This window comes from Prunus avium, chromosome 4 (assembly GCF_965620075.1).
Source record: "Prunus avium chromosome 4, drPruAviu1.hap1.1, whole genome shotgun sequence".
In the NCBI taxonomy this organism is placed as follows: Eukaryota; Viridiplantae; Streptophyta; class Magnoliopsida; order Rosales; family Rosaceae; genus Prunus; species Prunus avium.
In genome coordinates, this window is record NC_142287.1 from 13979729 (window position 1) to 14051817 (window position 72089).

The following is a 72089-nucleotide window of genomic DNA, read 5'->3' on the forward strand; positions in this document are numbered from 1 at the left end:
AGACAAAAATAAGCTTTGGTTGCCTAATACTTTTAGCCAAGAGCCTAAGGCGACCATCTTAGTGACGAAACAATTTGGTTGTTAAATCTTTTGGGCGAAGAAATTTGACCTTTTAGTGACGAAAAGTGGTGGTCACCAAAAGGATCTTTCCTTGTAGTGATAATATATCACATCCTAAAATATTTCTTGTCATAGGATCACCAATTGGACAATGGTGACCTGCAAAGAATGGTACACACTATGTCTGCTCAATCGGAAGGATGACTAGTCTCAAGTCATTTTTGTAAAGACACTAAGACAAGTGTGTAGATGCTCAATAGAGATAGAGTTCACTAAATGCGATTGACTAAGAATTCTTGTATGGTAGTTTTACTCACAAGTCTCAAACAAGGAGTTCTAAGTTGCGATAATGCAAAATAGTCCTCAAACATGAGACATAAAAGTTGTCTTGTGAATGAATTGTTTATCTTTGAGAACACTATATGGTTGTATTAGTAGATATGGCTTAAAGGTGATCATCGGGATATCCGATAAGTTCATAGACACAGGTGAATGTACAACAAGGAATCTTTACTCTTAGTAAATATGGAGAATATTCTAGAGATATATGATTTGTTGAATCTTTGGCCAAAGTATAGGATAAGGATTGTAATATGAATGTTTGCAATCACATCCAAGTGAATCATATAACCTAGAAATGTCACATTACGAATTTGACACAAGTTAACCGTATCGCAATAATGTGACATACAGTCCCGATCTCTTGGACTACAGGGGTCCAAGAGATTTGTGGTCACTCACCGTTGGATGTAAATTCAACGGTTCACTCACTCTTGCACTCCTCTTAAGAAACTTTTTTGAACCATTGGATTAATATCCAACGGTGGGTGACCACAATCTCTTGGACTCCTATGGTCCAAGAGATCGAGACTGATGTGACATATAGTATTGTTTTAGAGAATAACCGCATTGCATTGCAATCACAACAGACTTGCTTCTCCAGAAAATTCTATTTAGCTTGAGTAGCCTTGACATACTGCTAGGTGCCAACCATGACTTGTGGAAGCCATGTAAGGTCGAATTACAATTAGCCTTCGCCAATGGGGAAAATTGAATGGTAGGATTCAATTCATTCACGGTTTAGAAGAAATCAGATTTACCACTACCTCGCTAATTAGAACCTATAAAATGGCACACCGAAAAAGAGTGGATTGAGAATTAGAAGAGAGAGAGAGAGATTTTATGCCTTAGTCAAAGTCAAAGTCAAAGGTCAACCATTAACCCGATACTTGACACAGACGACAAGGATTGACCATGACCAATACTTGTGAGACAAGTTAGTGACTTAATTTGTTAAGTCATTAAACTAATTAGGATAATCTAATTTAATCAATTAAAATTATTAAACATTAATTGGGTCCTACATGACTTAAAGAAATAAGAGATGAACTTTAGGACTTTAGACACATGTGACACATTAAAGTATAAATGTGTAGGCCACATGTTAGAGTTTGTATAGGAAAAATACACTTTCATTTAGTCCCACATTGGAAGGGGGTTGTTTCCTTTTATGGTTTATAAGCACCAACACTTTAGAAATACTAAATAGGGTATGGGCCTAGTGGAGGCAAAGTTGGGCCTCATCATGGTTTGGGCTTGGAATATATTTGGGTAATAAATATATATATTTAATTATCAAAAGATGGGCATTGGGCTCTATTGATTTAATTAATATTTCTTTTTATTAATTAGAAATTCATTTTCAGATAAAATCATTATCTGAAATTCGAATATGTTAAATAGTTAATGTAACTGTTGGATGAAGAGGTGTCAGACCTCTATTTATTGACAATTCTTCCAAACTAGAAAACACACAATTTGGAACAGCGTTATCATTCTCATGCATAAGCACTTCCTAAGAGAAATCATATCACTGTTCGCCAGAAATCAAAGTCACAGGCTTAGGCTGTGATTTGTGATAGTTTAATCCTGTTGGATAGACTCCTATCGAACTACAAGCACAAGGATATAGGAGAAATATTGTCTAAAGGACACTGCAACTCTATAGTACTCTATCATCTATCCAAGTCAGTATTCTGTAATTTATTCTATTGTTGTATTGATTTGATTATATAAATATAAAGCACATTTCGTTTTGTTATTATTCTGTTATTTGGTTATATACTGATTGTTGTCCAACAATCTTTAGACAATAATATGGAACAATCAGGAAGTAAGACCTCTCATGCTGAAAAGCTTGAGAATTCAATGACACTGATTTCAAATGTTGGCAACAGAAGATGTTGTTCTATCTGACAACATTAAATGTAGCCTATATTCTCAGACAGGATGCCCCTGTGTCGAATGAGAATCCTGCAACCAGAGAGACTGTCGCTACAATTGATGCATGGACACAATCTAATTTCCTGTGCAGGAACTATATCTTGAATGGCCTCGATGACACATTGTATGATGTTTATGCAGCATTCAAGACTTCAAAAAGATTAAAGGAGCATGCTGGGTTTGTGGGAAAAGAGGCCATAAGGCTCAAGACTGCAGGCACAGAAGGGATCAGAATCCTGCCAATCCTGCTAATCCAAACAACAACAGACCAAGGTACAATCAAGCCCGTGTGACTGAAGAAAACCTGGCTACAGTGGTGTCAGAAACCAACATGGTTTCGAATGACAATGAATGGCTGATTGACACTGGGGTCACCCACCATATCCGCGTTGATAAGAATGCATTTCTTACTTACTAAGAGATACATGGTGGTGAGCAACTGTTTATGGGAAACGCCTCTACATCTACTGTTGCTAGAAAGGGAAAAGTTATCTTGAAATTCACCTATGGAAAGGAACTAACCCTCCTAGATGTGCTGCATGTACCAAATATACGAAGGAACTTGGTATTTGGACCTATTCTAAGCAACAAAGGATTCAAACTAGTTTTCGAATCCAACAAAGTTGTACTAACTAAGGGGGAGTGTTTGTGGGAAAAGGTTACCTTGCTGATGGGTTGTTCAAACTTAATGTATCTGCCAATTCTATCAATAATAATATAAATAAAACTTCCACTTATATTGTTGACTCTTCTTCTACCTTATAGCATGCTAGATTAGGACATGTTAATTTTTGTTCCTTACATAGAATGTATAATTTAGGATTGCTGCCTAAGTTAGGTTCTATTGAAAATGTTAAATGTGAAACTTGTACATAATCTAAATTTGTTAGACAAAGTTTTAAATCTGTACATAATAGGTCCAATGACTTGCTAGGCTTAATTCATAGTGACTTGTGTGATTTTAGAACAACACCAAGTCGTGGAGGAAAGCCGTATTAGGTGACTTTCATTGATGATTGCAGCAAGTACTGCTATGTATATTTATTACATAGCAAAGATGAGACTTTCGATATGTTTAAGACATATAAGGTTGAAGTTGAGAATCAACTCAACATAAAAATTAAAGTCCTAAGATAAGACAGAGGAGGGGAATATGAATCCACTACCTTTGCTGAATTTTGGGCCACAAATGGTATAATTCATCAAACGATAACACCTAATACACCACAACAAAATGGTGTTATTGAAAGAAATTAGAGGACATTTAAAGACATGATAAATTCTATGCTAAATAGCTATGGGCTTCTACATAATATGTGGGGTGAAGCTTTAGTTACTGCAAATACTATCTTGAATCGAATTCCACATAGAACGAGTAACAAGTCACCATATGAAGTATGGAAAGGACGGTTACCAACTTATAAGACACTCAAAGTGTGGGGTTGCTTAGCAAAAATTCAAGTTCCTTTGCCAAAGAGAACCAAACTTGGACCCAAAACTATAAATTGTGTCTTCATTGGATTTGCATCCAATAGTGCTGCTTATAGATTTTTAGTATTTCATTATGAAGTTTCTGATATACATGTGAATACAATACTAGAATCTGTGGATGCAATATTCTTTGAGGACATTTTTCCTTATAAACAAGGAAGGTCCAATGTCAATAGAAAGAGAATTGTTGATGATTTTAGAATAAATGAGAATTCTGGAATAAATGATGGTAATCCTACTTCATCTAGTGTTCAAGGAAACGAACAAGATCAAGAACCTAGAAGAAGTAAAAGGACAAGAATACCAAAAGATTTTGGACCAGATTTCTTGACTATGATAGCTAAAGTTGAGCCTCAAACATATAAAGAGGCGATATCAAGTCCTGAAGCTCCATTTTGGAAAGAAGCCAATAAGAAATTAAAACCAAATGATACAATTGATAAGTATGAGGCTCAATTGGTAGCCAAAGGATACCGTCAAAAGGAAGGTTTGAATTTCTTTGACACATACTCACCTGTGACAAGGATAACATCAATAAGGATGTTGATTGCTAGTATGACATGGAAATACATCAAATGGATGTAAAAACCGCTTTCTTAAATGGAGAGCTGGATGAGGAAATATATATGGAACAACCCAAAGGGTTTGTAGTAAAAGGTCAAGACCAAAAAGTTTGCAAACTTGTAAAGTCTCTTTATGGACTAAAACAAGCTCCAAAGCAATGACATGAAAATTTGACCATACTATGACGACACATGGATTTAAAATAAACGAATGTGATAAATGTGTCTATATCAAGACACATAAAAACGAGGACATAATTGTATGTAGATGACATCTGTATGTAGAAACAAGACACATACACCCTAAACCCTATGTAGATGACATGCTCATAATTGGGACAAACAAGGACATAATTAACTCTACCAAGAAAATGTTAAACTCTAGTTTTGACATGAAAGACTTAGGTCTTGCTGATGTGATTCTTGGAATTAGAGTTAAAAGAAATTTAGATGGTTATATATTAACACAGTCTCGTTATGTAGAAACTGTTCTTAGAAAGTTTGGTCATTTTGGAAGTAATCATGCTGTAACACCTTTTGATACAAGTTGCAAATTAAAGAAGAATGCATGTGAAGCTATTTCACAAAAGAAATATTAACAAATCATTGGAATTCTTATGTACATTATGAATTGTACAAGACCTGATATAGCCTATTCTGTGAGTAGGCTGAGTAAGTATACAAGTAATCCAGGACATGATCATTGGGAAGCATTGATCAGAATTTTGAGATATTTGAATTACACTTTGGAGTATGGATTACATTATACTAAATGTGGGAATCGAATTAATTCGTAATGACAGGACCCAACCCAAATTTCACTTTGGAATCCGAGCCGAACCCTGTGCGTGTCCAACACCTGGTAAGTGCCGAGCACAAATGACCAAAATGCCCTTCTAGTCAAATTTCAAAAACAACTAGGGTTTGACTTTTGCCGAAAAACTTAGCAGAGTCTCCCCTGAAACGGACCAATCCCAAGATTACACTGTCAAACATGCATATAAACAATATACACCAACTGCCAGCATAAAACTAATTACGTACCAACAGTTAGACAAGTGTTCAAGGGCAGTATCAGAGCAACTATACAGAATAGGTTATGAATATAACACAACTAAACAAAACCCTACATTGGCAAAGGATGTGGCGGAAGGTGGCCTCGACCCGGTGGTGGCGCACTGACGCACGACTATTGCCTGGGGGCGCAAAACATTTAAAGGGTGAGTGGACCAAAAACAAGGTTTTAAATAAAATAGCATAAGAACATACTAACCCCACTGTAAAAACTGTTATAAAAACTTAATCATTTCTTATATAAATACTCACACTGGAATCACTGCATTCATATATATATATATAATCAATCACATACTTGATTAAAACATTAAGTCCTCGAAAACATTGAAATCAACTTTAAATCTACCACCTAGGTGTACCCATTTAGCAATGTGTCAATTCCTTATATTCCGTCAATTCCTTTGATTTCCGTCAATTCCTTTATTTTCCGTCAATTCCTTTATAATCTGTCAATTCCATTCTCATGCCACCGGGGTGACACATTCTCGCAGGTCTTGGTGACGCAAGGTCAACCCAGACCGCAATCTCGCAGGATTCAGGGGACACTTGGTCAACCTAATCCGCAATCTCGCACCTCACAGTCCGGGCGTCCCCGCAACTCGTGGGGCAGTGTCAAGCATGCTGACCTAACCGAAGGCAACAGGATGTCCGTCGACACCATTATAACCGAAGGCAACTGGATGTCCGTAGACATCATTATAACCGAAGGCAACATTTAAATCTGAAGGCAACCTTAATTAATCTTGGGTACCTATGGTGGTTTCTAAGAAAATATAATTTCTGAAATAATTTAACGAGAAATAAAATAAATTCTTATTTAACTCTGAACTCTGCTGCACTTTTATCTGTTAACTATCTAAAACTCTAGTATGCCAAAATCTCTAGGCACTCTCAACTCGGCAGCAAGTAAAATATAAAAATAAAACATAAAACATATAAAAGCGATAAATCAAGCTATTAAAACTCTGATCAATTAATAAACTCATTCAAGATCAAATAATAAGACTAAACTGCATAAATTCATTTATGAAAACAAAAAGGTCCACTCACAGATACTCTGAGCTAGCTGGACCCTTTGAAGGTCCCTCCTGCGGGTCACCTGGTGTCCGGGTGCCTAATTCGTCCGATTTGGTGGCCGGAGGAGGAAGAACGAGAGGTTTGAAATTCGGAGAAAAACCAGCCAAATCCGAGCTGTTTCCGGCGGCTGGAGCTGTCGACGGAGGCGGCGCAGGTCTGGGGTGTGGCGACGAGGTTGGGCTGGTCCGATCTTGGCCGGTTTCGCGTCAGGCGGTGAGGTGGTGTGGTGGCTATGGAGGTTTGGAGGAGTTGCAGGAAAATTTTCTAAAGGGGGGAGGGGTTTACGCGAGGAAGAAGGGAGTGAGGAGAGAGAGAAGCAGATTTTTTTTTTTATAAAAAATCTGATTTCCTGAAAATTTCAATTTTGCCCCTTTGCGTATTTTACTCGTAATTCCTTGGTTACAAGTCCGATTTGAGTCTACTACGTGTCTACGGACTCTTTTTATCGCGCTCTACGTAACGGTACAAACGAAATCTCTGAATTCTTCTCCAGTCAAAAAGTCAACTTAAAACCTAATAAAATATTCTAAGGGTAAAATTGTCTTTTCCTCTATTAAATTATTAGTTAAATAATATTTAAGGATCGGGTTGTTACACGTAACCCTAGGTCAAATAATTACTTCCATTTGGGGATTATTTGACCTAATTGGGAATTATTCAATTTAATTGGGGATTACCCAATTAAATAGAATGTTATCTAATTAGGTTGAGGATTAATTTGATTCCTACGAATATTCTCAATTAAAGGAGGAGTTACCTAATTAAATTAGGTATTGATTTGATTACCACAATTAGGGATTTGATTTATATCCCTAATAAATCAAATCCCTAATTAGTCAAATCTCGCCAAATTGGGGAGAAATAATTCCCTTCCATCTACGGAATTATTCCTCTGAAACCTTAGCTCCCGAGACCTCTATAAAAGGATGGCCACACACAAGGGTTGAGGTACGTCTAAAATTACTACCAAATCTCTGCAGAAATTATTTCTCACAAACCCTAGCCGCCTCTCTCTCTTACTACCAAATCTCTGCAGAAATAATTCCCATCCCCGTTAAGCTTTTTTCCCTCATCCTCGCCTTCATACCCGCAATATTCATATCGGGGATTCCCCATCCCCACCTTCATTGGGGAATGGGTTCCCCGACCCGCCCCATTAGGAAAGAAAAAACCAATATATAACTGCTTTGTTGAAAAAAAAAAAAATAGAAAGACAAGATAATGAATATATATAATACAAACTTACAAGACAATATAAGAATGTTTATATATGTATTGGAAGTTAACTAAATAATTAAGTAGTGTGGCTTAAGATTTGTATAAATTATATAAGTGTATAATATAATAATATAAAATAAAAAACTTAGTCGGTACAATCACTTTAATAGCATATTTATATATACTATAATATATATATATTCTAAACGGGGAGGGTTCGGGTTGGGGATTAAAATACCATCCCCGACCCTCTTCGAACACCATACCCAAAAAATTCCCCGTACCTGTCCCCATACCCATTTTTTGTCCTTCATACCCGGTTTTCACCACACATGCATATTCCCGTACCCTATTTTAGCTACCATTTCTCTATAGATCGATTGAACTGACTTAGGCATCGGAGGGCCTTTGGCCAACACCCCCCGGGTGTGGTCATCGCATTTGTTCTATTTTGCAGGGAGAAAGAGAGGCGGAGAAGACGAAGGAATCTGTCAACCGAATATTCTCGTGGGAGGAAATTTGCTCCCACACTAAATATCCTCCAATACTATGGGGATATAGTGATGCCAATTGGATTTCTAATAATTTAGAAACAAATTCCACTAGTGGATATGTTTTTACACTAGGAGGAGCATCTGTATCTTGGAAATCTAGTAAACAAACTTGCATAGCCCGATCAACGATGGAATCAAAATGTGTAGCTTTAGATAAGGCTGGTGAGGAAGCTGAGAGGCTAAGAAATTTTTTGGAGGATATTCCTATTTGGCCTAAGCCTATAACGGCTGTTTGTATACATAGTGATTGTATGGCTGCTCAAGAAAAGGCCAAAAATAATGTATACAATGGAAATTCTAGACATATTAGACGAAGACATAATACAATCAAGCAGTTGCTCTCAAATGGAATAATTTTCATTGACTATATAACCTCAAAACAAAATCTTGCAAATCCGCTTACAAAAGGGTTGCCAAGAGAGCAAATTAAAAAAAAAACATCGAGGGGAATGGGATTAAAGCCAATTCAATAAATGAATCGGCCTAATGGAAACCTAACCTAACTGATTGGAGATCCCATGATCTAGGTTCAATAGGCAAACTGGTTAGGCATGGTTCAAATGAGCTAATACACTTATATCTCATTCTTATGAAGGAAAGAAGTGTGTTGTCTGCAAGAAGTCCATTAGGGTATGAAAGTTTAATGATGTTGATTTCTTGAAATCAAGAAGAATAGGGGCAAACTATTGTTAGTCAACATTACCCATGTATGAGTAAATGTGGGGTCGCATTTATGAGAATGAGATGGCTAAATTCTCTAAAGCTCCTATGAATCCATGATTTTTGTTCAAGACCAAAATGAACACAAACGTATGAATAAGTAGTATGTTAAGATGTAACATATGTGATACTTGTTGTCTCGGTTTACTACAATAGGTGAATAGTTCAATATTTTATATTTACTGCGTCACTTAGTAAATCCGAAAAGTATTCACTAGGGTAGGTTCAAGTCCAAAAGACACCTCTCCTGATGTGTGTTATATCTAAGTTTTCTCTCAACTATGCACGTTATATGAATTATGATAAAACAAATATAAAAAAATTAGGGTTTCACCCTAAGATTTTTATAATATTTTTCGAACTCCCCATATCAGTTATTAAATATGTTCAGTTGAGATATATTTCACAAGGAATCCTCTTGCTATGGTGGTCTGTTAACAAAATTGCAAGTGAGAGATCGTAGGTTCAAAAATACCACTTATAGATTATTTTTTCTTTTTTGGTTTTGTTTGAAGGGATATCATGGCATTTATCCTGTGTGTGACCATGGAATTGTTACCCTTCAATCCATTATCAAGTTTATTGGATCAACTATTAATCTAGTGTGTGACCATGGAATTGTTACCCTTTGAACCATTATCAATTTTGTTGTATCAACTATTAATCTAGTGTATGATTTAATGTTACCCTTTGAACGATGATCAATTTTATTGGATCAACTATTAATCTAGTGTGTGACCATGGCATTTACACTTAGTATGTGACCATGGAATTGTTATCCTTTGAACCATGTCATTTAATTTTACACCTTTGACCCAAACAAGACTATATATTTTTTGCCAATAGTCTTAAATTAATATATTCCTATGTTAAAATTAATCTATTGGAAAAAATTATATATTTTTTTAGAGAAAAACGAAACTATATTTTTTCTTCCAATAGCCTTAAATTAATATACTCCTATGTTTAGCATATATGAATATATGAGTACTGAAATAAAACATATATAAGACCTATAAACTGTTTGTGCCTAATAAATCACAGCCATGAACTGGCTAAAGGAGCCCCTTTTCTCGGCCCAAGCACTTCCTCGAGAAGCTAAAGCGCAGCGTTTCACCAAGGTGTTTTGCCTTCCTGAAAACAAAAGAAAAATTGCCAAGGCATGATCATCTCGGCCTCGATTGTAAGCCGAGGCCGAGGCCGAGCAAAATCACGGCCAGAGATATCAGAATCAAATCATCACGTGATATTAGGGTCCCATGCTTCATTTAATGAAGTAATGCCTCTGTTTATTACAGCAAACCCACTGGCCATGAATAAGCATTTAATGCATGAGGGAAGGTGGGAAGTGACTGAAGTCAGGGTTTGGCGACAGGAGACAGAGTGATTAGACGTGGACATTCTCACAAGAATTCTTGCAGCTTGAGAGATTAGGTCACCAGCTATCAGAACAATAAATGCGTCTCCACGACCAGAAGCGCAGAGCCCACGATCAAGGCGGCGGCCGAGATTCACCAGGATTTATGGGGTCACACCACCATACTTCACGATCCCAAATGTCGATTAGACTGCCCACTTGCTCTAATCAGGCTCCACCATGCGGATTTTCGGCCTCGAATACTCCTCCAAGAACCCTTCCTATAAATACGAGGCTCAAGCTACATTCAAAGGGTTCAAACACCAAACCAAAGCCTCCCACTGAGCAACTTATATTTTCCTGTAATGCACTTTCAATATCTTTACTTGTTTTCCTAGGAGTAGTGTTAGACTGTAAGGAAAATTCATTCATCAATATATCATACGACCCTTGATTTTCAAGGCGCCGGAGCATCATCCTTGTTATTCGCTCATTCACCTCATATATCGTACGACCGTCGCTCCCTGAGCAGCGCGCCGGAGCACCGCCCAAAACTCACCAACACCGTCACTAAACGGCCTTGTAGCTCAGGCCGTGAACCTAACAGCCGAGATTAGTTCCTCTCTCGGCTACAATCGTTTGATTAGAAGACGAGTCCAAACAGGCGCACCACTTAACCATTCTATCCACATCAACCATCTCGACGCACGGTAGACCGTGCTGCCACGCCCCCGCACAAACGCACCGCACCCAAAAGCAGGAAGCCGCGTGTCAACGTATATCCCCTTGGCCCGGAAACCCAGGCCGTGAGATCTGCGCGGTAGACATAAACAAAAAAAACAATGTAATTATAATAAAAATTTCAGAATTTTCTGGAAAAAAAAAACATTGGCAAAATCATATCAGAATGAGTTCGGAGTAGTTTGGAATTTTTCAAATCGAAATTTCAGAATTTCAGATTTTACAGATACATTCCAATTCTGATCCGAATATTATCGAAAAAATCAGATTTCGGCATTTTCGGATATCGGAGGGTCGGATTTTTTCGGAAAATTTCAGACCGGAATCGGTTGGAATTAGATTTTCTAATCCAATTTACACCCCTTATAAGCACCAACACTTTAGAAATACTAAATAGGGTATGGGCCTAGTGGAGGCATAGTTGGGTCTCATCATACTAAATACTATATATATATATATATGGATGGGTAATAAATATATATATTTAATTGTCAAAAGATGAGCCTTGGGCCTTGGGCCTTGGGGCTCTGTTGATTTAATTAATATTTCTTTTTATTAATTAGAAATTCATTTTCATATAAAATCATTATCTGAAATTCGAATCTATTAAACAGTTAATGTAACTATTGGATGAAGAGGTGTCAGACCTCTATATATTGACAATTCGTCCAAACCATAAAACACACAATTTGGAACAACATTATCATTCTCACACATAAACACTTCCTGAGAGAAATCATATCATTGTTCGCTAGAAATAAAAGCCAAAGTACTTGGGCTTTGATTTGTGACAGTTTAATCCCGATGGAAAGACTCCTATCGAACTACAAGCACAAGAGTAGAGGAGAAATACTGTCTAAAGGACACTATAGCTCTGCAGGACTCTATCATCTATCCAAGTCAGTATTTTGTAATTTATTCTATTTTTGTATGGATTTGATTATATATATAAAGCATATTTCGTTTTGTTATTATTATGTTATTTGGTTATATACTGATTGTTCTCCAACACCACCAAAGAGAGGGTGCGGCACACATGTGGACCTAAATCCACATGTATGACATATATGGTTCTATAAATTAGAAGCCATGGCATCATTTTCATTTTAGGGTTTCAAGTTGAAAAAGTGGAAGAGAAGAAACATCAACCCTCTCTCTCAGTCTCCTTGGCTGGCCACTTGAGAAAGAGAGAGAGAGAGAGAGAGAGAGAGAGAGAGAGAGAGAGAGAGCTAGCACTCTTTCCTCTCCCAAGTTATCATTCTTTCATCTCATCCTCTCCTTGGTGAAGAGCTTTCATGAGGTGCACACTATTGTACTTATCGAAGAAACCATAGTGGAGAATCAACAAGAGAGAGACCAAGAACACTACTTGAATATCTTGTTAGGATTCAAGATTCGCTCTAGGGGTAACTATCTGTTTAACTTTCTTTTTAAAAGCAGTTTATAGAGTCAAAGATGTAATCTTTTCATAAACTTAAAAAGATTTTGGACTATTAGGATTTGTATGAGTTTCTAAAGTTTATTTATGCTTCTGCTTCTTTGTATTTTAGAAATGCATATTAGATAACTCATTGTCGTATTTAAGTGTTTTTGAGAAATGCATACAACAAGTTTTCCCTTCAAATGGTATCTAGAGCCAAAGTTTATGAAAAAGTTGCACCTTTTTGAATTTCAGATTTCATATAGGCTTAGTTTCATGGTTATAAATGTTATATCATGTCTTATCTTTCATATCTATTCATGTATGTATGGTTGATACTTGGAATTTTGGATGATAAATGAAAGAGGATTTTGAACAATGGACATAGTGGCGGCATAGGAGGGGTATTTTGGGCTTTTGTACTGTTTGATGCTCATTTGTGTAAAATGTACATGGTTGTGTTGGTCTTGAAATTCTAAGCATGAATATGGTTTTTCCATGATTTTAGAATTTTTTTTGTGAATTTATGAAGTGTCATCAAGGGAATAGAATGTTCATGATGTTCTTGACATGTTCATCATTGTTCATGAGTTTCCCAAGAAATCTTTCTTTTTGATTTTCCATGATAGTTTTGTGTCAGTCAATAACATTCTATGACAATCCACACCAACATTGTACCTTTTGTCTTCCATGTCTCTTTCATTTTTCAAATGAGTCAATAGGAATAAAGATGCTTTTTGGTACAAAAGGTGATGTCACCTCTCACTCACCCCTCACCAACTTCTCACCAACTCTCACACTCACACACAACACAACACACCATCTCCTCCGATAGTTGGCCCACCCATGGAGACTCACTTTGGGTCTTCACGTAATTTTTGTAAATTTGGGGCTCAAATCCAAATTTCAATATTTGCAATTTTGCCCTCAACTTTTAGAAATTGCATAATTGCCCCTTACACTAAAACACAAAAAATTTTGTTTTTAGTTAAACATTACATGTTTTTGTTTGAATTATATGTTCCATTGAAAATATGCCCATATGTTCCAAGTATCAAATGTTTAGTGTTGCATTCCTTTTATTATTTGATTGGATTAAATAATTGAATGAATGATGATTATGGACTTAAGGTCCCAAAACCAAATTGAGCTATATGATTGACCGTTATTCATTGGATGAATAGGTATGATTGAATGGATGGGTTGTAACTAATTTTCCTTAAGTGGTTCTTTAATTGGCAATTGGGCTTGTAAATTAAATAGAGGCTTGCATACATCTCCTCTCTTATTCTCCAATATAATTCTATCTCCCTTGAATTGTAATTTCCTCAAGGCCCATCGGGCTTTGAGTTTTCCAATGCCCACCAACCATGAATGTTTTAAAGATGTTGAAACATGTAATAAAATCAATTACCCACCTTAGACCTAGATTCAACATCTTGGCTAAGGAATGCAAAATATTTCGTTAGACCATAATCATCCATTAACCATCTAGTAACCGTCCACCTTAGACCATAATCATCCATTAACCTATAGACAACTATTTAACCATACTTAAGGAATGCAAAACATTTCATTAATAGTAACACATATTCTCAAATTTCAAGATAAAACCATTTTATGAAATTGATTTAGTTTTTTAACAAAATAGTGGGAGCATTTTGTAACTATTAATGTGCTTAATGGAGTAATAGTTGTCCTAGGACAATATGTTTTAAATTAGGCTTATTTACTGTAGCACCCCCTGAAACTTCGGTCAAATCTCACTTAACCCCCCCAAAGTTAAAATGACCCACTTAACTCCCTTGACCGTGGTTTTGTGTTCCACTTTCCCCCCACCGTTAACGCCATCCAAAAGACCGTCAAAAAAGCTGACGTGGCAGGGTCATTATGGTAAAAGATACGACAGTAAAAGTTCAAAAATTCAAAAGAAAAAAGAAACAAGAATTTTAAAAATTAAAGTATTAGTGTGGAAAAAAAAATTTAATTAAAATTTAATTATTATTTTAAATACTTATTTAATTAAAAAAATTGAAAAATTAATATAAAAAAATTCTCTTCTTCTCCATCTCTCTCTCTTCCCCAGCAACCACCGCACACCAACTCCTCCTACTCCCCACCGCCACCTCCTATATCCCTCCACCATATAAACCACCAGAACCACCATACCCACATACCCAAACATCAAACCTACCATCTAAATCACCATATCCATCATAGAGGATTGAAAAATTTAAGGAATTGTTTTGAAGATCAAGGTATTAGAGCTCCCTGAGTTGGCATATAGAGAATGGAATTTTTCCTCGAAAACCATTAACTTACTCCAATCCTCTACATAGATCCCACCCACACCCATCCCCCTCCTCAGCCACACTAACCCATTAACCCACCTACCCCAGCCATATCCACCCCACCAACCCAACTTCAGACCTCTCTCTCGCCACCATCACCGTCGCCACACCAACCAAGAAGCAGGGCAAGCAAAACAACCATTTCCAAGAATGAAGGAAGAAGAAAGCCTCCTCTGCACCCATACCCAATCGGGCCAACCCGAAACCCAAACCCAATTTCTTCACTATTTGGGCAACACCCAGACCCTGTTTTCTCTACAGCGAGTAATCCCAAGGGTTTTTGCAGAAGGAGAACTTCTCCACTGAGATCAAGTATAGGAAAGCCCTTGTTGGGGTTAATGACGGAATACTTGCCCATTGTTTGGGCTGATCGGCGGGGAGGTGTCTGGTAGAGGGATCGGGCTGTGGATGGGTGAGGAGGCGGTTGGGGGTGCGTGGAGAGGTTGGGGCATTGATTATTTTCTGTTGGTTTGTTTTTTTTCTTTTTAATTTAATTTTGTTATTTAAGTAGTTGTGGAATTTGATTTGGAGAAATCTTTCGCTGTTGTTTTTTGAATGATGAAATGAGAGTTGAATTGGGCTTAGGTTCTGGGTTTAGCTCAGATTTGAACGATGAGCTCATTGGTGTTAGGAACAATAAAGTGCAAATTGAAGTGCTGTTTATATTCTTCATGTGTGTGATTCTCAAAGTGATGTAGTATTCTTTTGGGTGTCGTTGTGTACCATCCTTTGATTACCAGAAAGACCCAAAAAAAAAAAAATTTGCATTTGGGTTTTACTCAGATTAAAGAACAGAGATGGCTGCGGAGATTGGGGGTGGGGCTGCTAGGTCCAAAGATGGGTGTGGGCGAGGAGAGAGAAAGTGTTGTTGGGGAGGAAATTGAGGGTTTTTGAGTTTTTCTTATTATTTTATTTTTAAATTTTTAGTTATTTGAATATTTAATTAATTTTTATCTATGTGGAGGTGGGCTCCACTTGCCACATCACCCACTCAATTAGTATAATAATTCATGTGTATGAAATTACCACTAAGGCCATTCCACGTCATCAGATTTAACAGAATTTTAGATGGAGTTGACGGCAGGGGGCAATGTGAGTCACAAAATCTCGGTCAAGGTATGAAAGTGGGCCATTTTAAGTTTTGGGGGGGGGTGAAGTGGGATTTGACCGAAGTTTCAGGGGGTGCTACAGTAAATAAGCCTTTAAATTATTTAAACAAGTTTAAAAGATGAGACCCAAAAACTCCCTCAATCAAATATTAAGTCGAAAAACAAAGGGCATCATGATGTCCTTGCTTGGCTTTCCACCATAATGAAAGTCATATTTAAGTGTGCCAACGCACCGGGCTTGCACTCAGTTATAGAGGGCCCAAAGCATCAGACTCTCACTTAAAAGCAGGTTCATTTCATACATATGATATTATAAAGGTAAAAACGAGTATGCCCAATTTTCTATTATGATGAGGTCATACTTGAAACTTTACACAAGAAAGTATGGTAGGCTAAAACTTAACTAGTACAATGGTGCTTCACGATAATATTCAGAAGTTCACATTTGCTAGAGGCCGAATGAAATGGGTAATCACATCAAGATGTGAATGGGCAAGCACGCTCTTTACTATCAAAGAATTCCCCAAGAACCTATTATGGTGCCGTGATTCGGATACTAAGGAGCCTCTCATCCCACTAAGAGTTTTAACTGAAACTCTTGGATTCCATCTTGAGGGATGTGAAATTTTCCAAAAATAGTGGGAGGTACTATTTAACTTAAAGGCCAAAGTCAATAGTAATTTAAAAACAATCTAACACTTAGCTATATATATATATTTGTATATATGTCTCGAACTGCATTCGCCAAGATCCTAAACAAACATTGTCCAGAGGGCCACAACTTTCCAACATGGTACTGCAATCTTAAGATATTTATTACTGTCGAGCAAGCTCCTGACATAGAACCCCTTGCTGGAAATGCTTCTCAGGAAGTACGTACTAAGTATGACAAGCACGTTGATGATGATAATCAGGTCAACTGATACATTCTGGCCTCCATGAATGAAGAGAAACATAAACACCATGAGCATGATCCATGATGCTAACATCATATTCCATATTCGTGAGATCTATGGAAAAGGCACATGCAACAAGGACTACAGTGCAATGTGTGAGCTTTTGAAGACTAAGATGGTCAAGGAAGCACCAATTCACGAAGATGGACTAAAGATGATTGGACTCATTGAGCAACTGGAAAGTCTTAACAGTCCACCATACCATAATTTGTCCATTGACATCTTTCTTACGTCCGTTTCTAATTCCTTCTCCTAGTTCGTCATGAACTACAATATAGGGAAGATGGAGCACACTCTCTCAGAACTTCTGAACATGTGTGTGATTGCTGAAAGGACCTTCATGAAATAAGGAGGGAATGATAAGATAGCCTTTTTTTTTAATAAGGGATCCACCTCTTCTGCCAAGCCTAATCAGAAAGGCAAAGGCAAGTTCAAAGCTAGGAAGAAAGGGAGCCATGCTCTTAAGACCAAATGAGGTGTTGAGAAGAAGAAAGAAGATTAGAAGGAGGTGAAGATACTGTGTTTCCATTGAAGCAAAGATGGACATTGGAAGAGGAACTACTGGGCTTATTTGGCTAGCCTGAAGGGCAAAAAGGTTGAAGTGTACATATCACTTTGCTAAGTAACTCTAAATAATAGTTTATACCTTACATGAGCATAATTAACAATGATCTATTGTAGGTCATGTTGCTATAGAGACTGGGAACAAGTAGGATGCTCATGGAGGATGATGGTGCTGAGATTTGGATCATTTAGCATGTTTCTTTTGTTTATCTCATATAGGTCTTAATAGTACTAATGAACTTATTTAGTTTATTTGGTTATGTGTAAAGTACTTGTTCACTATTTTCATATTTTACAAAATAGTCTTATGGTTTGTATGACAAAACCATTAGGTTTCTTTCTATATATGACTATTCATATTATGGTAATATGATGAATGACCTCTTTATGCTTTATGAGATGAATATATGAATGTGTTCTTACATTAATTGTTTAGAATATTGAGATGCGTTATGATCCTATAAAGATCCAAATATTATATAAATCTTATAAAAGTATGATTTATAATGTTTAGACATCACAACCAAGATAATATTCATAGGACAAGCAATACGTGGTTCTTGAATCAGATCCAATTCTTACCTATGAGTTGCATCTAAAGGTTGAGAAATCCAAACATTCTAAGTTTAGAACTAGAATAGAAATCATAAGGTTGTATAAGGTATATCTAAGTAATAATGGAATTGAATCCATTATATTTTCTATAGCATTCACCGATGATCTCTCTCGGTTGGACTAAATCAAGAAATCAAAGAAAAAGGGAAAACGTTGGGAGCATCAACACCCCTTGAAATGTTTTGAGGGTAAATGATTGAATAAAACATCTCTTAAAATTAATTAGGCGTTAGAACATCTCAAGGAATGACCTTCATCATTTTAATCGTTCTATAAATTCTATGCCCGAAGGATAACAAAATAAAATACAAAGGTCCAATTGAAAGATAAACATGGTTGAAAGTATTGTCTTAAACATGAGCTTATGACTTTAAAGTTTGATAAGTGATCTTGTGGGACAACTAAAGGATGTCATATCTACTAAAGGATGTTAATAGATGTTTGTCGTAAGACAAATAAGACAAATGTTATGAACCACAAGTGAATAGTCAAAACAAGATGAAAATTCAATCCTTAAATAACTCACAAACACATTAACTCCAAAATAAATGATCATATATGATATTTAATACCAACCTTGTAATAATGGACGATCATATTAATATTATACATGATAACTCAAAATATGGTTTTACAACCATGGAGCCGGATTATTCACATAAATGAATAACATCCAGAATAATTAGTCTTTTGAATAAGCATTTTAGTAATGGTTGTATTCCAGAAGAAAAAGTGGGAGATTGTTCAAAGTCTAAAGAAGAAACGCCTTCATCTAGTGAAGTCTTACCAAGAAATCTAAAATAGTATAAATGAAGAGTTCATATGCTTATCAATAAGAATACGATCATATATGATATGATCAAGATAGTATAAAAACAAGTTGTACTAGGGGAAACAATGTAACACCCTAGGATCATAACCCTAGACAACTGATATGTGTTCTCTTTTGAGTTATAAGAACACAAATAGGCAAAAGGCAAAATAGCGAAGAGAGTTATCAGAACAGCAGAGTGGAAGTGTACACTTGTATGGACTCTAATATGATCCTAATCACTATGAAATAGGAAAAATTCTGGAAGTTGTTCTAGAAAGTGTTGTTCGTTGAAACACTAAGTGATCCACGGCCAAGAGCAGTACATATTTATACAACAGAGGTTGATATGTCAACCATTTGGATGAGAAAACGAATCTCCTCAAGAGGAGTAGTTCCTGCGGTTGGATCATCATGCATCCAAATTAATTGAAAAGACGTTACATAAATGAGTTGGTAACTCATGACGTCGACCGTCTCAAAGTTGCAAAGAGAGCTGATATAGTATAAGTCACTAGAGCCTAGTACATAACAGTTATGACTTGGTAAGCGTCTCAAGTGCAAATACATTGTGTGGCTGATTGGATTTATGTGCAAGTGGGAGACTGTTGGAAATATGCCCTCGAAGCCAATACAAAAATGGAAACTTCTAAAGATATAATATTACATAAATATAATTACAAAGGCATGAATGTCACTTTAGGAAACTTATATGCAAACGATAAAGTAACAAGTCCATAGATATCGATAAAAATGGAAAGCAATCTAAAGATGTTAGATTCGCGAGACCTTTCCATTATAATATATCACATCCTAAAATGTTATGGTCATAGGATCACCAATTGGACAATGGTGACCTACAACGACTGGTACACACTATGTTTGCTCAATCGGGATGATGACTACTCTCAAGTCATTCGTGTAGAGACACTGAGACAAGCGTGTAGGTGCTCAATAGAGATAGAGTTCATTAACGCGATCAACTAAAAATTCTTGTATGGTAGTTTTACTTACAAGTGTCAAACGAATAGTTCTAAGTTGCGGTAATGCAAAATAGTCCTCAGACCTGAGACATCATAGTTGTCTTGTGAACGAATCATTTATCTTTGAGAACACTGTACGATTGTATTAAAAGATATGGCTTAAAGGTGATCATCGAGATAATCCTATAAGTTCACAGAGGCATGTGAATGTACAACAAGAAATCTCTACTCTTAGTAAAAAGAGAAAATACTCTAGAGATATGACTCATTGAATCTTTGGCCAAAGTAGAGGGTAAGAATTGCAATAGGGAAGTTTGCAATCACATCCATGTGAATCAAATAACCTAGAAATGTCACATTAGGAATTTGACACAAGTTAATCGTACCCCAATAATGTGACATAGAATATTAATTTAGAGAAGGACCCATTGCATTGCAATCACAACTGACTAGGTTCTCGAATGAATTCTATTTAGCTTGAGTAGCTATGACATACTGCTATGTGTCAACCATGGCTTGTGCCTATAAGGTCTAATTACGATTAGCTGTTGGCAATAGGGAAAATTGAATGGTATGATTCAATTCATTATGGGGTTTAAAAGAAATCGGACTTACCCACTGCCTTCCTAATTAAAACCTATAAGATTGCAAACCAAAAAGGATTGGATCGAGAATTAGAAGAGAGAAAGAGATTTTACGCCTTGGTCAAAGTCAAAGTCAACGTTGATGCGACACTTGACACGGTCAACAAGGATTGCCTAGGACCCGTACGTGTAAGACAAGTTAGTAACTTAATTTGTTAAGACATTAAACTAATTAGAATAGTTTAATTTAATCAATTAAAGTTATTGAACATTAATTGGGTCCTACATGACTTAAAGAAATAACGATTGAACTTTAGGACTTTAGACACATTTGACACATTAAAGTATAAATGTGTAGAACCAAGAATGCCCAAAATAAAACCACCAAAGAGAGGGTGTGGCACACATGTGGACTTAGGTCAACATGTGTGACATATATGGTTCTATAAATTAGAAGTCATGACATCATTTTCGTTTTAAGGTTTCAAGTTGAAAAAATGGAAGAGAAGAAGCATCAACCTTCTCTTCTAATCTCCTTGGTCGGCCACTTGAGAGAGAGAGAGAGCTAGCACTTTGTCCTCTCCCAAGTTATCATTCTCTCATCTCATTGTATCCTTGGTGAAGAGCTTTGGAGAGGTGCACACTATTGTACCTATTGAAGAAACAATAGTGGAGAATCAACAAGAGAGAGAGAGAGAGAGATCAAGAACACTACTTGAATGCCTTGTTAGGATTCAAGATTCACTCCAAAGGTAACTATCTCTTTAGAAGTAGTTTAGAGAGTCAAATGCGCAATCTTTTCATAAACTTAAAAAGATTTTGGACTATTAGGATTTGTTTGAGTTTCTAAAGTTTATTTATGCTTCCACCTTTTTGTATTTTAGAAATGCATATTAGATAACTCATTCTCCTATTTAAGTGTGTTTGAGAAATGCCTACAACAATTTTTCCATTCAAGTGCTATCTAGAGCCAAGGTTTATGAAAAAGTACCCCTTTGAGTTTTAAATTTCATATTGGCTTAGTTTCATGGTTATAAATGTTATACCATGACTTATCTTTCATATCTATTCATATATGTATGGTTGATACTTGGAATTTTGGATGTTACATGAAAGAAGATTTTGAAAAATGGACGTAGGGGTGGCAGCATAGGATATTAAGATAGGAAGATTGAAGAACACAATAGCAGAGAATACAAGAAATAAAGTAGAGAGAATTTCAAAGAAAGAGAGAGAAAACGATTGTAGTTTTTCTCATAAATCCAAACTGGAGACAATTACAATATTTATCTAAGCTTAGCTAAAGCCTTTTTACACGTTTTCGTCTAACTTCTCTGACCTGACAATTTTACTAAACTGTCGAACAAGTCTAACAATATCTCAACACTTTTACTCTTTAATCTTTTGATATGTGGCAGTACTAGGTCCATTGATATCCTTACATAGGAGGGGTATTTTGGGCTTTTGTGCTATTTGATGTCATGTGTGTAAGATGTACATGAATATGATTTTTCCATGATTTTAGAATTTTTATGTGAATTTATGAAGTGTCATAAAGGGAATAAAATGTTCATGATATGTTAATCATTATTCATGAGTTTCCCCTTGAAACCTCGGCCCGAATTTTAAAAAAAACCCTATAAAGCCTGACCCAAACCCAAAAATTTTGGGTCAGGCCGATGAATCCTAATCTAAACTATAGTATTTAAATTTTGAGGAGATTGTCACCTCTTCTCGATTCACAAAAAATGGCTAAATTGATAGGTCAGTTAACCAGGGCAGTAAGTATGCTACCCCTTGCACCCAAATTCGAGAAATTTAATTAATTTGAAGTAGTTTAAACTATCACTTGTATTAAATAAAATATAGATCAAGTCCTAGGTGGTCGAGATTTCTTCAACTTTGATATTGTTACATTTATTCAAGCTGAATTGGGAAGGGCATAAAATTCTTCAACCATGAGCAATAACACTGCACACATCATTTATGAAAGGAGATTTTTTTTTCTTTTTTATCCTTTTTGAGTACAACGAGGGGGGATTCACACACACACACACACAAAACTAATTATTCAAAACAAAGAAAAAATAACAAGGAAGCATTTCTTACATTTTTTTTTTTTTCTTTCAAGTACAAGAAATAGTTTAAATTAAAGGGAATGAGATTTCTCTCACACACACACAACTAAGATGCCATGAGGGTTCGAACCTGAGACCTTTGTTTTGCAAGTCTAAGCCCATTTCCACTAAACTAAACCTTGTTGGCGGAAGAATTTCTTACTTAAACTAACTTCAGTTGGTATCTTCAAAAAGTAACTTCATTTGGCACATATCTATTATGAAGCTAACAAAGTTGCTTACAAATTATCTAGTTTGGACCATTAACCACTAAGACATGGACTAATTCAAGTTATATGGAAAGTACAATTTGATACTTGTAATTTAGATTGTAATCATGGTTTTAGGTTGGATGTTTTTTCAAAAAATAAAAGTCAAATCTTTTGGAATAAAAGGCTTTGTACTAGTGTCCAGATGAGTAATAGACCTTAAGTATTTGGAAGTTATAAAAGGATTCAAATCATTCAACTTGCAAAATTGACTATCAACTCGATGTCGCAAGATTGACCATCAAAACATGGTACATCTAAATAAAGCGAAATATTTCTTAATACAGTTTTATGCATTCGGAGCTGGGACTAAAGGAGATTTTAACAACGATATATGAATATGATCTTCTGCCAGCCACTTCAATTGTTCTGAAAACATCAATACTTATCAAAATGGGTGGAAAATACTACAAAAGGCATTATCAAAATTTGTGGCATTATCAACGGACTTGAAAAATTTAAAGAAAACACTACATACTTGGGCAAACCACCTAGTCCAACCAGACCCAAAAAGGATCACAACCCCCCAGCAGCAACTTTCTAAATAGTATCACAGAAACTGTAGTCAGTGACTGGAATCTGTGAGGAGCGCTCGTAACAGTTGCTTACCCTGCTGGCCACAGAAGTCTTCCAAAGGAGATGGCAAGGCCTACAACCAAATCCTTACTAAAACAAGACCCAATGTAAATGGACGAAGCAAAAAGGGCAAAACAATAATACTAGAATAATGTTTACCCTAACTGAAAGTATGTGCTGTATTAAATCAAATTATCTATATAACTTAAAAGCTTAATTGGTTTTCTTCTCTTCTTCCTTAACAGCAGTGTCAACTGCACCCTCTGTGACCTCATCGTCACCACTGAAACCAAATTCATTTACACGTTTCTTGTCCACGGGATATTTCCATCTCTGGTATACATATATCAGAAATATGACATCTGTGAAGCAAGAACAAAGACAATAAAATTAAAAGGGGGGAAATATGTGAACCAGACACAAACCAAAATAAGTTCAAACAGACAGAATAAACTACTAGTTTCAACTGGCCTTCAGAATATTATATAGTGACTTATAGTGCATCAAAATGTAACACAATAACCACTGGCCTGGGCAGCCAAATACAGGAATACCAACTTCCCCTCTCTTAAGAATGTGAGAAAGAAAAGGCAAGCCCCGATTTTTTAGCTTAGTAGCACTGTTCTACCAAAGAAGAAACCAGATTAAAAAGACAAAACACCCTACGCCCCTTAAAAGATCAATGTTACACCCTTCTCATATCCTAACTAAACTATATCCACACTACTTCCCGAACAAGGTGATTATGAGCTGTTTCAGGCCTTTCACTTCAACATAGTGCCACCTCAGACTGCAGCTTCCAGGAGGTGAATTAGTTTTTTATTTATTTTTAATATGAGCTAAGTCATGATTTGAAATACCTACATGATGGCAGCTGAACAAAATTCCGCACCACCAATGTGATTTATCAACTAACTCATTCAAATTTCAATGAAGAAACAATTCCGACCCCCAAATATACACAGATTTATGTATATGACTACCAGATTTATGTATATGACTACCGAGGAAAATAAAACGAAATAGACCACATCTTACCATCACGGAAGACAGAAAGGCGATGTAGCACCGGCATTTTTATGACAAAGGCAAATAGATCATCGATGATGGTGTTGAGGAACTTATAAGTCATCTGCCTCCAGGGTAGATGAGCCACTGACTTCAGCTTATAGTTAATGAACAATTGAGGGCACATCATAATAAAACCTGCAATGACAAGTATTCAAAACAAAGGGCACCAATCATTAAATTTTTACCACAAATAACGACCTAGTTTACATAATATAGGAAGATTGATTTTTGTGTAAACTCACTATTATGAGATTATGGCATAATTCTGAAAAATCTATTATTAAATCAGAGGGTTACCAAAGCAAATGAAACCAGTATATAGAACAATGGAATAGATAAGGAAAAAGCTAATAGCTTAAGACAAAAATATATTACTTAGTTCTCACTACAAAGTCTTTATTATGCTCATCAGTATCTTCATTCTAAGGTTTTAGATTGAATAAAAGGGCCCAGACATAAACTTATCCTAGATTACAGTTATACAAAGAAGTCCAGCCTCAGTAAGTGAGGTATACACAACAGTCATAAAGAGAATTGAAATGGTTTCAAGTAATTAACAAGTAATGCAATTTGCTACTACTTTAAATATTAGCTTCGCAAACAATGGATGGAACCAAGAACTTACCAAACATGTAGACACAGCTCGTGAGTGAAGAGAGAATCCAAGAATACCAGCTCTTGTGACGCTCGTACTTGAGTGAGTAAACAGAGGAGCATGCAACGAGGAAGAAGAGCACATATGACAAATACTTCATCGCCATATCATCATATTCTTTTGTCTTATTTCCTGCATATGACTCACGGTCTCGGAACCTCAACATAGGTATCCTCCCTGTTCTATCAATCTTGAGATGGAAAGGACACAAGTGTGTTAATTTTATAAACTAGGTAAACTAGAGATCAGGATCATTGTTTAAAATAGCTATGTCATGACACTGAGTCTCAAATATGTAAAGTTTCAAACATTAGCAGACAACAGCATAAAGTATCATGTGATATAGCCATATAGGTGGAAATCAGACAGGGCAATTTTCGTATTAGATAACAGCACTCTTCAATAAGAGTTAACACCCTACAAACACACATATATTCCATTTGATTATCATCATCACATTTCAGTGTCTATTAACATTGTGTTCATCTCCTTATTTGATGATAATTCAATACACATGTTCCATTTGATTATCATCGTCATCATTCACCGCTAATGGAAACATTGTGTTCGTCAATTTATTTTATCATAATTGACAATCAAATGGATATATATGACTTCTGATTTTGCCCCTTTTTTTTGCATGAATGATTCTTAAATGAAGACGCAGAAAATGGACGGTTCATATCATACCACATTGCAAAGGAGGGCCCCAACAAATAGACAAACTCAAAACTGAAAAAAACCAGATGATAATCAACGGGCTAAATTATTCCCATTATTGGCTGATTGTTTGCAGGAATGAAACTTAAAGGGCTAAATAAGGATGATTTTTTCTAAGGATCATTCTTAAGGAGTTACTAGATACCTAGGAAACATAACCATCCATAAATCTCACATCTGGAAAACATACAGATTCGCAACAAGTATAGAATCACCATGTGTCAAAACCTTTCTTAAGAAACCGAAAATTATGCTAAATATCTCTCTTCCCAGCTTCTCTTCCTGAAAAATCAATGCCAAAATAACTCTCTTCCTAAATACCCAATCTTTGCACCCTCTCCTTTCTACCTTAACATCCCACAGAAAATCCGACTAAATCAAAGTCTCCTTTATAAACACATATAGACAGCCTTTATCCACCCAGCTAACCTTCGATTCACTCTTTCCAAGAACTTAGAACATAACTCAAAAAGAGTTGCTAATAGGTCCAGAAAACATGAGGGGAAAAAAAAGTAAGACAAAGTGTGGTAAGTTATTTGGCCTAATACTTTGTGACAGTATGCAAACTTAAACTGATACCTCAATGTGCATAGCCTTCCCAATTTTCCAAAACTCAATGCAGCAGCCAATTCCAGAACTTGCAAGTATCATCCACGAAGTTTCATTGTCAAGTAGATAGAGGAAGACAATGAGCTGACATATGAAGCTCACAATAACAGACTTTGCAGACAGTCCTTCCATAGACTTGTTTTTGTTCCAAAATTGAATATCTGCAGAGAAGAAGTTTAGACTAACAAGCCATCCCATAATCCTCAATATGTTATACGAGTAAATAAAACAAAAAAAAACTAAAAGAACAATCACTCACCATTCTTGAATGCCAAGAAGTCAAACACTGAATGAAGTAAAGAAACAACCATTGTGATTCCAAGGAGGTAAGGATTTCCTTCCAAGAATACTCTCTGTAAAGCATTACAAATCAATTCAGATTTGAAAAGACAAGAAAACCACTAAATATTAATTTGCATATATTGGTGCTCAAGCAGCAAGAATCATGAAAATTATTAAATTAATGAAATTCCCCCAGAAAAACACATTAAACTAACTACCGAAAAAAGTTTCAATAATCATCTCAAGAGTAATTTAATCACATCAAAACAAAATAAGTGAACTAGTAACCCAATCCTCAACTTCCCCCAAGGTTCTAGGTCCACAAATTTGCAATAATAAATAATTAAAAAGCGGCAGTATATGCAGATTTTCTTTTATATTATATATGTAATTTTTTTTAAAGAAAAGGAGAAATTTTATTTCATAAAAAAACCATACAGAAAAGTGGACAAGTATTCCAGCAATAAAAGAAGGAAACAAGAAAACTAGTACAGATATTTACAACTATGAGAAAAACAATCCTAATGAAGACACTGCAGCCCAATCAAGCAAAATGGTTGAAAGGGATGTATTCCCAAAAATAGGAGAAACAGAAGCCCACAGCACTGCCCAGTACTTTGTCTTTTCCCGCACCTCCTCCACTTCTGCCCCCCAGCATCTTCAAAAATCCGTTCATTTCTTTTATATTAATATTTTTATGAACATTATACCATATTTATGAGCAAGGAAGAACTGTAAAATATTGGGGAAAAAAATTTAAGGAGACCTATTACCTATAGATGAGACAGGTTAAGACTTTATATATTGGATGGATTTTTATCAGGTACCTCCTAGGTAACTTTGCCCTAAATGACTAGATCATATTTTATTTTATACAAAACAGAATTCATTGATTAAAGCAAACAAATACAAAAACAGAGGACAAGAAGTCCAATACACTAAAAAAGCTCTCAACAAAAGCAAGAAAAAAAAAGCAGCAAAAACAAGCAACCACAACAACAGAACAAGGCACTAGGAAACAACTCTCCAAACTGGATATATAGAAACGGAAGAATTATCCCCAGAACCACACCCCTCTTCCTATCGCCAAACAACTTAGGCCTCTTGCAGAATAAAGCCACACAAGATTGTGGAACAATCCAGCTCAAATTGGACCCCCTAAACAGCCTTAAACCATAAGCATGAAGCAGCCAGGGGAGTAAACAGATAACCCGTACTCTAACAACCTTTTAATACGTAACACACCAATGGGAAGAAACACCCATGACACTTGAGGGGCATTTTCTTGTCAATCCTACAGTTGAAAGCTGATGGAAAACCCTCCCGTGAGCAATAATCCAAGCTGAAAAGATGTACCTTAGGAGGTACTTTGACCTTCCAAATTACAATAGAGGTGATAAAAGAAGAAAGATAAGGGTATTCCATCAGCTTCCATCAGTAGGATTTACAAGAAAATGCCCCTTGAAGACTCCAACTTCCAAATCCTCCCAGCTTGCCTAGCAAGATGTCATCTAACACTCTGATTGTGATATAAACAAAGCACACTCCCCCACTTCCTCATCATTAAGATTCATACGAAGCCCAAAACTCCACAGCAGTGGATAGGAAATAAGATGAACAACATACTAGCCATGGAGGTGTTGTGGGGATAGTGACACTCTGTAAAGAGAGCAGTTTTCCCAACCCAGCACTCTTCCCAAAACCTCACCCCTATTCCCATTACCCACCTCCAACGATAACAAGAAGAGAGAATTGATGCCTCGGGCGAGGTCTTTCCATGGCAGCAACTTGTGCTCCTAATCACAACATTGGAATCCCAACCGTTCTCATTCAGTCATCCTACAGTGCTTACATTACAATGCATTATATATCATTAGTTTTATTTTTTGGACTCCCCAATATTTGAAATGTAGTATCTTAATCTAATTTACCAAATTTCAACTGAAAATCAGCACTGTAGAAAGTATAGCAAGAAAACTGACTATTGAATTTATTAAATGCAAATGCCAGCCAATCTCCTACGGTAACAAAAATAAGCAATACCTTCAGTTCATCAGCCTCACCCTCAAGCATGCTTCCATAACTACGGTGAATTTGGAAAGACTGATCAATCTGCAGGAATAGTTGCCACTTGGTCATGCTTATGGGACCTACCTCCAGGTTAAGAGCCAATTCTTTCACTGTCTCATTAATTGCTATCATCTTATCTCGAAGTAACCAAAATTCGTTGAAGAAAATAGTTGGAAAGTAGTTTCCAGTACTAGGCTCAAGATTCAAGTCTGCAAAGCTAAAGTTAAGAAACCCAAAACTCCGGGCTTTAGCATGTTTTACCTCAGAAACCCACATTTTAGTCATATAGAGGCTCCAGTCAAGTTACTGCTTGCACACAACAACCAAAACACAATGGCGACAACGACAAATCTAAGAATTTATCAACATGCATATTGAAAATCATATATTTTCAAAGGAAGATATTTTTATAAAATATAAATAAAAAAACAATATGAAATTTTTTCCATACTGAAAAGCCACCTATGCTCTATATACATGCATATAGCTTTCAAGAATACAAATCCCCTTGACTAACCAAAGCTTTATTCCCAAATGAGGATTCCAAGTATATATTCGGATTTTTCATTTGCCATAACGAGAAAACAGGAAATTGAAGAAAGCTCAGTGTGTGCAGTAGCAGGAAATTATGATGTTTCTAACTGGCATTATTGTAACTGCATGCATCACTTTATTGGGGTCAGACACAATGCAGCAGGGAAAAATATAACTCAGCCAATGTCTTAAACTAAGGGTATTAGCATGGCAGCAACTGTATAGAAAATATAAAAGCTATGGTGTATTCCCAGCAATCCCCATTACCAGAAACCAAATTAACAGGAGAAATATCCAGGACTACATTCTAAGTTATGTCAGTATTTCTCAGTGTGTAAGTGCTTGCGTGGAGACAAATCAAGACACATCAACATAGTTCAGGGACAAAATTGTACATGGCATGAAATCAAGTACCAATAATACTGTAGCAATTCGACAGTATCATCAGAATATTGAACTTTACTTAAGTCATATCAAGACTATATGGGAGCTTTTGCAATAAAAATAATAGAAAATATTGATAGTATCAACATCATATCGAGATGATATCAATATAATGGGACTATTTGCTACAGTAATAGTGCTATTTGAGGGCATTTCCCGGGATTAACAATCATTCAAACCAATAGAGAAAATAATCACCCAGCAATCTCATTATAAGACCAGAAAGCATGACCGTCAAATACAGTAAAAGGATACAAGGGGCAACATTAGGTGGAACAGCATTATGAGGGTACCTGCAGAGAGAAAAACCCAAGAATTGGAAAATTCATCGGAAAAAAATGCTTGTAACATGGGAAAGAGAAAACGGTAGCAATATGGCGTAAGCGCTTTTTCTCTGGGTAACAATAAAAAAATAATTACAATTTATATAATTAGTATATGTCAGGACCTTTAGCAAAATAAATCCCATACTAAATCAACCTACAGTACTTCAACTTTTAAACTCCGAAGCAAGTTCCTATAAATAAAACATTCTGCCAAATACTTGCAAAACATTGTAGTTATTTCAAACTCAGAAAACATACCCCGTAAAATCATCAACCAGATTAATAGTAATATTTGGTTTCCAATACGAAACCCACTCCACAGGACCATTATCTTCAGAATCACCTTGAGTATCATCAACTACCTGAAGCAACCAACATGGATTTCATTACAACTTATGACCGTAACACTATTGAAAAGAACATGAATTTTCATCATGTATTATTTATGAGAAGTCGAAGTTAACAATGTTGCAACATTTCACTATTGAAAAGAACAAGATGGTAATCAATGTTTTATTATCAAGGACAAACATATTTTCTGATAGACAAACATATTGATATTAAAAAAACATCACCGGCCTGAATATACAGAAATGTTGACGGGTATAGTGATATCCATATCGCTAAAAGTTTAGGAAATATTAAACCAACCACTAACAGTTAATCTAATAAACTTCATAAGATAGTATGATATGATATATACACGAAATATAGCACGCACCGGTGGGTTGTAAGGACTTAATACTCTTTAACCACACGGTATAGAAACATCTCTGCCTTTTTTTTTTTTTTTTTTTTTAAAAAAAAAGTAAACATCTCTACTTTATTGAATATTCAATGTTTGATGACATTTTGCCTCCATAAACCAAGCATAGATTGGATAGTTTCTCCTCTTATGAACCAACTCTAGAAAGGTTTTTAATTCATACATGTATGGTTAACAGAAAAAGAGAATAGAGTTACCACTGGTCTTCTATGAATTGACATTTTTTTTTCCTTTTTTTGTTCTTTGTTCGGAATAGATACGAATGTAATGGTCAAAGTAGGCAGAGCCTCTTTTGTGAAGCATATTAATAATTAGAGGAAATTATTTTGTTAACAAGTACTTCATTTTTTTTAAAGCCTACTTTCAATATGTGAACTAAACCATAAATATTTTTAGAGATCCAAAATCTGTTGAACTGGAGCCTCAATCAAGTCCAGGCCCACTCAGCCAATACTCAGTACTTAACTATCCACCGAAGCTTTTCTCTTGACTCAAGGTGGGGGTTTTTATCTCAAAATTCCTTGGTACAATTTTGGGACGGCTACCACTTAATTAACCCTTTGTCTCCTTCTCTGATGTGGGACACTTGTATACGATACCAATTCCCAACAAATTTGAGATTCTAGTAATCAAAATTTGAAGTCCACTCATAAATAGTAATCTCAGAACAATCTATGGAATCAGTAAATAGAAAAGAGCGTGCCTCAATTAGTGGTTCCTTCTCATCAGAGTCTTTCGAGTCCCCCAGCAAACTCCTTTTTTTACCAGCTTTCGACTTCGGCAGGTGTGTCACAATAGCTGAGATGAACAAAAAGATAAATTTATTTCCCAGTATTCATGATGAAATGGAAGAATTAGAAAAGGAACTTTATGGATGAACTCCAGGAGACAATCTTACAGTGTGTCTTTCCAAATACAGCAAGAGGCTGATACTCTGGATCACTTGGGTCTGGAGGGTAACCAGAGCGTGCAAAGAAAACATGAGCATAGAGACTTCCATTGTGCTTTAATGCCTGAAAACATGAGCAACCTATTGGAAACTAGTAACAAGAAAATTAATTGATCATGTCTCATATAGATAAGTCTATAAGCGATACCTCAGATGGATAGTACTTCATAGAAAGAGATCTCGTACTCTCTGGGCCCCAGAGAGCATATGGAATATTAGTTTCATGCCATACAAGTTCACGTTCACTGCTGAATTCATTGAACTTTTCACGTTCAGAAAGATACAACCACATATCCTGAATAGAAATCATCAAAAATTTGAGTTTGACAATGAGAATGGAAAAGCTCTAAAGGAAAATAGTGGTATAAAAGGCCAAATCAGGCCTACTCTGAAACAATAACAGTTAGCAGTTTGCTTAAACCTATAACACATAAAGATTTAAACCAGAAATGCGATTTTTCCCCATAACAACATCCACCAAGTTTTTTTTTCCACATATATCTCTCTGTATACTCCATTTATCTTCCACAATCTTAGTGCATATGTAACCCTGTGTGTGTTTATTTCCATCATAACTCTTTATTTATGAGAAGAAAAAAAGTTCACTCTGTACAAATAAATGTGTTTTGAAACCATACATAGCAGGCGACAATATTCCCATCCTATCTTACACACAGTTGCTACAGTAGCACTTCAACATCCATATGAGTTTCAGTAAACTTCCAACTGTCATAAACATGTAGGTCACACAACTGTCCTTTTTATTTATATTCAGTTGTAATAAATCATAACTTTCGAGTATGGTAGAGTAAGTATATACTCAGCTTAAGCCATTAATATTTATAAATATATACTTCCCCTAAGCCATGTTATTTGGTAGCCAAAAGATTTATTTTTACGTATGTTGAAGACACAAAAACAGGAACTTCAATTAATCGGCAAAAATAAAGAGAGATACAGCGTACCCAGATCTCAAAAACAACTAAAACCTCAGCAAAGCATACAAATTTGAGAAAATGAATTGGGAAAAAGAGGAAGAGTAAGAGAGAGAGAGATGATTCAGACCAGGGGTTCAGCCTTTTGGAAGAGATTGGTGCTGAGTTGAGTGGGGTCAGAAGGCTTTTTCGGAGAAAAGAATTTGGAAGCGAAGTACCAAAACACAGCAATCCTTATGATTCCAGTGATGCTCTGACCAAACCCTCCTCCTCCTCCTTGTTGTTGTCCGCGTTGGACTTGCCCTTCTGCTGCCGCTGCTGCTGGCGGCGCCATCTTCTTCTTCTTCTTCTCAGCTGGAGCTGTGGCTGTGGGCTTTGCCTCCGCTGAGATTTCGTTTCAGAGAATGAAAACAGAGAGAGAGAGAGAGAGAGAGAGAGAGAGAGAGAGAGGTTATAGGTGAGATCGAAATTGAAGGAAGCGTGAGAGATATTTGTATTGTTTATAATATTTTTGCTTTAATTTGATCGCAAAGTGGGAAGTAGTGTTTCGGCGAATCTCTAATTACACTGGTTTGCCGACGCAAAGTTTACACGACGCGAAATGTTTTAGGCTGAATTACTTTTTTTTTTCCTTTGAAATTTTTATTTTTGACAATTTTAGTGTCATAGGTTTTTTCCTTAATTGCCACCTTGCCCTTAAATATTGGTCAAATCTCAAATTACCTTTCGAAATTTAAAGTAATGTTATAAAATAAAATAATCAAAGTATGGGAATTACCATTGAATATTGGGAGTAGAATTGTATTTAGTTCTTGTGGTTTTACACTGACAGAACTTTCTTTACTGATAGAGCTCTAACTGACAGGACCCGACCCAAATTCCACTTTGGAATCCGAGCCAAACCCTGTGCGTGTCCGACACCTGGCAAGTGCCGAGCACAAATGACCTAATTGCCCTTCTAGTCAAAATTCAACAACAACTAGGATTTGACTTTTGCCGAAAAACTCAGCAGAGTCTCCCCTGAAACGGACCAATCCCAAGATTACACCTGTCAAACATGCATATAAAAATATACACCAACTGCCAGCATATAAAAGATTTATATACTAACAGTTAGACAAGTGTTCTAGGGCAATATCAGAGCTCTACACAGAATAAATTACAGGTATAAAATAATTACACAAGACCCTACGTTGTTAGGGAATGTGGCGGAAGATGGACTTGGCCCAGTGGTGGCGCACTGACGCACGACTACTGCCTAGGGGCGCAAAACATTAAAAGGGTGAGTGGACCAAAAACAAAGTTTTAGAAAAATAGTATAAGAACATACTAACCCCACTGTAAAAACAATTATAAAACTAAGTCATTTCTTATATAAATACTCGTACTGGAATCACTGCATTTATATCTATATATATATATAATCAATCACATACTTGATCAAACATGAAATCATTGAAAGCATTGAAATCAACTTTTAAATCTACCACCTAGGTGTACCCATTTATTGTTCCGTCAATTCCATATAATCCGTCAATTCCTTAGTTCCGTCAATTCCTCTATAATCCGTCAATTCCATTCTCGTGCCACCGGAGTGACACATTCTCGCAGGTCTCGGTGACGCAAGGTCAACCCAAACCGCAATCTCGCAGGATTCAGGGGACACTAGGTCAACCTGATCCGCAATCTCGCACCTCACGGCCCGGGCGTCCCCGCAACTCGTGTGGCATTGTCAAGCATGCTGACCTAACCGAAGGCAACTGGATGTCCGTCGACATCATTATAACCGAAGGCAACTAGATGTCCGTAGACATCGTTATAACCGAAGGCAACCATTTAAATCCGAAGGCAACATGTTTATCGAAGGCAACCTTAATTACTCATGGGTACCTATGGTGGTTTCTAAAAATATATATATAAAATTCTAAAAAAGATTTAATAAATATAAGAATTCTTGTTTAACTTAAAACTCTGCCGTCATTTATCCTGATATTTAATTAGAATTTCCTTTTCCTATATCCTTTAAGGATATCCCACTCGGCGGCAAATGAATTAAAGTATTTAAAAGGGCATATTAAAACTATGCAGCTCTAATAGTTGAATAAAACTTATTCAAGATCAAATAATGAAAATAAATTGCATAAACCATTTATAAAACAAAAAGTCCACTCACAGATACTCTGAGCTAGCTGGACCTTTGAAGGTCCCTCCTACGGGTCACCTGGTGCCTGGGTGCCTGTATAACCATCATAATATTTTATTAAAAACTCTACTCAGTAATACAATATTAAATTAAAAACCCTGACCCCCGGCTCCTAAAAGTGCGTGCATCACTTTAAAGGTCATTCCTATGCCCATATTAACTTCCCTCTCAAAGGGCATGACTTAAAAATAACTCGGGACTCAAAAGCGATAAAGTCCCCAAAAGTCAACTCGGGACCCCGTGGGGTCCACGACCTCAGAATTTCGATCCGATCGTTCCTAGAGGTTCCGATAAGCCTAGGACACATGTCCCGAGAGTTTGGTCTCGATCGGACGGTCGGATTGCTCACGATCGCCTGATCGGACCGACGAACGATTTTCCATAAACCTTTGATTGGATCAACTATTAGTCTAGTGTATGATTTAATGTTACCCTTTGAACCATGATCAATTTTATTGGATCAACTATTAATCTAGTGTGTGATCATGACATTTACCCTTAGTGTGTGACCATGGAATTGTAACCCTTTGAACCATTATCAATTTGATTGGATCAACTATTAGTCTAGTGTATGATTTAATGTTACCCTTTGAACCATGATCAATTTTATTGGATCAACTATTAATCTATTGTGTGACCATGGCATTTGCCCTTATTATGTGACCATGGAATTGTTACCCTTTGAATCATGACATTTAATTTTACACCTTTGACCCAAACAAGACTATATATTTTTTGCCAATAGTCTTAAATTAATATACTCATATGTTAAAATTAATCTATTGGAAAAATAATAATATATATTTTTAGAAAAAAATTATATATTTTTTAAGAGAAAAACAAGACTATATTTTTTTTTTTCAATAGTCTTAAATTAATAGATTCATATGTTTAGCATATATGAATATATGAGTACTGAAATAAAACATATGTAAGACCTATAAACAAAAAAAATGTAATTATAATTAAAATTTCGGAATTTTCCGGAAAAAATCGGAAAAATCGGATCGGAATGAATTCGAAGTAGTTCGGAATTTTTCGGATCGGAATTTCGGAATTTTCGGAATTTACAAATACATTCCGATTCCGATCCGAATTTTATCGGAAAAATCGGATTTCGGCACTTTCGGATATCGGAGGTATCGGAGTCGGATTTTTTTGGAAACTTTCGGACCGGAATCGGTTGGAATCGGATTTTCCAATCCAATTTACACCCCTAGGGAGAAACATCATGATGAAATCCAACACCACCATTCCTCCTTTAATACAACTCATAACTCCCACTTCATCTTGTCTATGTTAGTGTGGTTGAAATCAATTGCATCCCATACTTCTTTTGCTGCACCTCAAGCTTTCTTCACATGGGATTATCAAGGGTGTTCAATTTGTGGCTGCCTTTTGCTGCCAACCCATGTGGGTTTTCTTCACCTTTGCTGGAAAAAACGATTCTTCTGAACCAGGCTTGGTGTAGGAAGGCCTGAGGATTCAATATGTATCCAATGTGGGTCAAATTTGGATATGTCATAATAGACACCCATTGGAACAACTTGTATGAAGAAAGTATTCCCATTTGGGTAGTACAAGTGTACGTTTTGGGCCTTGCAAGTTGACTGCCCAAAATAGACTGGAATTTATGGTGTGCATTTTGATGGGCCCACGGATTGGACTTGGCTTCATCAATTGATACGTTTTAGCAGTCCATCTTGCAGTTCAAAATCTCTTCTTTCCAACCACATATTAATTGGGTCAATACAATTTGGGAGGAGGAAGTTAAGGCCGAAACAAATTGCTAACCCAGTCTGCTCGTTTTTGCACCATTTTGCATCTTTTCCTATTCAAAGCCACCATTGCTACTTAAGGCCCAATGAACTGAATGATAAACAGAAAAGGGATTAAAAGCACAAGTTGAACTCAATAACATAATCAAATCATAAGTTAGAAGGGTACAAAATGATATATAAATATGCACCGATCACAACTCTCCATACAGGTATGCGGTAATGACATCCATAAGTCTCATTTCAAGTTTTTCTGAAACCGCTAAGCTTATCAAGTAACGGAACGTAATTGCGTCCATTACTGGAGAGTATGTTTCCACATAATCAATTCCAGGCCTTTGTGAAAAACCTTGCGCAACAAGTCGTGCTTTATACCTCGCGATCTCATTTTTCTCATTGCGCTTTCTTGTAAATACCCACTTGTAACCTACAGGGTTTACATTGGGTGGAGTTGGAACAATGGGTCCAAAAACACTCCTTTTTTCCAAAGAGTCTAATTCTGCCTAAATTGCATCTTTCCACTTAGGCCAATCCTGTCTCTGTGTGCATTCATCAATGGAGCAAGGCTCAATATCATCATCTTTTATGATCTCAGTAGCCACTAAGAATGCAAATATATTATCGATGATTATCTCATCTCTGTTCCATAATTCATTAGTGGATGTATAATATATGGAGATTTCTTGACTTTCAGGTACAGCTGCCATTTCAGGAGCACGTGTCTCATCAAGGACATTTTCCTTTTCAGGAAGTACCTGTCCCTCTTGAGAGGGATTTGAACCATGAATTGTGGGCTCTTCATTTATTTCATTTGGATTCATTTTGGCCATCAACTTCCTCTTTCGAGGAACTGAGTCCTTTGAGCCTAGTGGTCTGCCACGCTTCAGGCGTGCAACAGATGAGCCATTTGCTGGCGCATTGCTTTGTTCATTGTGAATATCAATCCTTACAAGTGCATTTGCAGCTGGGATATGTGATTTCGTCACCTTTGTTGCATCATTAAATGCATCTGGCATCTGATTTGCAATACTTTATAGGTGAACGATCCTTCTCACTTCGTTTTCAGATTGAGCGGTACGAGGATCGAGATGAGACAAAGTGGGTACATCCCACGATAATTCACGTCGTTCTTCAGGAATGAGTTTGCCTTGTTCTTTAGGAACAGATTTTTCTCCCCCTAATAGTGGGAAAATTGTCTCATCAAAATGACAATCCGCAAATTGTGCCCTAAAAATATCACCCGTTAGGGGTTCCAGATATCTGATGATAGATGGTGAATCAAAGCCAACATATATTCCCAATCTGCGTTGAGGGCCCATCTTAGTACGTTGCGGTGGTGCAATAAGCACATATAACGCACAACCAAAAACTCTTAAATGTGAAATATTTGGTTGATTACCCAACACAAGTTGTATTGGAGAATATTGATTGTTGGCGACGAGCCTCAACCGCACCAGAGATGCTGCATGTAAAATGGCATATCCCCAAGCAAAAACTGGCAACTTTGTTTTCATTAGCAATGTGCATGCTATTAATTGAAGACACTTAATCAAAGCTTCTGCCAAGCCGTTTTGAGTATGAACATGGGGAATAGGATGTTCAATATCAATGCCTAGCAACATGCAGTAATCACCAAAAGTTTGAGATGTAAATTCACCAGCATTATCGAGTCTAATAGACTTAATGGGATAATCTGGGAATTGGGCTCGCAATTTAATTATCTGAGCCAAAAGCCTAGCAAATGCTATATTCCGAGTGGACAAAAGGCAAACATGTGACCATCGGGTAGATGCATCCACCAAGACCATAAAGTACCGAAATGGTCCATAGGGAGGATGAATAGGTCCACAAATGTCCCCTTGGATTCTCTACAAAAATGATGGGGACTCAACATCAACTTTCGATTGTGATGGTCTGATCACCAACTTCCCTTGTGAACAAGCGTGGCAAAAGCTGTCACTTGATACCATAATGTGTTTTGTTAATAAGGGATGTCCCTTAGAGTTGGTGATGATCCTACGCATCATGGTGGATCCAGGATGACCCAACCGGTCATGCCAAAGCTTAAAAGTATTTGAGTCAATGGACTTCTAGTCCATGACACTATGTGCCTCAATTGTCCGTATGGTTGTATAGTACAATCCTGATGAGAGCACACGAAACTTCTCTTGTATACGCTTCGAGGTATCACTGGAAGTAATGCAAAGATATTCCATGTTTTCCTCATTCTTTGTTTCAACATGGTAGCCATTCAAACGTATATCTTTGAAACTCAACAGATTCCTTCTGAAGTTAGATGAATACAAGGCATCTTGAATGGACAGTATTGTTCCATTTGGTAACATAACTTGGGCTATTCCTGAGCCTTCAATCAGATCTACAGGACCTGATATGGTTGTTACCTTTGCTTTTGTAAGCATCAAGTTTGAGAAATACTTTCGATCTCGAAGGATTGTATGAGTAGTCGCACTGTCTGCAAGACAAATATCTTTGCTAGAGCTCGTATTTTGGGGGCATCCATAATTTATATCCATGCCTTCAAATAAATAAAATAAGTTGAATCAATAAACAATCATTCAAACAGTGCCACTTTTATTGGATTGAAATGAAGACATGAAGAAAAAACAGTGCTTCAGATAATACAAATGTTACATGAAGGAATCTAATCCAATTCGGACCCATAAACTTCATTCTCCCTTTCGGCTACAAAATCGGAAACATCTAGATGCGTCTTGTCTAACTGATGTGATATTTCTGATGAGCCGTCTATGGCTGGCGGATCTGGTACAACATAATTTGTCTCCACTTTCTTGTTTTTAAGTGAAGCTTGATAAAGATCTGCCAAGTGCTTCGGCGTACGTCATGTACGCGACCAATGTCCCTTTGCACCACATCTGTGACTAGTGCTTTCATCATTTCTGGGCACATGGCTTGTTTGTGCTTTTTCCTTATTTCTGGATGCATTTTTGCCATTCGTGGATGGATTGTTCCTTGGCCCCAAGCCATATGAATGAGCACTGTTCAGTTCATTTTTACACATGATTTTTCATGTTATTCACCCACTATTTTGAGTTAGTTCTTGACATTTTATAGCTTTTTACTTCCTTTTTGTGTTTTCTTAGATTTTACCTTGGTTGGAATGAAAATGAGCTAAAAGTGCATTATTGGTTGTAAATTCTGTTTTTGTTCATTTTCGTAGGTCAACTTCTTGGCCTGGGATCAACATGCTCTGGTGCTCGGATGAGGTCATGATCTTCATGAGACTTGTTCCAATGGATGTTAACTACAACATATCCAAATTTGAGCTCCATTGGACAAGTATTGCCTATCCATCCAATCCAACATGTTACCACAGCTCTGGAAATCCGGAATTGTCCAGCTTTTACCTCCTTTGTGTTATCTTGATTTTCTTGTTACCATAACTCTTGGTAACAAGAAGTTACCTTAGCTTTGAGATATTTTCTGAAGCAATTGGCATCTTATTGAGGACAAAACTTCATCATGGCAAGGGGACAATGGGCTAAGGCTTTATCAAAGGTGGTAGTTTAATATTAAAAGGTAAAAGCTGGAAAGGAGGAGAGAGGGAAGAGAAGTCAAAGGTGCAATCTGATTTGGGGGAAGCTTGAAACGGGAGAGAGGAGGATTCTATCATTCCAGACAACTAGAGAGCAGATTTTGGAGATTTGGAGCTAGGAGAAAGCCAAGGTGCAGCCAAGAAAAGTGGAGAAGAAGACTTCCACCATTGATGATCTTGAAGCTTTCATCATTTTCTGAAAATCTGTAAACTCTTTCTAATTTCATTTTGAGTTTGTATTTGAAATAAGTATGAGCAACTAAACTCCATAGCTAGGGCTTAGGTTGAAGCCCTAAACATGATTACCTTAATGTTTTGATACTTGAGTGTATGAATTTCTAGATATTGTTGATGAATTCCAATTCACCAAATTAATCTATCCTTGATGTGTGTTTTTCCTTAGTTGGCCATCTTTGAAAGCATGCTTCTTGAGATTGTTGGGATTATGTGTATCTTCATGTTATCCTAAGCAATAAATGGATGAAGTAAGAATCATCCATGTGAATTGGTTTCTTGAATACCTAATGTAAACACCATGCTATTAGGATTCTTGTGATGTTCATATTCTCTTTGAACTTAATGGGTTCTCCTTGTAATTGAATCGAAGTACGAACCATACCTAGGTTCGGTTATGGGGAGGGCACAAGTATTGTAGCACGAACCATGCATTTTACATACATTAGAGAGAATCAATGCGTCTTGAGCCACGAACCATGGTCTTGATTGCGAACATCTTCATCAACACGTTTAGAGTTCATCACTTGAGTATTTATGAACATAGGTAGAATTGTTTAGGGTGGATTCCGAAACCCTAGTGTTTGTTACATTTTAATTTCACAATTCGATAATTCATCTCTGCCTTTCTCATTTAAATTCAAAGTCCATTTACTTTCATGCAATAGAAATAGATCACTTGAAACAAATCAAAACCCCCCCCAATGTGTGTGTGAGTTGTGAGTTCGACACGTGGTGTGTCTTTGATACTGAATTTTATTTGTTTCCGTAATTGTTTTGGACTTTTGGTCCGCGTTGTGTTCTTGCATTTTCTGTTCTGAATCCAACCGTATAAAGAACGTGAATTTTCGACGTACGGTTGGAAAGTTATAGGCAAAACACTGGACAGAGGTCGAAACTGAAAAACAGAGAAACGAATCTGCCCAAAAACGACCGGTCGTTACTGTTCACGACCGGTCGCTCATCACACGTTTATTGAAATTTCGACTCTGCCGAAAAACGACCGGTCGGCACTGTTCACGCGACCGGTCGTCACTGTTCACTGTTCACGCACTGTTCATGTCACTGTTCACTGTTCACGGCACTGTTCACAGGTGATAAACAGGTGATAAAATGGCGATAGAAAATGCTGTTTGTGTTTTTCTTTAGTTTTCTTGTGTTGTTTCATTTCTTTTGCACTTCTTTACTTATTTTTAGTTTCCATTTTGCATTTGCGTATTTGTGGTGTGTCAATTAAGTGTTCTTTATGTACTCAAATTAGAACTTATAGGGAGCCGACAAGTTCTTCGTGGGATCGACCCCGTACTTGTATAATCTATACTTCAATAGACTCGTGCACTTGCGGGTATTTTTAATTGGTTGTTTGCACATTAATTTGTGTCCTCTTAGGAATGCAACAAGCACCACGATCTTTTCTACTCCCTTGCCTTTGGCCACGCTTGCCTCCTGGCCCACGTTTGTGGATACTGCCACGAGATGAGGTGGCATTCACTTCCCGAGATGCAGCATTTGTTTCAGGAAGTGGTGCTGAGCCCGTTGGGCGAGATTGGTGATTCTTCAATAAAAGCTCGTTGTTCTGCTCAGCTAACAAGAGGCAAGATACAAGTTCTGAGTACTTCGTGAAACCACTATGCCTATATTGCTGCTGCAGAAGCACATTTGAGGCACGGAATGTACTCAGAGTTTTTTCGAGCATATCTTCCTCAGAGATATTCTCACCACATAATTTCATAAGGGAGGTGATACTGTGCATAGCTGAGTTGTATTCAAACACTGTCTTGAAATCTTGATATCTCAAGTGTGTCCATTCGTATCTAGCTCTTGGGAGAGTCACCGTTTTCTGATGATTATATCTCTCGCATAAAGCTTTTCACAGGACCAATGGTTCATCAACCACCACATATTCGCTTTTCAGCGCTTCATGAATGTGGCGGCGAAGGAAAATCATGGCCTTCGCATTTTCCTCAGGTGATGCATCACTTCCATCTTCAATTGCTTTTCCAAGGCCATTAGCACGCAGATGGATCTTGGCATCCAGGACCCATGATAGGTAGTTGTCCCTAGAAATGTCTAGGGCAGCGAATTCCAATTTTGCCAAATTTGCCATCTTCAAAAGAAAAATGAGATGCATTAGAATTCGCAATAATCTTCAAGCTTAATATATTTTTGAACTTCAGGCCAAAGATATCATGTATATTTTATCCAAAATTTCAGGCTCGGGATCTGGGACATTAAGCCATTTATTAATAAGAACTTCAGGCCCTGTAATTGTTTGAGGAACTCTAGGCCCTCATTTTGATTGATTACAAAAATAAAGTGCTATAAATTTGCTGGTATGGACGATAAACCCGCACCATACTTTAAATGAAAGTGAATGTGCGATAAAGTAAATTCATAAAGTAAATTGTTTGCTGGTATGGACGATAAACCCGCACCATACTTTAAATGAAAGTGAATGTGCGATAAAGTAAATTCATAAAGTAAATTGCTTGCTGTATGGACGTTAATCCCGCACCATACTTTAAATAAAAGTAAATGTGCGGTAAAGTAAACGTGCTGGTATGGGCACTAATCCTGCTCCATACTTTTAAATAAAAGGAAATAAAGGCAGTTGTGTGGACGATAAACCCGCACCACACTTTAAATAAATACTGCCGTACGGGTAATAAACCTACACCATACAGTAAATAAAATAAGTGTGGGGATAAAACCACCACTAAAAATAGGAGGTGAAAACCGTCCATAGTAAATAAAAATATAGGAGGTGAAAACCGTCCATAGTAAATATGGAGATAAGACCACCACTAAAAATATAGGAGGTGAAAACCGTCCATAGTAAATGTGGGGATAAAACCACCACTAAAAATATAGGAAGTACATATTATATTTTGTGGGCAATATAACTGCACCACTATTCAAGATATAATAGATGGGTTTTAAGATCACACCATCATTTTATTATGATAACTTGTGTTACAACGCGATGGGTAATGAAAATTACACCACCATAAAATAACATAATGGGGTATAAAACCACGCCATTCCAAATTATATTACAAAGAAATAAATTAAATAAACATGGATGAAACAACACAAAAATTGTGAGAGCACAAAAAAGAAAGTTTGCAGACCAACATGTTCAACCATGGAATATCTCAGCCAACAAATTCTTTAAGACTTACAGTGTGTTAAGTAAATGCGGCCAACAAATTCTTTTAGACTTACGTGGTAGGGATTTAGTAACCAACATTTGAACTTTGCGACTAAGGGTAGCTTTGAGGGTGTGCAGGTGGTGCCACCGCATATGGCCCTCGGAATTTTTTTTTATGTATGTTATATATATTAATATTATAGGTATAATATATATATTGAAGAGTGCAATGTAGGGAGTCAGTTTAGCACACAATGAAATTAAAATTTGAATATGATATTCATAGGTGAGTGTACAATTTTGAACATGCTTCTATTCTGCAGTCTAACGTGAAGTTGAAATCACGGTTTTTACTTTGGACTAGTGGATTATTGACATGCTTTATCTTTGAGACTTTCACATGCACACCAACATTCGTGTGGGGAGTTAAATGAGTTTTGAGTATTATAATCCTCTTGTTTATAAAATATAAGATTAGTTAGCATTTAACTACAAGGTTTGAAAAAGTAAATTAAATTGAAAGTGACCAAAGAAGTCATAGCCCCTTTATGCAAAAATCAAAGTAAAATTCAAAGAAGCTAGGGTGAAAATTAAAGTGAGCTAAAAGCTTAAAGTCAGAAAACACATACAAGCCTTTTCAACTCGAGTAAGTAAAAAATCTTTCAAATATTTTGAAATTACTAATCTAGACTAAAATTCTAGTGGGTGGAAAAATATGATGATGTCTCTCAGAAATGGCACGTGGAATACGGTGGGAGCCGATGAAAAACGGATGCTTAACTACCTCTGTAGCAGTCAGCCTCTTGGTAAGGTCCCAGGAAAGAAGGGAAGTAATGAGCTGAATTGCAGACTCACTAGCAGATAGGATGCAAAATGAGAGACCAAACCAAGAGAATTATGGAAACTGATATTTGACATGCCTTGCAAGAAGCTGCCTTTCACACCAAGATTCCATGGTTGGTCTGCTTAACACACTGTAAGTCTAAAAGAATTTGTTGGCCGCATTTGCACCCAGAAAGAGAAGACGGAGGTTGAATATCTCAACCATTATTGCTTCCACAACCCACATGTTCACTTTTGAATCATAGAAGCAAGAACGAAGCAACACCTTATGTTCTTTGCACCAATGAGTTGTGACATAATCTGGGAAGGAAATACTTCGCTGAATCTTCTTATTAGAACCCAAATCCTCAATCTTAACCACACCTTGCTTCACCAACAAGTTATTTTGTTTGAGGTCACAGTGTCAGTATCCATTATTGTGCCAAGAAGAATTTGATGACATAAGTTCTTGATTTTTGTCTCAATGAATCTCTTCTTGTGCAGGCGGTGTAGCTTCAAAAGTTAAGATAAGTTTCCCTCAATGAATTCAAAGACAAGGTATGCAGTGCCATCGAATTCCATGAAAACTTGTTTCAATTTGAAAATATTGGGGTGGTTTCTCAACTTAGATAAAGATTCAACTTCTGGCATTTTGACACACTCCTTCCATGAACTCAACCACAATATCTCCTTCTTCAATTGCTTAATTGCAACAGTCTCACCAGTCTGCTTGTGAACAGCCTTCCACACAACCCCAAAACTACCTTCACCAAGTGGCCCATTGAACTAATAATTCTTCATTAAAATTCTCAAACAAACACAACCCAACAAAAGTTTATTTGTTTCTTAATTGAAATTCAAGAACTTTCGTCAATTGAAAATTGACTTTGCCCAGGAGAGAACCCAATTGATTTATGCTTGCTCATTAAATGTAGAAAATATGAGGAGCCCAACTATTATTTATAGCTTCATTTTCAATTTGTCCAAATCCTATAAGGAAAAAAGAAACCTGGTAAATCTTCTAGGTTTCCCATTTCTTTCCCAATCCCATAAGGAAATCTGATGAGAGCTCGCCAAAACTTTGTTCTGGTACCTGTGAGCCAAAAGTTCTTTCCTTTCCCCTATAGGAAAGGGTATTCTCGTAATTTATGATGTTTTGATTTTACTTGGGGCCAAATCTTTTCAACGGTCATGATTTTACCTAGTTTATAATTTAAAGTTAGAAAAAGATTTTACTTGGGAGTCAGGATTTTCAATGATCATAATTTTACCTAGTTTAAATTTTAAAGTTATTATTATTATTTTTTAAGGTTTTCTCGGTTTTCAAATTTTGGGTATATGCTATAATCCGGTTGTTTGATATTTGGTCTTGTTTTTACGACATGCGCAAAGTCTCCTTACTGATTAACAAGACGCATACTGATTGTGCAAGAGACTTTCTCGTGCGACATGCGCAAAGTGTCCTTACCAATCAGCAGGACGCATGTCGATTGTATAGGGGACTCTCTCGTAAGACACGCACGTCATGTTCCTACCGATTGGCAAGACGCATGTTGATCTTAAGACTTTCTCACGCAACATGTGTGTCATCTCCCTACTGATCGGCAAGACGCACGTCAATTGTATAGCAAACTCTCGTGTGACATGCGAGTCATCTCCCTACCGATCAGCAAGAAGCATGTCGATCGTGTATGAGCCTACCGCGCGACATGCGCCGTCTCCATTTCTACACTTCCATCATGAATTTCCCGATCATTCCTAAACGATATTTGAAAAATAATCTCATCGATTGCAAAATCACCATTTAGTTTCGCAATTTGGTTGATGAATATCAACTTGGCACTCTAACATATAAATAGAAGACATTCAATCGGAATATTGTGCTAGAGTTCTATGCAAACATTCCTAAGGTAACATTTCATTGTGAGGTTGCTATAAGAGGCTGCAAAATTCCTTTGCCCAACTCCACCATCGCTTTTGCCCTCGGCCTCTATACTTTCTCGTTAGTCATGTCCAGGATTTTGTTGTACAACAATGGCCAAATATAAACATCGAGCAATTGTTGAAGCAGAATGATAACGCACGGAAACGGATAGAATCCTAATTGTATTATCGTCTAATGTGGTCACTTGTGCGCACCAACATTCTTCATTCTCACCCGGAACAAACTTCACTAGATCTTGCAAGCGTGCAAGTCATCCTCCCCTTCTTCAATCATCGTGCTATTCCATTATAACAACTAATATTCCAAGCCATCGTCGACGACTTATGTGGACTTATTTCATAGTCATCATTAGGCTACCAAGTGCTTGGTTTTCCATGTCTAATCACAAGGTTGTGCGAGAGGCACAATGTTCCCATGTTCCCCAACGATGAGTGGTTCACACTGCGAACTTTTATGTCCATACAAAATAGACCAAACATGTTCCAAATAGTTCGTCTACCAATTAGGGGTCAACTTGGTAGAGCCGCTTATTAGATGTTGGACGTCATCGAGATCGATGGTAATAATGATGACGAAGATTCTTCCCTTCAATTTGATGCTTGCTGCTAAGTACATTTTTCACGGTTTCTTCCATATTTCTCCTATTCCTTTAAGTAGCCGGACAAGTTCCTATGTTTAATTGCAAGGGAGTCCCCTCTTCTTAGTATTATTATTTTCTTATGTGCATTTTATAGTACCCGAAATCGGAGGAAATGAAATTATGATTAAACCTCACATTGCATAGTTAGATAGGTAATTGTATTTTAAAACCCTTCATGTGATCGAACAGTTCCCAAACCGTCATTAGTAGGCTGTTGAAGTCGAATATGGGTAGGTCATGCATTCGATTGTATCTGTCATGATGTCATTTTGGCTTCGTTTATAATTTTTGGGGTGTTCTATTGCATTTGGTATAAGATTAGCTTTTCTATAGGGAAAAAAAGTTTTTGCCTCTAACGATTTCAATATATAAGTTGTCTAATCCCTACAGCTTTATCTCCCCACTTTCCATGGTTGGAAAACTTAAAAGCACACTTATCGCTTTGATTGGAATCAGGGATTGAATAACACACTCTAACGTGCAAACAACCTCTCCTTCACGACCCTAGTCCACTTAGAAATTTGTCTATCCACATATCCCTAATTGTTCATATTTGATACATAATCGGAAGTCCATATAGGTATTCTTATTCCTATTTTTAGGTCAAGGGGGGATTCGTGTAGGGTCTGGTTATCCTGTATTCAATATATCCCATGAAATGTTTAAGGTTAAATTTTCTGTTTCATGTTTACATTTTTTATTATTTGATATGTTATATGTTTAAAAATTTAAGACCATGGCTACTCAAATGCCACCAACCATGCCATCCCATGTCCTTGTTGTGGGAAATTGATGTGGCTCAATTTGTGTGGTGTGATCTCAACATGGACATGCCCTGATAACAAATTGGAGTCATATTGGTCGAGACACGACCCTAGTTTCACCATTCGAAAGGTATTGTAGAAGGCCTCAACAAGTCCTGAATGCCATCTTAGGAATATCTTCTTCTCTGACTCTGAGTTTGTGGTATCCCAATCTCAAATTAATCTTGGAAAAGTACTTGGCACCCCTTAACTGATCAAACAGGTCATCAATACAAGGCAATGGATATCGGTTACGCACTGTCACCTTATTCAATTGTTTGTAATCGATACACAACCTCATAGTGCCATCTTTCTTCTTCACAAACAACACTGGTGCACCCCAAAGGGAAACACTAGGTTAGATGAACCCAAGATCAATCAATTCTTGTAATTGAATCTTCAACTCTTGTAACTCTGCTGGTGCCATTCTATAAGGTGCTTGATAAATTGGATTTGTGCCTAGAAGGAGTTCAATGGTGAACTCAGTTTCTCTCTAGGGAGGTAATCCAGGAAGATCATACGAGAATTCTCGAACGATAGGAACATCTTCCAAATTCACAGTGACCCCACTAGTATCGATGATATGGGCTAATTATCCCACACATTCCTTCTTGAGTAACCGTCTAGCTATTATGGCTGAGATTAGGCGTGATAGGAGAACTCTACACACTCCATGGAAAGTGACTTCGGGTTGTCCCAGACTTTGAAGTGCAACCTCTTTCAGAAACAATCTACGGATGCATGATGCTTCTCCAACCAATCCATTCTTAAGATGACATCAAGATCAACTAAGTCCAAGAGAATCAAATCGGCTTCCAACACTGAATCACCCACTTTGACATAACTATCTCTGAACACCATGTCCGCAAAAAGCACATCCTCCGTAGGTAAGGAAATGCTAAAACTTTCGGCAATAGGTGTAGGTTTGACACTTGCATATGGTACGAAACTATATGTGATGAATGAATGTGTGGCCCCAGGATCTATTAGAACACATGCAAAGTAACCAAAAACAAGAATCATACCAGTGATGACATCTGGTGTGGCATGTGCCTCCTGCTGAGTCATAGAGAATACATGGGCCTGAGTAGTCAAACACACAGATTGACCCCTCTGGTGTCTACCACCTCTGCCTCGGAAAGTGGACTGCACCTTACTACTGGATAAAGAACCCGCAGTTGATGATGAAGCACCACTCTGGCTCTGACTCTGACCTCGACTATCTTACCCCTGTTGGGCCCCAGTTTCCTCTCTTGCAGTACCACCGAGAGAGAGAAGAGGGCACTCACTCTTAAAGTGCCCCACCTGACCACGGTAGAAACAACCCATACTACCCCTCTGACAGGGACCACCGTTCTGCCCAAGTTGTAGGCAATCCCTCTTAAAATGTCCCACCTGTCTACAGTTTTAACAGGCTGAGCTCGCCTGTCGAGAAGGATCCCTAACTGTACTGGCCATCGACTGTTGTAAAGAATGGTGACTCCAAGTTGGCCTAGGCCCATATCTCCCACTATTAGAACTAGACCTGACAGGACCCGACCCAAATTCCACTTTGGAATCCGAGTCGGACCCTGTGCGTGTCCGACACCTAGCAGGTGCCAGACACAATTGACCTTATTGCCCTTCTACTCAAAAGTGCTGTTAAAACCGGAGTTTGACTTCTGCCGAAATTTCAGCAGAGTCTCCCCTGTCATTAGACCAAATCCAAAGTTACACCTGTCAGAAAAGCATAGAAATATGTACACCAACTGCCAGCATGCACAATAAATACATTCCAACAGTTAACTATACTTCAAGGGCAATATCAGAGCTCTATACAGAAGACTACAAGTATAAATTAATTATACAAGACTCTACGTCGTCAAGGGGTGTGGCAGAAGCTGGACTCGGCCCGGTGGTGGCTCACTATGCACGCTTACTGCCTGGGGGGCGCAAAACACAAAAAGGGTGAGTGGACCAAAAACAAAGCTTTAAAAACATAGTATAGAAACATACTAACCCCCACTGTAAAATCAGTTATAAAACTAAACCATTTCTTATCATACTTGTACTGAAATCAAAGCATACATATTTATATCTATAGATTTAATCACATACTTAAACAAACATTAAATTCTTAAAAGCATAGAAATCACATTAATCTACCACCTAGGTGTACCCATTTATTATTCCGTCAATTTCGTTAGTTTCCGTCAATTCCATCCTCGTGCCACCGGAGCGACACGTCCTAGCAGACCTCAAGAAACACAAAGTCACCCGAGCTGCAATCCTCGCGGGATTCAGGGGACACTTGGTCCATCTGAGCCGCGTTCCTCACGCCCACGGTTTGGGCATCCCCGAAACTCGTGGGGCGGTGTCTAGCATGCTGAAGACATCCATATAACCGAAGGCAACCATTTTATACCGATGGCAACATATAACTGAAGGCAGCCTTTAATATGCTTGGGTACCTAGGGTGGCTTTTAAGAAAATATAAAGTTCTGAAAAGTAAATAAGGATTTAATTGAGTTCTTATCTGCCCTTGAACTCTGCTGCCAATTTATCTGTTAATTATCTAAAAATTCTGCTATGCCAAAATCTCTAGGCACTCTCAACTCGGCAGCATATAAAATAAACATATAAAAACAACAATAAATCAAGCTATTAAAACTCTGGGCAATGAATAACTTATTCAAGATCAAGTAATAAGATTAAATTGCATAAATTCATTTATGAAAACAAAAAGGTCCACTCACTGGTTATCTGAGCTAGCTGGACCTTTCGAAGGTCCCTCCTGCGGGTCACCTGGTGCCCGGGTGCCTATACAGTCATCATAATATTTTATTAAAAAGTCTGCTCAATAAAATAATAATAAGTTAAAAACCCTCACCCCCGGCTCCTAAAGGTGCGTGCATCCTAATAAAGATTGTTTCTTTGCCCACACTAACTTTCCTCTCAGTGGATATGGTTTAGAAGTAGCTCGGGACTTAAAATAATAAAGTCCCCAAAAGTCAACTCAGGACCCCTTGGGGTCCACGGCCTCAAAAACCCGCTCTGAAAATTCCCAGGGGTTCCCACATACCTAGGACACACGTCCCGAGAGTTTGATCTCGATCGGACGGCCGGATTTCTCACAATCGCACGATCGGATCACGAATGGTTTTCCGTACTCCTAACCCTAGGGTTGGCCTTTTTAGAGTATCCGGGACTCCGATTAACGATCCGTTGAATCCTACACGATCCTTAAAATACCTAGATCAGCATACTCCAATTTGGCTATGATCCAACGGTCCGAACGTATTGAACCCGGAAATCGCACACTATGCGAGATCCGTTCAGGGTTCAAACGTTATCTGAATTGAGATCCGCGAATTCCTACGCGCTCGTGAAGACCTGAGAATCATTTTGGGACCAAGATTTGTCCTTGACACAAGGCCCACGTGCCGTCCACGCGCCGGCAGCGCGTGGGTGTGCCTAACAATTTCCTGCGACAGGAAAATCTCCAAACTGCCGTACCAAACTCCTATCCTAGGTAATACACCCTATTTGGAACCACTTTTGTTCTTGGACTATGGCCAAAAAGTGGCCGGAAGTTACTGAAATCGGCGATGCAAACCGGCAGAATTCCAATTCGAAATTTAACCTATCAAACCTCAAAATCTCTCCAATCCTACCCAACCATCAGCTAGTTCGTGAAAAATAGCTAGAAATCCATACCTTACTCGCTTGATTTGGTAGTCGGAGGAGAGAGAACGAGACGCTTGAAATTCGGAGAAAAACCACCCAAAATCCGCGAATTTCCGGTGGCTGGAGCCGTCGACGGAGGCAGCGCAAGTCAGGGGTGCGATGGCGAGGTCCGGCTGGCATGTGGGGTCTGGTCCGGTGGGCTAGGGTGGTCGGCTGGGTGGTTATGGTGGTGCGGCTGGAGCTGCAAAGTAATAGGGGAGGGGGGGGGGGGGGGGGGTTTATCGCGAGAGAGAAAGGGAGAGTCAGATTTTTAAATCTGATTTTCCAAAATTAAAATTTTTGCCCATTTTCGTAATTTGCTCGTATTTTCTTCGTTACAAGTCCGATTCGAGTCCATTACGTGTCTACGGACTCGTTTCGTCGCGCTCTACGCAATGGTACAAGTGGATTTCCAAAATTCATTCCCGGTTAAAAAGCCAACTTAAAACCTAATAAAATATTCTAGGGGTAGTTTAGTCTTTTCCTCTATTAAATTATTAATTAAATATTAATTAAGGTTTGGGTTGTTACAATCTACCCCCCTTATGAAAATTTCGTCCTCGAAATTATATACCTGTCACTCGAAGAGGTAAGGATACTGGGCCCGCATATGCTCTTCGGGTTCCCAAGTGGCCTCCTCCATAGTGTGACTCCTCCATAACACCTTCACTAGTGGAATCTCTCTGGATCGAAGGACCTACATCTTCCAGTCCAGGATCTGAACAGGCTGCTCTACATAACTCAAATCATCCTCCAACTCTATGGGCTGATCCTCCAATACATGGGATGGGTCTGAAATGTATTTCCGGAGCATAGATACGTGGAACACGTCGTGTAAACGGGAAAGATCTGCTAGCAATGCGAGTCTGTAAGCTACTGGGCCCACACACTCCACAATCTCGTATGGTCCAATATAGCGAGGGCTTAGTTTTCCCCGTTTTCCAATTCTCACTACGCGTTTCCAAGGCGACAATTTCAGAAATACCCAATCACCAACCTCAAACTGAAGATCTTTTCTCCGATTATCTGCATAACTCTTTTGTCGATCCTGGGCTGCCTTGAGCCTTTCTCTGATTAATTCCACCTGTTTCTTGGTTCTTTCCACATCCTCCGACGCCTCGAACTTGTGCTCTCCTACCTCATCCCAATACAAGGGCGTTCTACACTGTTTTCCATACAATGCATCAAATGGAGACATCCCTATGCTCGCTTGAAAGCTGTTATTATACGCAAACTCCATGAGTGGCAATTTCTCGTTCCAGTCACCCTGAAACTGCAGTGCACAAGCTCTCAACATATCCTCTAAAGTTTGAATCGTCCTCTCAGACTCACCATCTATCTGGGGATGAAATGCAGTACTGAACCGCAGCTGGGTCCCAAATGCCTCATGCAACTTCGTCCAAAAACGAGACGTGAACCGAGGATCTGTATCGGAAACAATAGATACTGGTACCCCATGGAGTCTCACTATCTCATCAATAAAAATCTTGGCCAACTTATTCAAAGTATACTTCTCTCTCACCAGCAGAAAGTGAGCTGACTTAGTGAGTCAGTCCACAATAACCCACACTCCATCATGCTTATTCGTTGTCCGAGGAAGTTTAAACACGAAATCCATGGTAATATGCTCCCACTTCCACTCAGGAATCGGAAGTGGTTGCAGCAATCCCGACTGTTTCTGTCGCTCTGCCTTAACCTGTTGACACACCAAGCACTTCCTGACATAATCTGCTATCTGTGTCTTCATGAAAGGCCACCAGTAGTGTTCCCTTAGAGTACGATACATCTTAGTACTGCCAGGGTGCAGAGCAAAAGCTGAACAATGAGCCTCTTCGAGAATTTCCCTCTTTAATGCCTCATCATCGGGGACATACAACCTCGTGCCCACCGTCAAGGCTCCATCATTCCTCACGGAATAATCCATCCTGGTGCGATTCTCAACCTCCAATCTCAATGTACAAACTAACGGGTCTTGAGACTGGGCTTCGATTATTCGCTCCACTAGCACTGGTCTCACATGAAGAGTAGCTAACAGTGCTCCCTGATCATCCACACTTAGTCCAACTCTCAATTTCCTCATCTCAATTAGCAGTGGCACATACCTCCCTCAGAAATAAGCTACCAATCCCGAGGACTTCCTGCTAAGGGCATCAGCTACCACATTTGCTCTCCCTGGGTGATGCTCAATAGTACAGTCATAATCTTTAATCAGTTCTAGCCATCTACTTTGCCTCATATTCAGTTCCTTCTGGGTGAACAGATACTTCAAACTCTTATGATCCGTGAAAATCTGGCACGTTTCCCCGTAGAGATAGTGTCGCCAAAACTTCAGAGCGAACACTACTGCAGCAAGTTCCAGATCATGAGTAGGATAGTTCAACTCATGCTTCTTAAGTTGTCTGGAAGCATAAGCGATTACCCTACCTTGATGCATCAGCACACAACCTAATCCTTGGCGGGATGCATCACTGTATACTACGAAGTTCCCCGTGTCGTCCGGAAGTGCTAACACCGGAGCAGTGGTCAACCTGGTCTTGAGTTCGTTAAAACTCTCTTCACACTCGTCTGACCATTCAAACTTGACGCCTTTCCTTGTCAAACGAGTAAGAGGCACCGCTATGGTAGAGAAACCCTCCACAAAGTGACGATAATACCCGGCTAAACCAAGGAAACTCCGTATCTCAGTAACATTGGTTGGTCGTGGCCAATTCACTACTGCCTCAACTTTCTGGGGATCCACATAAATACCCTCTGCAGAGATCACATGCCCCAAGAAGCTCACTTTGTCCAACCAAAACTGACACTTGCTGAACTTGGCATACAGCTGTTTCCTCCTCAAAGTCTTCAGCACCATTTCCAAATGCTTCATGTGCGATCTCTAACTTTTGGAGTATACCAAAATATCGTCTATGAACATAATCACAAAGCGATCCAAGTAACGTCGGAACACTCTGTTCATGAGGTCCATAAACGCAGCTGGTGCGTTAGTCAATCCAAATGGCATCATCAGGAACTCATAATGACCATACCTCGTCCTAAAAGCTGTCTTAGGCACATCCTCCTCTCTAATACGTAGCTGATGATACCCTGATCTCAAATCAATCTTAGAAAATACCTTGGCACCCCTCAGCTGATCAAACAGATCGTCTATCCGTGGTAACGGGTACCGATTCTTTACTGTGACCTTATTCAGCTGCCTGTAGTCAATACATAATCTCATGGTGCCATCCTTCTTCTTAACAAATAACACTGGAGCGCCCCATGGTGAAAAACTGGGTCGGATGAACCCTTATCCACCAACTCCTGTAACAGAGTCTTTAATTCCCTTAACTCTGCTGGTGCCATTCTGTACGGCGCCTGAGAAATGGGATTCGTACCCGGAACGAGCTCAATAGTGAACTCAATCTCCCCGTGAGGTGGTAAACCCTGAAGATCCTCCGGAAGCACATCTGGAAAATCATGTACTACTGGAATATCCTCCAACCTCAATCCATTATCCCGGGTGTCGATAACATGCGCCAAATATCCTGAACATCCTTTCTTGAGCAACCGTCTTGTCGTTATAGCTGAAATAAGGCAAGATGGAAGGACTCTGCGCTCACCATAAAATGTTACCTCAGGTCGTCCTGGACTACGGATCACGACCTCCTTCCTGAAACAGTCTACTGAGGCATGATGTTTGGCCAACTAATCCATGCCCAAATTTATATCCAAGTCTACCATATCTAGGGGAATTAGGTCTGCCTCCAGTAACACGTCTCCTACTAGCACCATACTATCTCTATACACTGTACCTACCATAAAGGTCTCTCCTGTAGGTACGAAAATTGCCAACTCACTTCGTAAAGCTGAGAGCTTCACGTCAGCGTTGTGTGCAAAACTAGGTGTGACAAAAGAATGCGTAGCCCCCGGATCAATTAAAACTCTAGCAGGAATCCCAAAGACAGGTGTAATACCTATAATCACATCAGGTGATGCCTGTGCCTCCTGCTGTGACATATTATAAACTCTGCCCGTAGGCCTGGAACGTCCACCTCGTCCCCTTTGCTGGCTACCACCTCTGCTGGCTATGCTAGTCTGGGCCCCACCACTAGACGAGGCCCCTAGCAACTGTGGCATGCCTTGCGATTTGCCCTGGGTGGTAATCCCATGTGTTGGTGCAGCCGTCATCTCTCCACCCTGAAGAAGCATTGGGCACTCCCTCTGGAAATGCCTGGTCTGTCCACAATGATAGCATCCAGTAGCACCCTGTTGGCACGGCCCACAGAATGGTACCTGCCGCACTCTGCACACTGAGATCGACGACTCCTACCAGAACCTGCCTGCATCTGTCTCCCAACACTTCTAGCTGTGCTATCTCCAAAGCGGTTCCCCGAACTACCACTCTGGTTAGATCCACCACTAGAACTACCTCCACGTCGAAAACCTCCATAACTGTGGCCACTAGATGATCCGGAGCTAAAACTGCCCCTCTTGGATGGCCCCTGACTGGGACCACCCATCTCAAACTGTCGCCTACGGGAATCGCCCCGTCCTCGGGCCATCATCTGGCTACTCTCAATCAAGGATGCAGACATGACCAAGTCCTCAAAGTTAGTTAGCCGCTGACCAATCACAATGTCCCTGACGGACGCCTTCAACCCTCGGGTGAACAACTGACACTTCTTTCTTTCATCCTGCACCAGTGGAATACAATACTTGGATAACTCATGGAACTTCTTCTCATACTCTAGTACCGTCATCGCCCCCTGCTCCAACTGCAAGAATTCTTCCATTTTCATGTTCTGGTAAGCAAGAGGATAATACTGGCTATCAAATGCTGCTCTAAACATTTGCCATGTAATGGTTGATGGGTCCCGATATCGCCTCCTGACCGACTCCCACCAGTGTCTTGCATTCCTGGCCAAAAAGAAAGTGGCCAAGGTCACCCTATGATCCTGTGGAACGGCCATCACCTCCATGATTCGCTCCATTCACTCAATCCATTCCTCAGCTACTGCTGGGTCACCCTCACCAATAAAATCTGTGGCCCCAATCCTCCTAGCCTGATCTGCATAACTCAATGAGGGGTCTCTGGATTGCCCAGTCCTAGACAGGGCCTGAGTCAACATCTCTAAAGTCCGCTGGAAGTTAGGGTCCAGATGTGGAAGAACTGCCGCCGGTACGGCCCCTGTCTGATCTCCCACCTGAGATTGTTCTACTTGTTCTGGTTCACGATGGGGTTCCTCTCCTCTAAGCTGGGACGACTGTCTAGTCCCTCTCCTAGTGCCACCACGTTTTGGGCCCATGATTCTGTCAAAAGAAACAGAAACTCATTAAAACTGGGTTGCACTTAAAGTGCAGAGTCTACAGGAATTTAACCTAATGCTCTGATACCAAGTTGACAGGACCCGACCCAAATTCCACTTTGGAATCCGAGTCAGACCCTGTGCGTGTCCGACACCTAGCAAGTGCCAGACACAATTGACCTTATTGCCCTTCTACTCAAAAGTGCTGTTAAAACCGGAGTTTGACTTCTGCCGAAATTTCAGCAGAGTCTCCCCTGTCATTAGACCAAACCCAAAGTTACACCTGTCAGAAAAGCATAGAAATATGTACACCAACTGCCAGCATGCACAATAAATACATTCCAACAGTTAACTATACTTCAAGGGCAATATCAGAGCTCTATACAGAAGACTACAAGTATAAATTAATTATACAAGACCCTATGTCGTCAAGGGGTGTGGCAGAAGCTGGACTCGGCCCGGTGGTGGCTCACTATGCACGCTTACTGCCTGGGGGGCGCAAAACACAAAAAGGGTGAGTGGACCAAAAACAAAGCTTTAAAAACATAGTATAGAAACATACTAACCCCCACTGTAAAATCAGTTATAAAACTAAACCATTTCTTATCATACTTGTACTGAAATCAAAACATACATATTTATATCTATAGATTTAATCACATACTTAAACAAACATTAAATTCTTAAAAGCATAGAAATCACTTTAATCTACCACCTAGGTGTACCCATTTATTATTCCGTCAATTTCGTTAGTTTCCGTCAATTCCATCCTCGTGCATTCGGAGCGACACGTCCTAGCAGACCTCAAGAAACACAAAGTCACCCGAGCCGCAATCCTCGGGGGATTCAGGGGACACTTGGTCCATCTGAGCCGCGTTCCTCACACCCACGGTTTGGGCGTCCCCGAAACTCGTGGGGCGGTGTCTAGCATGATGACCTACCCGAAGGCAATTGGATGTCCGTCGACATCCATACAACCGAAGGCAACCATTTTATACCGATGGCAACATATAATTGAAGGCAGCCTTTAATATGCTTGGGTACCTAGGGTGGCTTTTAAGAGAATATAAAGTTCTGAAAAGTAAATAAGGATTTATCTGTTAATTATCTAAAAATTCTGCTATGCCAAAATCTCTAGGCACTCTCAACTCGGCAGCATATAAAATAAACATATAAAAACAACAATAAATCAAGCTATTAAAACTCTGGGCAATGAATAACTTATTCAAGATCAAGTAATAAGATTAAATTGCATAAATTCATTTAAGAAAACAAAAGGGTCCACTCACTGGTTATCTGAGCTAGCTGGACCTTTCGAAGGTCCCTCCTGCGGGTCACCTAGTGCCCGGGTGCCTGTACAGTCATCATAATATTTTATTAAAAAGTTTGCTCAATAAAATAATAATATGTTAAAAACCCTCACCCCCGGCTCCTAAAGGTGCGTGCATCCTAATAAAGATTGTTCCTTTGCCCACACCAACTTTCCTCTCAGTGGATATGGTTTAGAAGTAACTCGGGACTTAAAACGATAAAGTCCCCAAAAGTCAACTCAGGACCCCTTGGGGTCCACGGCCTCAAAAATCCGCTCTGAAAATTCCCAGAGGTTCCCACATACCTAGGACACACGTCCCGAGAGTTTGATGTCGATCGGACGACCGGATTTCTCACAATCGCACGATCGGATCACGAATGGTTTTCCGTACTCCTAACCCTAGGGTTGGCCTTTTCAGAGTATCCGGGACTCCGATTAAAGATCCGTTGAATCCTACACGATCCTTAAAATACCTAGATCAGCATACTCCAATTTGGCTATGATCCAACGGTCCGAACGTATTGAACCCGGAAATCGCACACTATGCGAGATCCGTTCAGGGTTCAAACGTTATCCGAATTGAGATTCGCGAATTCCTACGCACTCGTGAAAACATGAGCATCATTCTGGGACCAAGAGTGGTCCTTGACACAAGGCCCACGTGCCACCCATGCGCCGGCAGCGCGTGGGTGTGCCTAACAATTTCCGGCGACAGGAAAATCTCCAAACCGCCGTACCAAACTCCTATCCTAGGTAATACACCCTATTTGGAACCACTTTTGTTCTTGGACTATGGCCAAAAAGTGGCCGGAAGTTGCTGAAATCGGCAATGCAAACCGGCAGAATTCCAATTCGAAATTTAACCTATCAAACCTCAAAATCTCTCCAATCCTACCCAACCATCAGCTAGTTCGTGAAAAATAGCTAGAAATCCATACCTTACTCGCTTGATTTGGTGGTCGGAGGAGAGAGAACGAGACGCTTGAAATTCGGAGAAAAACCACCCAAAATCCGCGAATTTCCGGTGGCTGGAGCCGTCGACGGAGGCAGCGCAGGTCAGCGGTGCGATGGCGAGGTCCGGCTAGCGTGTAGGGTCTGGTCCGATGGGCTAGGGTGGTTGGCTGGGTGGTTATGGTGGTGCGGCTGGGGCTGCAAAATAACAGGGGGGGGTGTTATCGCGAGAGAGAAGGGGAGAGTGAGGAGAGAGAAAGGGAGAGTCAGATTTTTAAATCTGATTTTCCAAAATTAAAATTTTTGCCCATTTTCGCAATTTGCTCGTATTTTCTTCGTTACAAGTCCGATTCGAGTCCATTACGTGTCTACGGACTCGTTTCGTCGCGCTCTACGCAATGGTACAAGTGGATTTCCAAAATTCATTCTCGGTTAAAAAGCCAACTTAAAACCTAATAAAATATTCTAGGGGTAGTTTAGTCTTTTTCTCTAATAAATTATTAATTAAGTAGTAATTACAGTTTGGGTTGTTATAGGACCCACGTCCTCCGGACCAACCACTGCCCGCAGAACTGGAGCTAGATCCTCCTCTCTTTGATAGACCCTGACTCGGTCCACCAAAACCAGATGAGTCCCTGCGATGTCTAGCTGAACCTGCACTAAGCTTCTTCGACACTTGGTCTGTTGCTTGGGCTAGTGCCCTCATGGTAGGATAAGTGGTGGCGGTGACCACTGCTTGAATGTCCAGCCATAGACCCTTCTTAAAACATCTGCACTTCTCTTCTTCATTGGGAATCAATTCAGGAGAAACCGGGATAATTCATTGAACTTGTGCTCGTATTCCAGCACGGACATCGACCCCTGTTTCAGATGCAGGAACTCAGATTTCTTTGCATTGTGGTATGAGTGCGGATAGAAATATTCGTAGAAGACACGCTGAAACTCCGCCCAGTGGCAGCAGTAGGATCAGCATAACCTCTACGAACAGTTTTCCACCAGTGATAAGCATTCCCCTTCAAGAGGAAAGTAGCTAATCGGACTCGATCGTCATCAGGACACTACAGAACTTCAAACACTTTCTCAATATCGGTGAGCCAATTCTCAGCTTCAGCTGGGTCGGCACTGCTGAAGCAATCATGAGAGATTTATATTGAGAGAAGCAAAGGTGAGTTCATGAAAAATTAGAATGATAAAACAACTTTGTGAAGCTTTTTATTTCTAGTTTGCATCTTCATATTTGATAGTCCATATTGGAAGCTGTGTGCTGGCATGCTTGTTCGTGAGGATCATCGATTCGAGAGAGTTCAAGCAAGGATGGAGTAAAGCAAGCCAAAAGTATTGGATAGATTCTTGTTTAGAGTTTATCTTCTTGAGTCTTGTAATAGTCCATTCTTAGTGGATTTCTAGAGGTTTTGAGTTTTCCTTGTACCATTAGGTACAAAAATCCTTGTGTTAATTTACTTCTGCTGCAAGATTTTATTAGTTAGATTTGGGATTGAAATACTTGTCCAATCATATTCCGGTTATCTATTTGCTCTACCTGAGGCACGATTTCATCCTCACGCCTTCAAAACCGACGATTGGGTCATGCGCAAGGTTTTCCAAGGGACCTTATGAAGTCATCAAGGTTTGCAAACCCAGTACCTACCAGTTTGTGATTCCACTAGCAAGCCACTTCCTCACCCATAGAATGCTGATCATCTTAAATACTATTACAAGTAAGCATGTCAAGAGACTTAACTTCAACATTTATGTTTTATCCTTACTATATCTTCCACAGTTGTAATACCTATCATATGTACTTATGCCTTTCGACATCCACTTAATGCAATGCCTAACTTTGGCTCATTTCTATCTCATTCTCATGCCTTGGTAAACGTACCTACAATTATATTATTTAGCAAGACACTTGTTAAAATAGAATAGGATATACTGCATTAACAAAATAACCTTGCCTTATAGCAAGACAAAATATCCATACAAATTATGAGTACCATCGGCACTCTGAAATTGTTCAAGTCACACCAAAATATTACAAGCGTTTAAGTTTTTAAGCTTCGGTAATCTTATCCTGATTGGCTCCAGCAGTGTCATCCTCAATAACGGCTTTGACATTCACGACCTCGTCAGTAGCATCGGCATCACAAGCTAGCGAGGTAGTGGAATCGGTAACTGTACCAAGTTAATCCATCCATTCATTGCCTGCTGGAAGGGGATGAGGATCACTGCTTGTTTAAAAATTGATCTCCATAATAGGATTAAACCTCATGAGCTTCTTCTCCCAGCTGTACTGCTCATCCACTATCTTGTCCAAGATTAAGTCCTTTAGCTTCTCCAATATTTTGTATGCCTCAACCGCTTCTACGCGTACTTGGGCAATCTCCTCCGCCTTCTTGGCTTCAACTTCGGCCAGTGCCTCTTCAGCATCGACTAACTTCTTCTTCAGCTGGTCTTTTTTAGCTACCTTTTTCTTGAGCTCATCATTTTCCCTCTCCAAGAAAGGTGTGGCATGAGGAATAACCAGGAAGGGACCAAGGTCACCATGCATCCGAGTTGAAGATTGTCTGACCTTACTTCCACCAACACCCTTTCTTTGTTTAACCTTTCTTTGTTTATAAAGAGCTCTCTTCAAAGACTCAGCAAGCTTGGACCTTGGATTCCTCGCCTTCAATTGTGGTGAAATACTTACTACAATACAAATCAAATTTAGACTCACATAAAAGCAAACTTCTAGAAAAGTAGAAACCAAGAAGAGACCTCTATTCTCGCTCGACCTCTCGAGGTTTCTCTGCTTAGCTTGAACTCATATAATATGCTACAATTTTTAACCTTGAATGGAAGATTTTGCCCATCTATCTGCGAAATGTATTAGGACATCGACAAACTATACCAAAGTGAATTCAACACAAAAGGTTGACCTACATGACAGGCAAATATCCACATGCTCTACGGAAGCGAGTTTACACTCGAGCAGCAGAACCCGCATCACCTACTCCAAACTCCTAATCCTCCACTTCAAATTGTGAACTCTCCAACTCAGACATCTATTCGACATGTCGCATACATTAGATTGTGTTCCAGAATGGGGACTTACCCAACTCAAATGGCGAGTTTGCCTCCCTTCGCACCCCAACTTTCTTAATGATTCGATATAAGCTCCTTTACCTCATGTTCGCCATTGACCTGCACTAACAAACATTTAATTCAATCATGAATAGTACTTAAAGGCATGCACTAGACAAAGTTCTTAGAAAGCAAAACCATAGCATGACAAAAAGAATAGAGATAATTTATTTCATTTGGCATTTGCAGCAACATATGTTGAAATTTGTGTTGACAATGGAAGTTTTTTGGAGTGAAATTGTGAATTTGAGATCATAGAATGAAAATGCATGTTACAAAGAGTTAGTAGTATTTTTAGATCAATTTTTAGTGAATTTTGGATCTAGAGGTCTGGAGGCTTGAAATGGGTCCACGCAAGAGTCGAGCGACTGGGTCCAAGTCTAGAGATTCCAAATATTGAATTTAATTTAACTCAAGTGCAATGCATATGTGGTGATGTAAAATTGGTGAATGAGAAAAAAACACAAACAAAAAAAAAAAAAAACTATTTTCAAGTTGCTTTAAACTATAAGGGTGATTTGAAAACTAGATTTCACTTTTTTGAAAACTGAAAAAGAAATCTGTTACCAAACATGTTTTTAGTTTTCAGTTTCAAAAAAATGAAAATGAAATTGACAGGACTCAACCCAAATTCCACATTGGAATCTGAGCCAAACCCTGTGCGTGTTCGACACCTAGTGGGTGCCGAGCATACTTGACCAAATTGCCCTTCTAACAACATCCAAAGTTAACTTCAAGTTTGACTTTTGCCGAAAATTTGGCAAAGTCTCCTCTATAAATACTCGTTTCCCAAAAATTTACACTTGTACGAAAAGTAATTTATAACCATAACCATTCAGCACGCACCAAGTTTGAATTCAAGCAATCCAACAACATAACTTAATGGTCTCAGGCATTACAGAAATCCTAGGGCTATTAATTACAAAAAAAGCACGAAAACTTGAGAATATCCTACATAGTGGAAAAATGATGAAAAGTGATGATGATCACCCGGTGGTGGTGCTCTGGTACACGTCTACTGCCTGGGGGAGCAAAACATTTTAAAGTGTGAGTGGACAAAATAAAGTTTTGTAAAATTAGAATATTAACATACTAACCCTACTGTTAAAACATTTAGAAAATTCGATTATATTCATTTTCTATATTCGTACAAGAATTTAGGACATGCATATTTATATACATATTACTAATCACGCATTCAATCGAATCATCAAAACCTTTTGAAAGCATTGTAAAGAAATAATTCTTTTCCACCAAGGTGCACCCATCATATATCCGCCAATTCCATGATCTTTATATTCATTTCCCACATTAAGCCGTCAATTCCTTGTGTCACGTAATGTGACACATCCTCACTGGCCTCGGTGACTCAAAGTTAACCCGAGCCGCATTCCTCTCAAGACTTAGGGAACACTTGGTCAACCTGAGCCACATTCCTCGCTCCTCACGGTCTGAATATCCCTAAGACTTGTGGGGCAACTGTCAAACGCGCGCTAACTCAACCGAAGGCAACTAGGATGCCCGTGGACATTATTATAACCGAAGGCAACAAATTATCCGAAGGAAACATATTATTCGAAGGCAACATTTTGGGTACCTATGGTGGTTTAAAAACCTTTCTTGGAAAATTATAATTCTATTCCTCATTAAATCCTTATATCCTGTTATTATTTCCTTTCCTACTTTCCAAGCCATTCACATTTAAAAAATATTTGAATTCCAACTATTTGCTTGGAAAGCAAAATCATAAATAATTCATTCAAGAATATTAATAAAACTTTAATTGCATAAAATTCATTTATAAAACAAAAGTCCACTCACTGAGCGTCCGAGCTAGCCTGACCCTTCAAGGGTCCTTCCTGCGGGTTCAACGAAGCCCGAGTACCTATTTAAGCAATTAAAATATTTAATTAATAAAATGGCCCAACCACAATCAATTAATCAAAACCCTAACCCCCGGCCTCAAAAGTGCGTGTACAAAATTTAATAAAGTAACTGGGCCCAACTCCAACATTTCTAACAAGTGGAATGGTCTAAAAAGACTCGAGGTTCAATAAGCGATTAATTTCCCATAATGGCCAACCCAGTACCCCGTGGGGTCCACGACCTCCAATTACCAATCCGAGAGTTCCTATAGGTTCAACACCATTTACTAAACATGCCCTGCAAGTTTGGTCCGAATCGAACAGTCGGATCACTCACGATCGCACGATCGAACGGTTATCGTTTATCTAAACTTTGAATTATTGAATTAGAGTATCCGGGACTCCGATTCTCTATCCATGAATTTCTACACGATCCTAGATGTGTCTAGATTAACATATTTGAAAATGAAGTCGATCCAATGGTCCGAACATATCGAACCCGGATAACGCCTAATATGCGATATCCGATAGACAATCAAACTATAACCAAATTGAAATCCAAGCATACCGTCGTGCTCGGGACGACATGGGGAACATTTTAGGACAAAAACCCAACCTTGACACCCCGCCAAATCACCGCCACCGTCGGCGGGTGTGTAGAGTAATTTTTCGGCGATCAAAAAACTCCAAACCGCCGGCCAATATTCAGATCTACAGATCAAGCACATCAAGGGGAGTAACTTTATACCTTGGCTCGAAGATCAATTCCACCATTAAAGCCCTCGAACGAACGTTTCTGTCTCTTGAAAAACCTAGAAATTCTAAGTTTGGATTCAACGATTTTGGGATGAAATCAAGTCGGGTCTTCGAGGGAAAACACAAACGGAAGGTAGGGGAGTATTTTGGGAGTAATTTGGTGGCAGGTGGTGGCTGGAGTTGGCTAGAAAAACCCTCGAAAATCACTATTTAGGAACAACCCGAAATGGGCTCAATTTTGGCTTTGTTTTCAATCGATTTTCTGGTTTAATAGCTTGGAATCATGGCTAGATATGGGTATGTATGGAAAGAGGAGAGAGAGAGAGAAGAAGAGTTTTCAAGTTGTGGGACCATATTTGGTGGCCAGACAGTGGAGATATCTCCGTCTGAAAATCTGTTCTGAAAACTGGAAGGGGAGAGGCTAAATTTGGAAAAGCTGGCTGGGTTTTTAAAAACTGATTTTGAAAAAATTACAATTGTGCCACTAGACTTCTTTTGATCGTAACTTCTTCATTACAACTCTGATTTGAGCCCACTATGTGTCTACGGACTCATCTCAATGTGCTTTACACAACGTTACAACTGAAATCCCCAGATTCCTTCTCGAACAAAAAGTCAACTTTTAAGAGCATCTCCAACCGATATGTTTAAATTAGGGGTGGCATTTTATACCGAAAAACTGCAAAAACCAACCGATAATTTACCGCAATGAAACCGCAATCGCGGTAAACCGAATCGCATTTGCGGAATTTAGAACCGAACCGCATTTGCGGTTGCGGTTGCGGTATTTGATTTTCAAAACTTGCGATTACCGCAAACCGCGAATATATTTTAAATAATATTGTCTATATTATATTATATGTAAAATATATTTCATACAACATATTTCATACAATATTTTCTATTCACACCCATTAATCGTAGCCGTTAGATGCGATCAGACCTAAGCCTCTCTTCTCTCCTTATGCGATCTCACTCTCTCAACTCTCTGATTCTCAAACAACACAACGGGGTTCTTCAAATCCACTCACCACCACCAACACTTGAGTTTGTAACTTTAGTTTGTAACATTGGTGCATTGCATTTTCCTTTTAGTTTGTAACTTTAATTAACTTTGAATTGGATTTTCTTTTGGGTTGTAACTTTAATTCATTTTGCATTGCATTTTCCTTTTGGTTTGTAACTTTAAAGAATTTGGAATTGGAATGCTTGAGAAGTTTAACTTTAATTGGAATGCTTGGAATTGAAATTTAATTTTCTTTAGGTTGTGAATGCTTGAGAAGTTGAGGAGATTGTGAATTTATATATGCTTGAGAAGTTGGATTTTTATGACACAAAAAGAACTTGCGGTTTTACACCGTTAATTCACGGTAACCGACCGCTTTTTGCGGTTTCAAAAATTACCATACCGCAAATAGTCGGTCGGTTTGCGGTTTGGGCGAAAATTCGCGGTTACCGAACCGCAACCACCCCTAGTTTAAATTGCCACATAGGCATCTGACGGTAAGAAATAGCTCCAACCATCACTCCAACCAAAATGCCAAAACTAACGTGGAATAAAGGCTAGGACTTTGGACGTCAAAAATGACATTGAGAAAAGCAGGCGCCAAATTAGTTTTATTATTATTTTAGTACTCCCAGATCTTTTTGCATTAAATGTTCGTTATAGTTTGGCCCTTTTCCATTTAAAAAAAAGCCTATTCTCCATTCTTATTGGCCGAATGGAATAAAAGTTTAACATATCGAGTGGAGTGAGGACCTTGATAGTATATCAAATTGCCACATAAGCTATCAAATTTAAATTTGACATTTTGTATTTGGCAAATCCTATGTTGCATCGATACTCCTAATTGAAGGGGTATTCTCGTATCTGATACTCGTATCAAATATGTCGATACTCGTATGGATATGCCAATTCTCCTATTTTCTTCTGATAATGTTAATTTTAAAAACTCTATATGTAAAGACCCAACCTCTTCTTCTTGATAGAAGCTAGATTTTCATTTCATTTGGGAGAGAATAACCAAAAAAGAAGAAGAAATAGGAAGAAGGAATTAGAAGCTATCATATTTACTCATGATGAATATGATGAATGAAGTTAGAGATTTGGGAAGTGGCTTCTCAATGTTTTAATTTGTTTTTGTGTTTTAAAAAATATATATATTTTTATGATTTGAACAATCTTATGAAGACTTGTATTTTGTGTTTTGTTTATGAAGACTTGTATTTTGTGTTTAGTTTTATGTTTTGAACTTATGATGGATGCAATATTAATTTTTTCTATTTATATAATTTTTTAAATATATATTATTTTAAGAGATATTTAGTTATATACCCATTCTTAGTACTAAAACTATAAATAAACCCTACACCATTTATGACAGGACCCACCCAAATTCCACTTTGGATTCTAAGCCGAACCCTGTGTGTGTCCGACACCTGGCAGATGTCGGCACTCTTGACCAAAATGCCCTTCTAACTAAAATCCAAGCTTATTTCAAGTTGACTTCTGCCGAAAATTCGACAGAGTCTCCCCTGTAAATTGATCATTTTCCAAAAATTTTACCTGTCAAATAAGCATATATATATGTCCCAATTGCCAGTAAGCATTCAATTATCATCCAGACAAACCAACTACAATTAAACGACCTCAGGCCTCTAGTAAACAAATAAAACGTTCTGCCAACAGAAGCAAATTCAAAGATACAACACAAATACATTCATAGATTTCAAAATAACTTAACTGAACAACTTTTCAATCACTTGGTCTCGTGGCTGCTAGGTTGCCTACGTACCCCTAACCAGGGATCAAGCCACACGTAGTTCTTCCACTTTTTATATTGTACGTGTATATCTTTATCATCTGTCATATTTCAATGTTTTTGCAAATCAATCAAAGTTCTCATATTAGTTGTCATATCCCGGATCGCTCCGCCGTAGCACGATATTGTCCGTTTTGGGTCTCTCTCTCTGCCCTCACAGTTTTTGTTTATGGGAACTCACGAGTAACTTCCCAATGGGTCACCCATTATGGGATTGCTCTAGCCCCAACTCGCTTAATTTCGAAGTTCTCATGACTCCGAAGCCAGTAAGCTCCCAAAAGGCCTCGTGCTAGATATAGGTGGGCATGTACATATAAAGCACATCACCCCATCTGTTGGTCGATATGAGATGTTACAATCCACCCCCCTTAGGGCCCGACGTCTTCGTCGGCACACTCGTACTACACGGTAGAGTGGCTCTAATACCAAATTGTCACATCCCGGATTGCTCCGTCGTAGCATGATATTGTCCGCTTTGGGCCCCCTCTTGCCGTTATGGTTTTTGTTTCTAGGAACTCACGAGCAACTTCCCAATGGGTCACCCATTCTGGGATTGCTCTAGCCCCAACTCGCTTAATTTCGAAGTTCTCATGACTTCTAAGCCATAAGCTCCCGAAAGGCCTCGTGCTAGATATAGGTGGGCATGTACATATAAGGTACATCACCCCCTCTCTGTTGGTCGATATGGGATGTTACAATCCACCCCCCTTAGGGGCCCGACGTCTTCGTCGGCACACTCGTACCACACGGCAGAGGGCTCTAATACCAAATTGTCACATCCCGGATCGCTCCGTCGTAGCATGATATTGTTCGCTTTGGGCTCCCTCTTGCCCTCATGGTTTTTGTTTCTAGGAACTCATGAGTAACTTCCCAGTGGGTCACCCATCTTAGGATTGCTCTAGCTCCAACTCGCTTAACTTCGGAGTTCCCATGACGCCGAAGCTAGTAAGCTCCCAAAAGGCCTCGTGCTAGATGAAGGTGGGTATGTACATATAAGGCACATCACCCCATCTCCGTTGGTCAATGTGGTATGTTACAATTTAATTTCTATAAACAAACAAACAAAAACCCCAAAAATGGCAATTGGCCGTATTGAATTTAATTTTGATTATTAAATTACTTTGATGCCCTATTGAGTGTTTTGGCATTTTTTTATGAGGTTTTTGGGTTGGGTTTGTTTTAAAAAATCAATGGCAGTTTTGTAATTTTAAAAAAGTTAAAAGTCTTTTTGTTATGTTGTAAATGGGCTTTGAGTGTGTTTCTAAAGTCCATTTTATATAGGGTTTTTTTTAATAATTTGGGCTCCTATATTGGGTATAATAGTGAATCTCCCTTATTTTAATCGCCCTATTTATGCCATATCTATATCTTAGTTTTTGGAATTTTGCCATATCGGCAAATCGTATCATATCGACGTATTTGTATCCGTGCAACATAGGACATATCCCTTGGAGATGTTCCTAACAAAATGGTGTCACTTTATTTACCCAAAAAAGAAAAAAGAAAATAAAATGATGTGTGGTGAGAAAATTTGAGTGGTTGGAACTTTATATTAGGATACACCTGCACACACGCGATATAATACTCGTCACCTCTGTAAACCCTAACTCTTTTCTTCTCTCTATATCAGCATATTGCCGCCGCGTAACCCTCTTTTCTTGTTGGCCGTCTTCTATTGTCTTCCTTGTTCTAACAGAACCCACCACCCTTCTCCACTCTCGGTATGTTCTATCTCCCCTCATTTTCTTCTTGTTGGGTTCCAATGGATTCCACAGATATATAAATTTTGGGTGATAATTTGCATTTTTTGTTTTTTTTTCTTTTGGTTTTTGTTTTGGGTTTTAATTTCCTTTTGGGTTTAGTTCAGAATTTCAGTTGCTGTTGTGTGGGAATTCAAAATTACAGATTTGTAATGTTCATACTTAAGAATTTGACAGTTTAAGTTACTGAATTTCGTTAGCCACCTCTCTATTTATTTTAGGGTTTCTCGGCAGGTAGCAGAGGGAGGCAAAACTAGAGTGACCAGAACGGCACCATGGGGCGTATGCACAGCAGAGGGTTAGTTATTTTCTTGTTATCTGAACAAGCTCTGTAAATAAGCTCCGTGAAGCCTTCTCGCCTTCTGTTGATATGTTTGAGCTTGACCCACTTTTTGGGGTTGTATTTTGTGCTGTTTTTGCAGTAAGGGTATATCGGCTTCGGCTCTTCCATACAAGAGGACCCCTCCGAGCTGGTTAAAGATCTCAACTCAGGATGTGAGAAACCTTAACTCTAACTAGTTGGGTTTGTTGTGATTTGTTTGGTTAATGTGAAATTGAAGTAAGTTTTGAATATTTTGCTCAATGTCATTCCCCACTTTTGGGAAAAAGAACAAAAAAGAGGAAGCTGTTCTTACCCAATTGGTATCAGGATTGTTTTACGTTTTTTGGGTCTTCTTTAGTCAATTAGCAACCAAACAGAACCTTATTTGTTCAATTCTCTCTGTCTGTCTTTCATCTTCATTGAATGGATTGATTAAACAGTGAGAGAATAAAAAAAGGTCCTGATGGTATTTGATTGTATTCTCTCCTTTTCTTTTGGAATTAGAGGGTATCTTTTCTATGAAGTAGCAGATTCTTTTAATGTAATTTGGGCACATCTTTCCTTGCTGTTTGCACCAAATGAAACCTTGAGGCTGGTTCTACACATAGTAGTGATGTTCTAATTAGCATGAATTTTCGTACTTACAAGTCTGTTAATGTTGTGATTGTAGTTGGCATCTCTGTAATTCTAACATTGAAAACCTAGCATAATGACCTTTTCTTTTGTTTGGTTCTATTTGAGTGGTTTTGGCATTTTAGAATAATCAAAACTTAGTTTGTTTTCTGCGTTCCATGTTCATATAATCAATTGTTATGCCTTTATATCTAAAATTAATGGCCACGTACCTTTTTGAAAATGGAAAATGCTGCAAACCCATTCCTCTCTATTGAATGAATGAGAGTATATTTGGTTGTCTGTTAACTACTGATATTTCCAAGATAATTGATTCCCAATGCAAAGGAACTAAACACTAAATTCCATTTTGTGTATTATACTTACCAAGTTGATTTTTATGTTTAAGGTTGAGGAGAACATTTGCAAGTTTGCCAAGAAGGGACTAACACCCTCTCAAATTGGTGTCATTCTGCGTGATTCTCATGGGATTGCTCAGGTGAAGAGTGTTACCGGAAGCAAGATATTACGTATACTGAAGGCACATGGTGCGTCTTCTCCTGATTTCTATTCCATGTTTTGTTTTTATATTTGTACACAAATGAGTAAATGGTTTCGTTCTCCTTTTTTCTTTGCTGGGTTAGGTCTTGCTCCTGAAATACCTGAGGATCTGTACCACCTCATCAAGAAAGCTGTCTCAATTAGGAAGCATTTGGAAAGGAACAGGAAGGACAAGGATTCTAAATTTAGACTGATTCTGGTTGAGAGCAGAATCCATCGTCTTGCTCGTTACTACAAGAAGACAAAGAAGCTTCCACCAGTGTGGAAATAGTAAGTATCTTGTTTTTTTCGTTTTGGAATCATTTTGTTTTATTCATGTGACTGTCGTAGGGGTTGCATTAGCCTCACTTGAAGACACCTAATGGAATTCTGCTCTAACACTAGGTAGAGTGTGTTAATATCCTATATGGAAAATAGATGTTGCCTTATCTCCGTAAACAATTTAGGATTCTTCTGCTTACTGTGTATAAATTTTCCTTTCGCGAAACATACACAATCTGAAGAACTCATTATATGCGGGAAGCTAATAGTTTTATATGCTGCCCTCAAGAAACTTATACATTTGTAGAGTGTTTTTCCCTCGGAGATGAAATCTATGTGAGATATGTCAAATATTAGTGTTTGGTTTTCCCCCAATTCCATAAACATGCTAGTTATAGGGTGGCATCTGTGACAATGAGACTGGAGTGGTTCTCCGTTAAATTATCTTCTTTTCATGACTGGTTATACAAATTTGCGCAATGAGCATTGCTTCAGCTGTTTGATCATTTCAAATTATATCATATTTTGTGTCAATAGTTGTTCGCTAATTGCTTATATGATTTGATCGCTTTTTGCAGTGAATCTACCACCGCCAGCACCCTTGTGGCTTAGGTCGGATATGATTGGCACCAAGGCTTAGGTCGGATATGATCAGCACCAATTTCGGGTGTGGCCACATTAAAAAATCAGGACTAGTTTTTAGTTTGTTACTTGTTTGCTTCAAGTTGGGAATTTTATGAAAAT

At 38.5% G+C, this 72089-nt stretch overlaps 2 protein-coding genes and 2 pseudogenes across 3 annotated transcripts in view; 1 reads left to right on the forward strand and 3 right to left on the reverse strand.

Annotated features, from left to right (window-relative positions):
- Positions 1 to 23284: 23284 nt before the first annotated feature.
- Positions 23285 to 33372, reverse strand: LOC110756370 (uncharacterized). Its single transcript, XM_021957786.2, has 12 exons — positions 32988 to 33372; positions 32071 to 32217; positions 31872 to 31986; positions 31677 to 31771; positions 30466 to 30569; positions 30137 to 30174; positions 28877 to 29112; positions 26811 to 26904; positions 26522 to 26712; positions 25193 to 25412; positions 24535 to 24702; positions 23285 to 23858 (listed from the first exon to the last, which is right to left on the reverse strand). The coding sequence occupies exons 1-12, from the start codon at positions 33189 to 33191 to the stop codon at positions 23710 to 23712; spliced, it is 1761 nt and encodes a 586-aa protein (XP_021813478.1). The 5' UTR covers positions 33192 to 33372; the 3' UTR covers positions 23285 to 23709.
- An 8625-nt stretch (positions 33373 to 41997) lies between these two features.
- Positions 41998 to 42753, reverse strand: LOC148294852 (uncharacterized; annotated as a pseudogene).
- Positions 42754 to 44482: 1729 nt separating this feature from the next.
- On the reverse strand, positions 44483 to 45420 carry LOC148294853 (cyclin-dependent kinase F-4 pseudogene; annotated as a pseudogene).
- A 23973-nt stretch (positions 45421 to 69393) lies between these two features.
- The window catches only part of LOC110756372 (small ribosomal subunit protein uS15), a 2768-nt gene continuing 72 nt past the window's right edge, over positions 69394 to 72089 (forward strand). Inside the window, exons 1-6 of one of the 2 annotated variants that reach the window (XM_021957790.2) lie at positions 69394 to 69550; positions 69811 to 69887; positions 70012 to 70084; positions 70933 to 71071; positions 71168 to 71354; positions 71924 to 72089. The exon at positions 71924 to 72089 is cut by the window's right edge and continues 72 nt beyond it. In XM_021957790.2, the coding sequence (XP_021813482.1) occupies positions 69865 to 69887; positions 70012 to 70084; positions 70933 to 71071; positions 71168 to 71354; positions 71924 to 71957 (456 nt within the window). In that variant the 5' untranslated portion in view covers positions 69394 to 69550; positions 69811 to 69864 and the 3' untranslated portion in view covers positions 71958 to 72089. The remainder of the gene's footprint in view (positions 69551 to 69810; positions 69888 to 70011; positions 70085 to 70932; positions 71072 to 71167; positions 71355 to 71923) is intronic. The other variant, XM_021957791.2, reaches the window with a different exon arrangement.

Excerpts from the sequence above, each read along its gene's own strand:
- LOC110756370 (XM_021957786.2), bottom strand. The coding sequence starts at position 33,191 with ATGGCGCCGCCAGCAGCAGCGGCAGCAGAAGGGCAAGTCCAACGCGGA. Across the intron at positions 26,905-28,876 it reads GTGAGGCTGATGAACTGAAG|AGAGTATTCTTGGAAGGAAA; the intron begins GTATTGCTTATT and ends AATGCTTTACAG. Across the intron at positions 25,413-26,521 it reads GGAAGGCTATGCACATTGAG|ATTGATAGAACAGGGAGGAT; the intron begins GTATCAGTTTAA and ends TTCCATCTCAAG.